This window comes from Pogoniulus pusillus, chromosome 26 (genome assembly GCF_015220805.1).
Source record: "Pogoniulus pusillus isolate bPogPus1 chromosome 26, bPogPus1.pri, whole genome shotgun sequence".
NCBI classification, from domain to species: Eukaryota; Metazoa; Chordata; class Aves; order Piciformes; family Lybiidae; genus Pogoniulus; species Pogoniulus pusillus.
Window position 1 is genome coordinate 3,513,544 of NC_087289.1, and position 70,575 is coordinate 3,584,118.

Consider the following 70,575-nt stretch of genomic DNA (forward strand, 5'->3'; position numbering starts at 1 on the left):
CTGACCAGAGTGGTGAAGGAGACCTTTTCTTCTTTGTTCTGACTCAGGGAAAGAAAACAGATGCAGTGTATTACCCAGCCTGGAGTGCTCAGCTGAAGGAGAGTGGCCAGCTCCCAGCATTAGCACATTTTCTCAGTGGGGAGAGAAGTCATTACACACAGCAGAGTGAAGCCAATGAAGTTTTCATTGTGGGTGAAGAGTTAGAAACACTGCTGACAGCCAGCTCAACCGGCTGTTGAAACAGGAAGACTCTTCAAAGCCTCTTTCGGTTATTTAATGAAGTGTGGTTGAGTTTTGACCCCTGGGCTCTAGAGCCTGAGGTTTTCTGGGAGTGTTCCTGAGCTCATTGACTACTCAGAGAATTTTTAAATCCTATTTCCCTACATTCATAATGGTTTTCTTGCTTGCTGCATGAAAGGCCATGCAACTGACAGAACAAATTCATCATATGGTGAAGCTGAGAGCGAGGGACTGAGCCCAGGAGCACGCACTGGAAGCATTTGGAACAGGGAGGGGATTTCAGCTAGTTTGGACAAACCACCTCTCCAGGCACTGCCTGGTGGCCAGGGCTCCAGCATTTACCAGTTCTCATGGCACTTATAACAACAGCAGATTAAATAAACCAGTTTTATTTAGAGAGAAGAGACTTGTGTTGAAACCTTTGACCAGGCTCTTTTAAAGCACAGTAGATAAAGCACCATGCTGCACGGCGCACTCCTGCACTGGCTAAGGCTCCATGCTGCTCTCGTTAGCAAAGTTTTATCCTTTGCAAAACGTAGACTTGCTGTCCCTTTCCCAGAGCTTGCTGCCAGGAGCACAGCTTCTCCCTCTCCACCTCCAGCTGGGGTCTTGCCCTCCCGCACCCAACCCTAGCAGCAGCCCCGTGGCAAAGACAAGGGCAGCTGGAGGAAAGCAACACCAGAGAGATCCATACTTAGCTCCATTTCGCAACTGAAATGAACGAGAAGGACCCGGGCAGGCAGCCTCCAGCCGCTGCTCTGTCCCTGCAGGTCCCCGGCCCAGACCACCAGCGATAGCTGCAGTCCTCGGCGCTGGCACGGAGCTGACGGTGCGCACCGCCGCGCCAGCCTGCGGTACTGTACACGCAGCTTGGCTGGGGCAGGCTGCAGTGAGCTGCTTCTGCTGGCCCGGCACCTGCCGTGCCGCCAGCTTCTCGGCTAGAGCACGTAGAAGTCGTTGTTGTTGGACAGGTCGCTGTAATGGCAGAGGGCGAGAGCGGGAGCCTGTGCCGGGGCGGGCTCGGCTCGGCTCCTGCCCGGAGCGCCCTGCGCCGCCGCTCTGCCTGAGCCCGACCTGCGGAGCTGAGCGTCCCACCTGGGCTCGGCCACGGCGCGGGGCTTGCGCTTCAGTCTGCTGCCGCCGCTGCAATAGGTCCCGCAACACCGGCAGGTCAGAAAGTGCTTGGCTCGGTGTTTGGCCTTCGATTCAGACACCCGGGCCGTCCCGCCGGGAGCAAAAGTCACCGTCGCGGCTCCCCGCGGGTCAGGCTGCCCTTTCAAGCGGCTTCTTCTCCTCTGGATGGGGTCCAGGCTGATGTCTGACTGGGAAGAGCAGCTCTCGTTCCAGCCAGCGCTGGCACTCAGGCTGCGCAGTGGCAGGGCAAGCCGCAACGCCTTCCAGAACTGGGAACCGGAGCGCTTGGACTTCTCCCCCTTCCAGGTGACAAAGGAGACAGACTCCTTCAGCTGGAGGATGCTGGGGTGGGTGCACTGCAGTGGCCTGTACTCCACCACGATGAGCTTGGTGGCAATGGCATTCTGGCACATGATCCCCAGCTTGAACTCCAGGAGACTGATGCTCTTCTCTGTCAAGTAATCAGGGCTCAGGACCACGATCATCCTGCGGCTCCTCTGGATGAAGTCGAACACAGCTTCGGTGGTATCTGAGAGCGCAAGAGCAGAGGAGTTGGGGTGCACAAAGGGGAGGAGGGAAGGAGAGAAAACTGAAGGAAGCTGTTTAGTGACATACCTGCACAGATTCCCCCTTCCCACAGAGGGAAACCTGGCACAAACCCAATGACTTTCAACTTGCCCACAGTCCTGGCAGCAGGAGCTGCAGAAGCAGTAGCAGCATTTTTGGTCTGCAGTTGGTTTATGAGAAGGCTGAAGTGGTAAAAGAGAAGCCAGGGTAGCTGGGTAAGCCAGGACTGCACTCTGCCTTCTGCACTGCACAGCATCACTACTGCCCGGGGCAGTGCAGGCATTCCTAAGGGCAGGACTTGTTCAGGAACCAACTGCCCACAGCTCTGGCAGCCCTTAATGAAGGAACAAAGCGAAGCAACTATGTGGTTATGCCACAGCTTGCACTGCTGAGGCTTAGACCTATCTCCCTCCCTCTAATTCTCTCTTTTCTAGAAATGGAAGCCTTCAAACTTTGCAAGAAAAAATGTCAGCCTTAAATCTCTCCATTAGTCTCCCTAGCCATGACTAGGGGAGTGGGGAGGGGGGTACACACTGTCCTTCAGAGCATTTCTTGGGACTAATTGCAGTTTGTAAAGCTCAGCAAGATGCTTAGGTGGAATAGTGCCAGGCAAAGGCAACATTTCTTTTATTATGAATGTTGGAAAGCAGCAGGCCTGAGGAATGCCCTTGAACTTCTATCTATGCCTTGGGATGCAGTAAGCATATTGAAGGTGTCATGGCTAAGGGGTGAGCAGTGGAAAGGATGGGAATTAACAGGACTGTGGCACTTAGCAAATTGCCCCAAGTTGATTAACAGAACTGTAAAAACTTCTTTTAAATCCCATCCCCTTACTGAATGCCTGTGCCTGAGATGGCAGAGCAGCTGAGGACAAGGTGGTGTTCAAGCAAGACAAGGAGTACTGAAGTAAGAGCTCTGCATACTCAGTGAGAAAAAGCCTTGTGGAAATACCTTCCTAAGAGCCGTTTGGAGCTACCTGCTGCTCCCAGCAACTTTTGCACTGCTAAAGCCTTGATTTAGAATAATAGAATAGAATCATAGAATCAACCAGGTTGGAAGAGACTTCCAAGATCATCCAGTCCAATCTAGCACCCAGCCCTAGCCAGTCAACTAGACCATGGCACTAAGTGCCTCATCCAGGCTTTGCCTCAACACCTCCAGGGATGGTGACTCCACCACCTCCCTGGGCAGCCCATTCCAATGCCAATCAGTCTCTCTGTGAAGAACTTCCTCCTAACATCCAGCCTATGGCATCAGTCAGGGTTGGAAGGGACCACAAGGATCACCTAGTTCCAACCCCTCTGCCATGGCCAGGGACACCCTACACTAGATCAGGCTGGACAGAGCCTCAGCCAGCCTGGCCTTAAACATCTCCAGGGATGGGGCCTCAAGCACCTCCCTGGGCAACCCCTTCCAGCCTCTCACCACTCTCATGCTCAACAATTTCCTCCTCAGATCCAGTCTGAATCTCCCCACTTCCAGCTTTGCTCTGTTCCCCCTGGTCCTGTCACTCCCTGAGAGCCTGAAAAGTCCCTCCCCAGCTGTTTTGTAGGCTCCCTTCAGATACTGGAAGGCCACAAATATATCTCAGGTTGGAGACTTCTCTGCCTCCCTGCCAGTGCAACACTGGTCTTTTATACAAAGAAAATACCCTGCACTGGCAATGCCTCCTACTCTTCCAGCATTTGGCTGCCCCTTTCTTTACCTCACAGCAGAAGGTGCAATATGTTGCACCTGAATGCATCCCATTTTAATACTGTAGAGAGCAATGCTGTTTTCTTTGAAGACATACAACTAGCTGTAAAACTCATTGTTGCTGGAGTGGCTGGGGAACCAAGATCGTGGGACAGGAAAAATGATTGAACAGTAATTGCTAATAGAGAAAGCAGGGAAGGAACTGTTTGGCTCTTTACAATAACACTGGAATTTATATCAAATCATTTGAGGTATTTTTTTGTTCTTGTATATAAAGAGCTGGAGGGATTTTCCCTCATGATACACAAAGGAAAACACTGCTTCACTGAAACCAAAAGTAGCTGATAAAGCCACTTCTGGCAGAATTGTCACATAATCACTTAATGCCATAAGAGGCACAAAGAATTGGGAGCCATCTCCCAATTTACTCAGGCCAGACCTCATTCAAACCATTCTACAACTGATTGAGATCTGTTTTGAAATCAGCCAAGCTTCACTGTTTTGTGTCCCAGGAAAAGCTCTTTTGCTGGTTTGAAATGTCTTTTTGAAACTGGAATCAGAGAATCCCAGCAAAAGGTAGGCAGGAGCAGCACAGGAGAGGTCACTTATTCTACCTACCTGCTCAGAAAGCACAGGCTCAAGTAACATGAACGATTCCAACACTGCTGAAAGGGAATGTTTGGAGTTGACAGCCATGGTTTTCTGTTGTAAATATTCAATTCATAACACTCAACATTTTTTTTTGCAGGGAAAACACATAAATTCCTGAAGAGAGGCTTGATTTCTGAGAATGGGAAGCATTTAGACTTGGCTGACCAGGATACCTTGAGGTGCACAGCTCATACAAAAAAACCTAAGCAGCCACTTCAGAGTGTGCAGACAGGATGGGTCCTGCCAGGGACACCACAGGCTAAGGCAGCCAGCAATGAGGCTGTGGGATTTGGCACTGACAGAGGTGGGAATTTGGTACTCTTGGACATCAGCTTCGTGTTAAACCCCCTCAATCTTCACAACAGGGTTCTGAAGGACACTGCCTATTTCTGCTGCTTTACTTGTGTCTTCCCTCACACATCTCAGAGATACAGCAGAGGACTGTTCCAACCCATATATTTGTTCCACACCAGTAAAAGCTGAGAACTCACAGAACTCATTGTCCATAGACCCCAAATCCAGAGACTGTCACAAGTGCTCATTTTGGCAGTGGCCTGGAAGGGTTAGACCCTCTCTCAACTTACCTGCTAGCATGCAAACAAGGGGAAAGCCCCCAAACAAATGGCTTGCATGACAAAGTAGGAAGCTGAATGAACATGTGGTACCCAACTACCTGGAAGGTGATAGGCAAAGCAGCCTCAGAGCAAGTTTGACTGCTGTGGCTAGGGCAGATTTCCAAGACTTCTGCTCAGCATTCTGGCTTAGTCTCTCAAGCCAAGGGCTGATGTTTCCTTCCCATCTTTCTGTCTTGTGCTTGCCAAGTAAGCACTCTTTCACTCAAAGACATTCCATGCACACATGTCCACTGGTGGGTGACATTTGAATGCTGTGTGTTACTGTGGTTCTGCATACATGGCCTCCAGACTTCTGTAGGCACACCAAAACAAAGAGAGCCACTAACCCAGGTGATCTTGATGCTTGGACTACACACATCCTTCTTTCTTTAATAGCCTCTTGCAGACATAATGGGGAGGAAAATGGTACTCATGAGAAATGCACAAGGATTGAAATGCAAAAGTAAAAATGTTTTATTGAGAAGCAAAATAAAATAATACTGACACTTCACAGACTGAGTAACACAAAAGGCAAAAACATACAGAGAAGAGAAGGGAAAACTCTGCAACAGCTGTACAACATCAAACAGCACAGGAAGACTTTTTTTTGCAATTTGTGCCATGCTTTTTCCCCATGAAATAACAATGAGGAACTCTGTATGAGCTGCATATTGAGAAATGTTAGCTTAGAGCACAGAAACTCAAATTAATCCATTGAACTAGACAGATGCTGTGACAGAATCCCATAATGGAAACCACGTATGGCACAGGATGAAATGGCAGGCATAGATGAGGAGCTTTGCAGCTCTGCACTGCAGCTGGGACTGAGCTTTGCTTTGGGCCTGACAGCCCCCAGTAAAGAATCATAGAATCAACCAGGTTGGAAGAGACCTCCAAGATCACCCAGTCCAACCTATCACCCAGCCCTAGCCAGTCAACCAGACCATGGCACTAAGTGCCTCATCCAGGCTTTACTTGAACACCTCTAGGGGATGGTGACTCCACCACCTCCCTGGGCAGCCCATTCCAATGCCAATCACTCTCTCTGCCAACAACTTCCTCCTGACATCCAGCCTAGACCTCCCCTGGCACAACTTGAGACTCTGTCCCCTTGTTCTGTTGCTGGTTGCCTGGGAGAAGAGACCAACCTCACCTGGCTACAGCCTCCCTTCAGGTAGTTGTAGACAGCAATGAGCTCTGCCCTGAGCCTCCTCTTCTGCAGGCTGCACACCCCCAGCTCCCTCAGCCTCTCCTCACAGGGTTTGTGTTCCAGGCCCCTCACCAGCCTTGTTGCCCTTCTCTGGACACCTTCCAGCACCTCAACATCTCTATTGAATTGAGGGGCCCAGAACTGGACACAGTACTCAAGGTGTGGCCTGACCAGTGTTCAGTACAGGGGCAGAATAACCTCCCTTGTCCTGCTGCCCACACTGTTCCTGATGCAGGCCAGGATGCCACTGGCTCTCCTGGCCAGCTGGGCACACTGCTGGCTCATCTTCAGCCTACTATCCACCAGTACCCCCAGGTCCCTTTTTTCCTGGCTGCTCTCCAGCCACTCTGTCCCCAGCCTGTAGCCAGTTGTAGAGCTGCTGGGAGTGGAATCTGTCCCAGCACTTCTCTTTCCATGCTGCTCTTTCTGGACCTCTTGGGCCTGCTCCAGACCACTGCACCATTTGCTTTGTGTGTGCTCTGCTGATGTGTCTCAATGATCTTGTTCTGGAGTTGCAGTGGCCTCAAGGGCCACTGTCAGAAAGAAATCCTACTCTCATTTACTCTGAAAACTCTTTGAATAAAATCAGCAAAATAAATGAGGTGAATTGAACTTTCCGCAATACTAAGACACACTAAAACATCAGCAGAAGTCAGCCAAAAGTGAGATGTGAGGCTTTCCCTCTGCCTGCAGATCTGGCAGCCAATTACAGAGATGCTGAAAACACAAAAAGGTGAAGCTGGGCAAAATCACAGTCACAGAATGGAAGAGACCCTGAAAGCTCATCCAGTCCAACCCCCCTGCCAGAGCAGGATCACCTATACCAGATCACACAGGAACGTGTCCAGGTGGGTTTTGAATCTCTCCAGAGAAGGAGACTCCACAACCCTCTTGGGCAGCCTGTTCCAGTGTTCTGTCACCTTCACAGTGAAAAAAGATTCCTCCTGTTTCCATGGAACTTCCTATGCCTCAACTTCCACCCATTGCCCCTTGTCCTGTGATCAGGCATTACCAAGCAGAGCCTGGCTCCAGCCCCCTGGCACTCACCCTCTACATACTTATAAACAAGAGTGAGATCACCTCTCAGTGTCCTCCTCCCCAGGCTAAACAGCCTCAGCTCCCTCAGTCTCTCCTCGTAAGAAGATGTTCCATTCCCTTCATCATCTTTGCAGCTCTGTGCTGGACTTTTTCAAGCAGTTCCCTAAGGCCCTCCTTGAACTGAGGGGCCCAGAACCAGACACAATATTCCACATGTGGCACTGAGGCAGAGTAGAGGGGGAGGAGAACCTCTCTGGACCTACTAACCACAGCCCTTTGAATACACCTCAGAATAGCAGTGGCCTTCTTGTCCACAAGAGCACATTGCTGGCTCATGGTCACCTTTCCATTCACTAGTATCCTCTTGGTATCCTCTGTCTCCAGGACACCCATCTCATTCAGCACTGGGCCTACACTGCCTCTAGGGTTAGTTTTTCCTGCAATGTATTTGAAGAAGCCCTTTGTTGCCCTTGACCTCCCTTGCAAGGCTGAATTCCAAGGAGGCCTTAGCTTCCCTAGTTGCCTCCCTACATGCTCTGACACCAGTCTTATGCTCCTTCCATAATCTGTAGACTCTCCTCTTCCATTTGAATTTGCTCAGCAGTTCCCAACTTAGGTGTGCAGGTCTCCTGGCTCCCTTTCTCAACTTCCTACTTGCCAGGGTTACAATGGCTTCATAAAGTTGAGCATGGTTTTGGGTGCTGTCTGATATAAATGAAGCTTTATGGAGTGTGAGAAGCAGCTCTGTCCCTCCTCCCTACAGGCAGACACAGTACAAAACCTCCTAACAACAAAGCTCTTAGGCACCTCTGAAGAGATGAGGAGCTCCACTGCCCTCAGTGAAGCTGGCTACAATTTCACCTGCTTAAAACAAAGCTTACATGGGACAAGGAGAACAAAGAGCAAGATGAGAAAGAAGCTCTGTTCTTCTTTTTTACAGTACCTGCCTAATGACAGGGGTGGCTATGGCTCCCCACTGCCCTGGGCTAACATTATTAGTCATAACATGCTAAGAGTAAGAGGCTTTGTTGATGCCAGGATTCAAGCCCACACCTTGAAAGCTGAGCTGTTTGCTGAGACACCCTCAAACCTCTTTGCTCAGCTGGGTGCAGAGACTCCAAATTGTAGTGCTTCTTTAATGCCATTATGGGTGGGTATGCCTCACTCACTACCAGCTAAGCAAAAGCACCAGTCAGAGGTAACCCAGGAGCAAGCAGTATCAAACACAAGCAGGCACTCTGCAAGTGGCAAGGCACTGCACTGGCAGCTAAAAGAGCAAGGCAATGTCCTTGCTTGCCTGCAAAAGCTTGTAGTTTTGTGTGAAAATGTTGTGGACAACAGCACCAGCCAGTGCTAGGGTCCTGCTGCACTTTGGTCTGTCCTACCAAGGGACACTTTCCTCACTCTGAAAAGCCTGCCTGTTGAGGGTTAACTCACCAGGTCCTCTCCTGCTGCCTCCCATTGAAGCAAAGAATGGTGCTCAGTGGTTTTTTAATATTCCCACTTTGTGCAAAGGTTGCAGATGCTGAGATAGATCCTCTGTTCTGCAGTTCTGGGCTGGAAATAAGATGGGAGGAGACTTGCTTTGTAAAGCCAAGGGCAGCTTAAACTTGAGCCCTGAATTACGAATGGTGATGTTCTTCATACCCAGGCAGAAAACACTGAGTCCTCATGGAATCACAGAACAGTCTGGGTTAGAAAGGACCTTTAAAGGTCATCTAGTCCAATCCCCCTGCAGTCAGCAGGGACATCCACAACTAGACCAGGTTGCTCAGAGCCCCACTCCACATGGCAGATGTTGCCAGGGATGGGGCAGCTACCACCTCTCTGGGCCCTCAGCATGAAAAAAAATTCTTCTTCAAATCTAACCTGCATCTCCCCTCCTTTACTTTAAAACCATCACCCCTTGTCCTGTTGCAACAGGCTCTACTAAAGTCTTTGTCTCCATCTATCTTGTAGAGCCACTTTCAAGTATTGAAAGGCCACAGTAAGATCTCCCTGGAGCCTTCTCTTCTCTAGGCTGAACCACCCCAAATATCTCAACCTTTCCTCATAGTCTTACCTGTGTGAAGCAAACAGTTATTGTAAGTTCCAGCAAGCCTGTAGGTTTGCCTAGGGAGCTGGACATACATCCAGTGTCACCCCAGAGGCCTCAGCAGCACTTTGCTCTCCCCACAACCAGCAGCACAGCTATAGCAGGAGGATACAGTAGTAAACTGGAGTTCCTTGTAGTGCTTGTGAAGTCCTTGAGTGTACTTTACATAGATGCATCTCTCAGCTATGCTCCGTGACCTGGAGACTTTCCCCACGTTACAAGCGTTATGGCCCTGAAGGACCTGGGCTACTCTGGAGACTAACACAGACCTAGAGACTGACCACTTATCAGTAGAAATGCTACAATACAAACATCACCTACCAGAAGGGTTTTTTTAAACAGCCATTTCACACTATTTGAATGCACTGCTCTTACAGAAATGTGGGGAGCAAAGAGCCTCAAGAGTGTATGCTCCCACTACTAAGGCAGGAATGTGATCCCACAGTGATCTGGACTATATAGCTGGGACAGGTATGAAAGGCTCCATCCTGGAGTCACCTTTCAAACTGCTCCCCAGCCTCTGCAACATGGATCAGTGACCAGGAAGAGAGAAAAGGAGCTCCACCCTGGATGCTAATGAAGGCCCCATAGGAGCTGGATCTAGGAGTACTGGCCTACAGAAATACTGTGCTATCACAAAGTGCTGACTGCATCCCACCTGGACAGCCCAAATCTAGCCCTGAGGGCCGGAGCTTGTGTGGCTCATGACAAGGACACTTACAGAAAGGACACATGTGCATCTTTGGTCCCTCTACTGCCAGGGCAGCAGGAAAGCTGCAGGGAGGTCTGACTGCCCTCTGAAATGCCTGGGGAACAGTGAGTGCTTCATGGCAAAAACTCCAAGTTCCTTCCCATGCCCTGGCTTAACCTGTAGATTCCTGGGGTTTGTTTTGTTTTGTTTTCTGATGATGTCAAACATTTTTCAGGGATACAAATGAGCCCATCAAGGCTCAGACTCCTGCTAATTTTTTTCACTGGCATTTCCACCTGCAGCTGCTTCCAGAACCTGCCCTTTGGGAACTTCGATTTCTCGCCTTTCCATTTAATGACAGTCAATGCCGCCTGGGCCTGCTTCAGCTCCTTCACTTTGCTCTTCTTGATGGCTTTGTACTGCACTAGAATGACTTTGATGTTGCCCTTGGAGGCCATATTCTCTAGACCAGCTTTGAGCTCCAGCAGGGCCTGCGTCCCCTGCAAGACGTAGTTGGGGCTCAGGACAACAAGCAGACGTCGACTTTTCTGGATGAAGCTCAGGGTTTCGTCTGTGACAACTGGGAGAAAGAAACATTCAGGTGGTTAGTGATGGCCAAGAGCATGCTGCTGAGCTACCAGTGTGACACCAGTTGTCTGCTGAAGGGAACAACACAATCCCTTGGATGTCCTCTCTAAAGATTACACTGGTTCTTCCCAACCCTGCAAGGGATTCCAGGCCTCCTACACGATGACTGATACTCACTGCCCCATATAGTGACAGCTTCTACTCCCAGCCCCAGGCTGCCTGCAGATCTACTTCCTCCTCCCCGTGCTACACAGAGATGCCTGAGGTAACTGCATCTAAAAGGCACTGTACTCTGTGGCAGAGACACCACCCAATGCTGAGGATGCCACGGAGACAAGAGAGATAACATGGTAGGCTTAGACTTGGCTTCCCTATAGTGAGAGTGGAAAAAAGAAGCTCTGTGGAGCAAAGCAGGGAAATTCCCAGCTGGACATGACCTCAAGGAAAGACTCAACCTGACAAAGTAGTGGCAATCCTGACTGCCTACGCTTACATCCCCCTCTGGCAGATGTCCAAAATGACTCTGGGTCATCCCTTCACTCCTTTTCCCTCAGCTTCCCCAACACATATACACACAGTAGGTATCTACATTGTCTCTGAGTGTCCTCGTGGGTTACTTTGCTTTGGAAATGCTACCATCCTAATTCCTGTTACTCATCCAGCTCCCATTGCTGTCACTGACGGAAGAAGATTGGAGCATTTCCTGGGACTGACAAAGAACTGTCCTGAGGACTTTTAATGAAGTGTCCCAAAAGTGACACCCTGCAAGCAGGAGATGTCTCATGGCAATTGTGGATCCTCTCTGATTTTCTAACATCTGCAGACAGACTGTCCTTAGGCACTTTCCTGTAACGAATGTCAGAACTCCTCCTAAGTGTGAATCCCAGTGCTTGCATCCTGCTGCAGGACCTCCCACACTTCACTGACAAGGGAATGCTCTTGACTGGTCATAAAACACAATGGAGAACAGAATAATGCTGACTGGCAACTTCATTTAGTTGTGAAGCACGTTTGGTTAGCTCCTGTCAGCAAACTCGTAGGATAATCCCTCTCCCACTGTTCCTTCCTCAAGGATAACATAACTCTCTACTTGTGACACAGATGTGCAGTCTGGAGGCACGACACCAGTTGCCAAAAGCTATTCCCTGGCCTGCTGTGCTTCCCCAGGAAGGAAATTAGTCAAATCCTACCTAAGAAGCAGCAGAGAAGCCTCAGTAGTGTAACAAACAGCAGTGCAGTGATGAGCCACCCCCGCAGTGATCTGGAGGGCTGGTACCAGACTGGGGCTGGTAGTGACTGCCACAGCAAGCAAGGATGGGAGCGTTCTGGGGGTAAGGGTGCAGGGCAGGGAGCACAGCACAGCTGTGCTGGGAGGCAAACAAGATGCTCCAAAGGGTAAGGATGGAAAGAAGCAACAGAGGCAACAGGAGGAAGATGCATATCCTGAAGAACAGCTAGTGAGAACACAGCAGACCTGCTCTCAGCCTGGCAAATAAGGCCTGGAGAAGGCCCTGCCATGTCATCCAGGCTCTCTGTAGAACGAACAGCACCAGACCTGCAGCTGCCTCCCTGTCTCTAGGTGCTCATAATTAAAGTTGCTGTGTTCTGGCAACAATCTAGAAGAGGAAAATCACAAAGCTCAGGCTAACTCTGCTCTGGCACACAACTGGCCTTGGACTCTAGCAGCACCTCCTGTCCTACCCAAAATAGACTCCAACCTCAGTAGCAGAGGTTCTGTCCTGACCCACAGCCCATGAATTCAAAGCAGGGAGGTTTGCACTAGCAGATGTTTGGGCTTTACACTTTTGGTAGGCATCAGGGATGATAAAGCCCATCCAGGACACTGAAAATTGAGAGTGTTTGTTAGATCTGTGCTCTGGCTGTGTCACATGTGTGACTATGAATACCTGGAGAGTTTCAAAACCCTTACCATTGCTGGTGCTTTGCTGCATCTCTCCAGCAGACACTGTGTCCAAAACTTTGTATGATTTAGTTTGAAACAGCTAAAAAACCCCTCTACATCTGAGTGAAGAGATGAGTCTTACCTTACCTCACTCAACAATGTCTGCTGCACCTTCTCTGGGAGAATTTTCTCTTCTTGAATGCAAAACTGAGAGGAATTTTAGGACCCAACAAAATGTGACTGCTTGGCTGATGGCTCGAGCAGTGTTTTCTCTCAGATGTAGCCAATCATTAGTAGGAAGGATTTTGAGCTGTTTCTGAACCATCCTTTGGCCTAGATATTGGATAGATCATCTTAAGACATTGTCCTTGCTGCAGAAGACCCCTGACATTGATAATATGAGGGAAAGGAGAGTTGATGTGCATGGAGGGTCCAAGAGCTTGTTTGACTTATGGTGGTGACCAGGCCTGAGCCAGCAAGGCAAGCTCTTTCTCCACATTTCCCTTCTGCAATAGTAAATGGTCTTCAGTCATTGGGCTGGCTGGGACTCATTGGGGGTTGGACTCAACGATCTCCAAAGGTCACTTCCAACCCCTAGCATCCTGCAATCCTGTGATTGGAAGAGATCTGACCCATCCTGAGTGTTCTTTGGGTTGATCTCTTGGTTTGTTATCAATTACTTGAAACAAAGTAATCTTAATCACAGCAACTTAATTGTGTGTCACATTAGACACAGACTAATTAATGAGGGTGAGTGGGAGGTGTTCTGGGAGGGCACATTATCCTCTCACTAATGTTGGCACAGTGTTCTCCACACCTCCCTGAAGCAGACACTCCTGGTTTTGTACAGACACTCACCATTACCCTCTGTAAGTTACAAGCCTGGTCCAGTATCACACCCTGAGTCTTTTCTTTCTAGCCTTGTCTCTATCCCTGATTTCTAAAGTCACTTCAGAGGATTTGTATGAAGGTCAGTGGCCTGGTTCCCTCCTGCTGATAGATCAACCACTCCTGCATATAGCTCCTGGGGGGAGGAAAACTGAAATGACCTTCAAACACCACTCGCCCACTGTAGCCTTTTTGGTGTCCTGGAGTATCTGTGACACTGCCACACGAAGCATAAACATCAGAAGATGCCAAAAAGAGATGGTTAATGGAGGTGAGTTAAGAAACAAAGGATAAAGTTAATCTGGACAGACAGTTCCTATGGATTATCAGCACCAAAGAACAAGAAAGAGAGGATGCCCATGGAGCACAGCCCCCTGTGAAATACTCACTTCCCCCGGGGAGGCTGTCTCTGTCAAAGATACACAGCTTGTACCCAAATTCATTCTCCAAGACTCCTCGCAGCGTCAGCAGCACAAATTCCTCCTCCTCCGCGTTGCGCGCATAGGACACGTACACATCATACTCCTTCCCGTCTGAGCATGGGGAGCACAGAGAAACAGCAGAAGACACACCTGTGACACTGCACCTGCTGAGCCTTTGACTTGCTTCACAAGAAAAGCAGATAGGAAGCTTGGAGCCGCTTGGAGCCCAGGCACTGCGGGTTTAGACACATCTATTTCCATAGTTACGAGACAGCAGCATTGCCTCTTCAACTGCCTAGCCTGAATGTGCAGGCACCCAGAATCTGCTGGGTCTCTGGAGGCATGGGACTGCTGCAAGACAGTCAGCCCATTCTGTCCAGCCTCCTTTTGCCTGTTCAGTCACCTGAACAGTCCCACCAGACAGAGATTTGCACTCTGCCTACACCCTTCAGGAGCCACCACACCCTGGTTGGCAGGTTCACACCACAAGCTGAGAGGGTTCAAACACTCTCCTCATCCTACAGAGAAAGAAATCTCAGCTCAGCATCTCAAGAGATGAACCTCCACTAACACAGAGAAGCCATGGAAGAACTGAGAAGGATGATTTACAGATCAGTCTCTTTATATGCCTGCCCACATCGTAAAGCAAGTCACCCTGGGTTTGTGAAGCCTTACAGTCACCAGAGATTCTGATCATCTAGATCAGATGAAGCAGCTAGCCACCAGCAGGGAAGTGCCCCAGGAAGCCTGACATATCCAGGCTTCACCTCTGCAGAGAATACAGAGAACTTCTCTGTCCCCTGACCCAAGCCTGACTCCTCTTGCTCTGAAAAGACCCAATGCAAGTGAATACAGACATAGAAATGGAATGCTGAACTCTTCTTATGCTGTAAAGAGGGTTAAAAATATCTTCCATGAAAATTCCTGCATGAAAACAAAAGGTCTGGACTGCAGCAAGATTAAATACATAATAAGCCCTTTAACTCCTTACCTAGAATGGCTTCATCTGTCCCAAAGTGAGCTCGATAGAATAAGACCATTTCAAGCCAATAAACATGATAGACGACTATCAGCACCACGATGAGCAGGATGGTTGCCCCCAGTCCACAGGCCAGCTCCACAGTGTACTTCGGTGCTACAACTGGGTTTGAAAAGAAAGAGGTGGTCTGGTTTGCAGGACAGGTTGGACTTTCAGCTAGGCAGAAACAAGCTTGTGTCACATGCAGCCAAACACCTCAGTGGAACAGTCAAGAGCCGAGCAGGCCCTTCAGCAGAAGGTGGCCAAGCCAAAGCTCTTCTGGCAGGACATGTGATGGCTGGCCACCCTAGGGTCCCCATTCTGGGTTATTTGGTCTGTTAGGGCTAGCACAGAGCAAGCCACAGAATAGGCTGGACTTGTGACTCTGAGCAAGACTCTGGGAGCAGCTAGATGGCAGAATGCCTTGTGCATTCCCTGTGCAGGAAGCCACCTGTACAGTCCAGAGGCAGCTTATGAACGTGACTCTTTCAGCAGCAAACACAGACTCTTAGAGAAACACAACAGCATGCACTTCTAGGAGAGCCAACCAAAGCTCACTTGCAGCAAAATAAAGGCACTGGCCACCATCTTCCCTCCCCATTAAACATCCTTGTGGCTGTCCCAGACTGACAGCAAGTCCCATATCTAGCCATGGCCTCTTTCCTCTCAGGAAAGAGCTACAGAAAAGCTAAAATGCCAATAGGGCAACCTATAGAGAACAAGCCAGAACATCACAGGCTGCTGCCCAACTCATACAGTATCTGTCACAGCATTGCTGCTTATTCACATGAAGGAGAGAACTCTTCTGACTGTATTCCTGGGCAGCTCTGGTGTGATTCAGGTGGCAGCTGACATGCACGCTGGCAAACTGCATGCTAAAAGGACAGCAGTGAGTGGAAACATCACCAAGTAAGTTTTATTAGAAACTGAATTACAAAAAAAGAAAATGGAAGGAATTGAACAACTTTCATTGTGTGACGAGCAGCAGAAGTACATGAGGAGGAGAGAGAAATCATCCAGAAAAAGCAGATGTATATAAGCTAATGTAATGAAAGAGTTGGAGCCAGCATATATAGCTACTTGCTAAAAACTGGAAGACAAGTGTTGAGGAGTTAGGTTCTTGAATGCTTGATGTTCCTATGCACAGTGGGATGGTCTGCAGTGAGCTTAGCTTAAGGTTGCTTTGCCAGCAGTGGTTGGGGATGGTTCTTGCATTTTGCTGCGGAACAGAGCAGAAAGGAGGGGTGGTGAGTAACCAGGCCTGCTCAGAGCAAACCCACTCAGCCAACCAGGAGGAGATGGGGGAGGAAGACAGAAGATAGTATGGATCAGTCCACTAGACAACAGCATTCAGGCATTGCTACATGTATCTGGAAAGAACCTGAAGATTTCAGATTTGCTTCCACTACACGTACCAGAATTATCATCCCAGAAGCATTATGCGCACAGGATGAACATACTGGCAGATAGTTTCAGCCTTTCTCAGTTGTGTGTTTGGCCTATTGTTCCATTCTAATGATCCAGTAATGGTTTCTCTTGAATGAATGGGACTGAAAAAGGAGGACAAGTGCAAAAAAAGAAGAGAAGGAACTCTCCCAGTAAAAACCTCTGTAAGCCTCCTCATGCTAATAGTAGCACAGAGTTGGTGGCAGAAGTGTCTTGCATACTCTACACAGGGCAGGGAAGCACCCCTTATGAGAGAGGGGAGGACAAACTCCAGTAAGCAAGTGTGAAGATCTAGATGAGATTGACAGAGGCAGAAATATCCACCTTACTTAAGAAAACTCACATATCTATCATGAAGGCTCAGTTCTTACTACTGAGCGGTGGGTCTGGGAAACAGGAACAAAATCCTTGATGAAAAGAAAAGATACAGGAAAAAGCCTACACTGAAAAGATCTGGATCACTCCACACCATCCATGCTGAAATGGCTGTGTCTAGGCTGACACAGCAGAGGGAAACCACAGTGTTGTGACTAGACTGCCTCACTCAACATCAGCATATGCAGTCTGCATTCTGGAGGACGCCAACTGATAGCTGTTGTGTGATGCAAACCATCACACAGCCAAGTGACTTGAAATCATTTTAAGCAGCCTGACCCCTCAGGTCTACTTCAGTTGTGGACATGAATGGGATGAGAACAGGTCTATCCCACCCTTCTCCCTCCTGAGGCACCTGACCATGGTAGGGTACATGTGACATGCATCCCATACTCCTGCCTCCAAGAAGCAGTGCAGCACAGCTGCAGTAACACAGCAGTGGCAGAGAGCAGTGTGTGCTGGGGGAAAAGGCCTGCTGGAATTATTTGCTTCCCTGTGGTTTTGCAGGACAAAACTCACAGCAGAGCTAACAGCCCTCTCTGAACATGCCTCATTTCCCACTCGTGCTCTGCAAGCATTTACCTTTCATGCGTACTACGGCCTGGCCACGGTCCTCGCCTCTGGCGTTCCTGGCGTAGCAAGTATAGTTCCGTTTCAAGTCCTCTGGTGTGGCCTTTGAAACTGTTAGAGTCCTTCTGACAGTTTTGTCTTCAAACTCTCTAGTTTCTTCACTGCAAGAGAACAACTAGAACATTACATATGTAAAACTGCAGCAAATTCTTAGAGACAAATACTCCTTTCCTTGCTGTAATCCAGCTTTCTCTTCTAGGAAACCAAAGCACCTAAACTGGCATTTGTAAATTGATACCCACTTTGGCTTTTTGCACAGCTTGCAGCTGTTCTTCCTTTATCTCATTTTTCTTAATATTTATTTTTCCAGTCTTAATTTTTTTCATTGCAGCTGTGTCACATTGCGCTTCAGAGATAAAAGAAGTTCCTGTCTGCAAAGCAACAAGATCTCATGAACTCAGGATTCAGAGTCCCTGTCACATTTCCTATGCAATCCAGCATGAGTCACTTTGTCTTTGCTTGAATTGATCACCTGCAAAGTGGGGATAATGCTGTTTGCTTTTGCTGCTAAGGTTTGCAAACCAAGTGGGGCAGCAACTGCCTCCCACACGTAATTGGGCACCCAGCAAACGGGACTCTGAACCTCACCTGGATTCTTCATGTCACTGAACCTCTATCCCTCCTAAGCAATACTAAGCATACTATGTTTTTGTCTTCAGCCTTTGTTTCTTGAAATGTTTTGTCACTTATGCTGTCTCTGCCTGCCCCTCTTTTAGAAGTCCCATGATAGAGCCAGGACCTGAACAAGTCATGATGCAAACAGGTAAGGAAAGCTCACTCAAACCTTTGTGTAAAGAAGGCACTGTCCGGGTCTGCTGGCCTCCTGCCTGGGGCTCATTACAACATGGTGCAGACACATGGGGTTTTTATTAACATGCAAGTGGGGAATTCTATGCTCTCTTGCAAGGGAAAAAGGGACTAGCAAATCTGTACCTTTAGCAGGACCCAAAGGAGGGTTAAACACAAATGAGGGTTCACATTTCTGTGTTACCTTTGTGCTACTTTTATCCTGGAGTCCGTGATGTAGTCTGTGTTTTTCCCATCTATGGTCCACCACACTTCAGTCCGAGAGTCCTTCAGGAAAGTGAAGAAGACTTCACAGGGCAGAACAAGGTCATCTCCTGGGAAGAGCAGATCACAGTGAGGTATTGCAATGCAGGAACATCATTACCCTGACTTTTATGCTTTGCAGTGATCCTACCAGCCTAAGCTCTGCCTCTCTTCAGGAAGGAATTAGCCCAGCATCTGCCTTCAGACATCTAAGAACAGTTTAACATCTCAGACATGCTGAATTAGGACAGGAAAGCAAATTGGAAAAGTAATATCCTGCCTTCTGACATGTGTTACAAATTCTTTGACTGCATGAAGTGACCCACCCAAAGGCAGACACTCCATGCCAACCACTTCCTTAGAAAGCCAGGCAGTATTAATCATCCCCACTGCTCAGCAGATGTCATACAGTGAAGGATTCAACCCCACAGCATTTTGGTGTGTGCAGCTTTGTTCAGGCACTCAGCTTCCCTTGGGGAAGTTCAGGAGTGTAAGTATCTTAGTGATCAGTCTGTAAGCAATTGTACCTTATAGTGTAACTATGGAAGAAGTCTGACCTCAGGCCAAAAAAAATGTGCTTTAAAGTAAAAATTCTGCTGCTGATCATCGTCATCATTGGCATCATATTTATTACAGCAATGTAATGGGACATGATCTGTTTGATATAGGGAACTGCTCCAAAGAACTATCAGTCTAAACAGATGGAGTGGGGGAAGGGGTGTGGTACCCTGCTAATCAATGCTGTGAGGCCAGCAAAAGAAAAGCTGTCATCATTTAGGAAGTAATCAGCCAAAAAGGGAGAGGAGATGAGCAAGAAGTGGCCAGAAGGCTGAAGCCACTTAATATGAGGGGGGGGTGAGAGCAAACCACAACCAGGAACAGGGCTGAGATAAGATTCTGCAGCTCAGAGGCTCCTTCAGCTTCTGCAGCTGCAGTCCGACATGTCCATGACTGAATATCCATCTTTATTTGTATCTAACTGTAAACTTTTAAAGCTGTGGTCTCTTGCTCTGGCACCAAGAACTAGCACTCCATGCTGTCTGCCAGGTAACTTGTGGCAGCTTGAGTACTCTGTGACAGAAAGCAATGGGGATGCGGCAGAAGGGGAGAGCTTCTGGGCCTGGCTGTGTCTCCCCACCCTGACACACAGGCTTCCAGTGATAGCAGGCAGCAAGCACTGCAATTTACCTGCTTCCACTTCGTAGATAACTTTCTCATTTGGAGAGATGAATTGTGGTGGCAAGGCCTTGTTTGGAGATCCTGCAGGAGAGAAGAGAGAGCCCCGCCAAGTAGACTCAGACTTCATGAGAACCTGGGGTCCTTGCAGCCTTGCTCACTATGTCCTCATACCCCATTGCATGGGTCCCAGTCTAAGCTGTGATACAACCCCACTGCAAAGTTTCAAGCAAAGAGAAATCTAATCCTAGTCCCAAAACTCAGGGCTAGATCCAGACTGGCCTCTCAGATTGGAAGAGCTCCATACCCTTCTCTTTTCCTGCTCAGCATCTCCCACAGGGCACAACCCATGCCAACTTTTTATTGATGCCTTTAAAACACAAATACAAACATAATTTCATGTCACAACTACTTAGTGCAGCTCTTAAAGCATAACTTGCCATAAGATTTGGCATGTGTTTTACTGCTGGCTAGTTTAAACTCTGTCTACAAATCCCTAGCAGAAAGGCCAAGTTTTTGTGCCTAGGACAGACCTGTGGAACCACTGGGCCAGGTAACTGGAGCCCTGCCTGGCCAATAAGACTCTCAAGGATTGGAGACTGGAAGAAGACCAAAGCAATCTGGCTATAATAATAATAAGCAAAGGGCACTGGAGACAAAAATGGCAAGAGTGCCAGGGTTATGCATTCACAGGCCAGCAGAGGGTAGCCCTGGCCATCTCATGGGCTTTATATCATCACCCTAAGCCAAATCACGATTTGTGATGCTTGGGGCATTTGACACGGTGGTGGCTAGGACCTCTGGTGCAACATATTCTAGGCAACCACTCAAAACCAACTCCAGCAAGGAAAAATGTACCAGGTCAGCCAGATACTGTAGACTGAGCACAACCACGAATGGATCCCCTGACAGACTCTTCTTCTAGATGTTCTTACCACACCTGCATTTTTACACATTTTAAAGTCACTCTTACCCACTACCTTCATCTTTATTGTTCTGGTGAGATTATAGGTTCTTCCATGGTCCTTGAATGTCACAACACAGGTGTAATTGCCTTGGTACGTGCTGCGGACAATGTGAATGACAAGCCTGGGCCCTTGAGGGTGTCGCTCATGGAAGCCATCCACCAAGTTGCAGTTCTGGAGTAAGGCAGGAAAAGAAAATATAAGTTTTTGAATTCAGAAGTAAAGATAATGGTTTGAATGCTACTCTAGGATGATCTGGTTCTTAAAATATGAACAGAACACAATGTTTGGGATTGTGATGTAGGTTGGACTCGAGTACCGTAAACTGTGAGCATGTTGGAACACAAACTTATGTTCCACCTCGAAAACGAGGTCAGGAAGCAGATGAACCTTAGAGTTTTATAAAACTGTCTCTATTTAGGGTGGGGTAAAAGAGAGATCTCTGATTCAGAAAGATATCTGCAGTCAAGATGAGCACCTTTGCTGAGTGAAGAGTACATGTGGACAGGTCGGAGCGTGTCCAGAGAAGGGCCAGGAGGATGCTCAGAGGGCTGGAGCAGCTCTGATGTGAGGACAGACTGAAAGAGTTGGAGCTGTTCAGTCTGCAGAAGAGGAGGCTCTGAGGTGACCTTCTTGTGGCCTGCCAGTATCTGAAGGGGGCCTACAAAAAAAGCTGGGGAGGGTCTTTTTAGGCTCTCAGGGAGTGACAGGACTAGGGGGAATGGAGCAAAGCTGGAGGTGGGTAGGTTCAGACTAGATGTGAGGAGGAAGTTCTTCAGTGTGAGAGTGGTGAGAGCCTGGAATGGGTTGCCCAGGGAGGTGCTTGAGGCCCTGTCCCTGGAGGTGTTTAAGGCCAGGCTGGATGAGGCTGTGGGCAGCCTGCTCTAGGGTAGGGTGTCCCTGGCCATGGCAGGGGCGTTGGAACTGGCTGCTCCTTGTGGTCCCTTCCAACCCTGACTGATTCTATGTGAAAAGAGACAGGAATAAGATGATGATGTATTCACAACTGGATACTGAGCCCAAAGGGCATGTCCTGTGTTGATGTCAGCATATCTCACTCTCTCCACACTAACCTAACTACCCTGACTGACTTCAGCTGAGGGCTTCAGAATCAGCAAGAGGCAAATCAGACTTTGTAGTACAGCAACCTTAAACTCAAGAAAAGACTGGATGAGGCACTTAGTGCCATGGTCTAGTTAACTGGATAGGGCTGGGTGCTAGGTTGCACTGGCTGATCTTGGAGGTCTCTTCCAACCTGGTTGATTCTATGATTCTGCACTTTCCATCAGGCTAGGGGCAGAAAAGCTCTGCCAAGCTCCAAACAAAAGATCTCTTTTCAGAATGGGGTTATGCAGATGACATCTTAGCTGCCATAAACCCCAAAGATGTGCACATTTTGTACGAGCCTATTTCTGAATGGTACATTTACAAACCAGATACATCCTAAAGGAGCAGTTTTTAAGACAGGGGTCATATACCATTTGTACTGATTTTTTATTAGGCATGGGATGACTTGCTGCCTGAAAAATGACTTCCATGGGGCTTTTTATTTCATTCTGCTAATTGATTGTTGAGATGGGAATTTCAATGAACAGTACAAGTAAGGCATTTTCAACTCTTGGACACAAAAGGAAGCTTTCCCTGAAGGGTTTATTTTTTTCTTTTGGGGCAGCATTTGTTTGGGTTTTTGTTTGGTTGGATGGTTAGTTGGTTTAGTTTTGGGGAGGTTTTGCCTGTTTTGTTTTGGGGTTTTATGTTTGGTTGGTTTGGGGTTTTGTTTTCTTGGGGTTTTTTTTTAGATCAGCAGATCACCATCCCCTGGGGGTGCTCAAGAAAAGCCTGGATGAGGCACTTGGTGCCATGGTCTAGTTGACTGGCTAGGGCTGGGTGCTAGGTTGGACTGGATGAGCTTGGAGGTCTCTTCCAACCTGGTTGATTCTATGATTCTTGACATCTTTATGTTAAGTTTACTCATACAGAACCTCCTGCCTAGAGATCCAACAGCACTTTATAAGCAGTTAGAAAACTCACTCTCAAAACCCTATAGCTACACATTCAATGAGAATTCTTACACTCTCTCAACTAAAGGCATCCACCCAGAGAAAAACACCAAGGTCAAAACTTAATAAAATTGAGCACTAATTCTGTAGGGAAGAGCCTGAGGATGGCTGGAGACAGCCTAATTATCAGAGTAGTATGGAAGGTGGGTTAGGAACATCTCCATCTTCAGAGAAGAGCTTTGCTGAACTGTGTCAAACAGGGCACTCAGTGTCCTCACAGGGGCCTGACATACAGCTTCATTTCCTGACCTGAAAGGATGCTCTTCTCATTAGCAGGTGTGAGGTTGTTTTGTTTGGGAGGGTTTGTTTGTTTGTTGGGGATTTTTGTTTGTGTTTGTTGTGGTTTTTTTTGGTTTGGGGTGTCTGTGTATGGCTTGGGTTGCACGTTTGGGGTTTTTTTTTTGTGCTGTTTTTATATTTTAGGGGGTTTTTAGGTTGGGTTTTTTTGAGGGTTTGGGCTTTGGTTTGTCTTAGTGGTTTTATGTTGGTTTGTTGTGGTTTTTTTTTAACAGAAGGTGGAAATATGAATCACAGTTTCCTTAACAGTGATAGTGACTGGCTTGCACAGCAGGTCAGGTATACTGCTCATTAATAAGCTGAGGTTCCTAAACCCCTGCTAAAGTATTCTCCACTTGTCCCCGGTGGTCAAAAAAGTTTGTGTTAGCTCTCAATTCCTTTCCAAGAAGAACAGTTTTACCCTTGAACTGAATGGAAACAAAGCTATTAAAATCAATAAAGCTTCATTAATGGTTTCATCACTGGGGAGACTGAAACATAGCCCCATGGCTCTCATGCTGACCATTGCTTTTACAGCTATTCCCCTACTGCCAAAACAAGTCCATCTTACCAAGTACCACTTGACAGTTGGTATTACACTGGCAGGGTAAAATCCATCAATATCTGGACAAACAATCTTCTCATTGGCGTGCTCTAAGTAGAACATCTCCTCAGTGGGTTTTATGGAATGGCTCACACAAGAGTGTGGGTCTTTTGGAACAACCTCCAAGGGAAATGCAACTTTGCTGCAGTAGGTAGTATTTCTAAGGACAGAGGATAAGGCTGATTAGGTGAAAGCTGTTTACTCCTAGAGCAGTGGAATGAAATAGAAATCACATCTGCAATAATGAGCATCATAGTGCTGATGAGGTATATACAGCCTTAGTTGACTCATTTATAAATGGGAAGGAAAATGCCATCAGAGGTGGCCACGCTGGCTCAGAAGAGCCTATAAAAATGACTAACAAGCCACATCCACTCCCCTGCTGGTAAAGCAGATATTAGGGTCAAAGACACAATGAACAAGAGACAACATGAGGAAGATCAAAAAGAGCCTGTGCTCAGTGCATAGCAGAAGCTATCTTCATTTTGTACCACACTCAAAGACACTTTTAATTTCCTAGAAGTCTGAATCTCATGAATCTTTGCCAAATTAGCATGCAGTCAAAACATTACCCCTGCATCTCAAGCTATTTTTACACTAGACATACAGATCACTTCTTAATGGTGAGTGCCTGTGGATTTTGCCATGGGCTCAGCAATAATATTTTCATGGGCACTTGCAGCTAGCAAGGAGAGGCATGCTCATTAATGTTTGCAAGGCTCCAAGCATTATGATGATGTAAATTGGTTCAGCACTGAGTGGTCTTATAATTGTAACATTCTTTTCCCAGTAATGCTTATGGAAATGATCTTCAACCTACAGAAATACCCGTTGCTAACAGCATAATTACCCCACTTGCATGAAAGTCCTTCAGTTACACTGAAGACATACAGAATCCACACTGCAAAACCCACCTCAGCATGCATGTGTAATTCCCAGTGTCATTGAGAAGAGCAGGCCAGAACCAAAGGGTATCTTTCTCCTTACTGATGTGGTTGTCTGGCAGGCGAAAATTTATGGGCTCCTCCAGATCCCGGTCCTGCCCAATCCTGTACCAGATCAGGGTTAAGCCAGCAGAATGGGCTGTGCTGTAGTTGTACTTCAAGAAGGTCTCAAAAAGTGGGCATTTGATCTTGGCAGGCTCTCCATCATAAAGCTGGATCTGCTTCATGGTGTCCACACCCCAGTCATCACAGCGTTCTGCAACAAGGAGAACAAGGTAGCTCACCTTGCATGTCTGCAGGAGAAAAAACACTTCTGCCCATGTTCCCCACAGCTCTTGGGTCTCTCCCAATTAAAATCAAGCAAAAACGGTGCAGTTTGGCAGGAAGGAAACTGGGCTTTCAGAGAGCAAAGCAAGAATACAGTGTTCATTTCTAGAGCACTTGCAAACCTCTACTTTGACTTGTACACATCCTAATTTCCTTCCAAGTCCACATCCTAATTTCCTTCCAAGTCCACATCCTAATTTCCTTCCAAGTCCACATCCTAATTTCCTTCCAAGTCCACATCCTAATTTCCTTCCAAGTTATTTGTGCCTCATCAAGAGGGCAGGACATCAGGCTTCCTCAAGAGCTCTAAGAAAATTCAACTCTACTCTCTTGTGTGGAAAATTCAGAAGAAAGCAATGCCAGAGGTGGGGGTGTGTGTGTGCATCCATACAGAGTGACAGGCAAGATGGAAATAGAAGTACTGAAGTGAGAGGGAAAAACCCCAAAAGCACTGTACACGTCAACCCTCCCTCTGAGCTACAGGCCACTTGAATGGTTGCAGGACAAACAGCACAGTCAAAATTCATTTCTCTCCTGAGCCCTCTTTTCCACTCCATTTCTCCTCCCCATCAGGCTGCCCAGTCCCGAGGAGACTCGCTGCAGCAAGGCGGTAGCAGGGTGCCAGAGACCTGAGCGCAGGCTGCAGTGCCGGCGCCAGCCGAGCGCACAGAGGAGCTGCGGTCACTGCATCTCCTGTCTGCCCGTGCCAAGGAGGCAGAGCACAGCGCCGCACGTGTCCCGGCGCATCTCCTGTAGCTGCGGGGAGGCAGCAGCTAGGGCAGCCTGACGTCTGAGAGCCCACAGTGAGCTGGAAGAGCAGAGGGCTGTGCTGCCTGCAGCAGTCCCCAGGAGCGGTGTCTCAGCCTATCACGGGCACGCCAGAGACGACACCGCAAAGCCTCTCTGGTCTGCAGGCATTAGGAAAACTCAGGAGCAAGAGGCGAAGGAGAATACAATATGCTCTTTGAGAGCAGTTCTTCTGAACTGACTTCACAGGTCCAAAAGCAGGACTCTGGCATTTTACCTTCCTTAAATAGACAGTGGGATGTAGCATGGCCCTAAATTCATACTTAAGTTTTAAAAGCAAACAGACAAACCTTTGAGAAGATAGCCCCACAGTGCTCAAAGGCAGCGATGCTAATGCCTATGGCTCAGCAATGTTTAGTCACAGTGAGGAGGGATCTAGGCCAATAAGAACAGAAGTGTTTTCTGGTGGGTTTACACCTAAATGAGATGCAGACTGCACTGCTCCTCCCGTGGTAGGCCAAACACCCGTATGACAGAGTGCTACTTCTGGAGAAAAAAAGAATGAATTGGGCTAGGAAGAGGCAGTGAAGCTACCCAGAGCACAAATATTTGCTACTAGGAACTGAAATGCCAAACCCAAACGGCTGGAGAGTGCCACAGCTCATCAGCTAAGAAACATACAGATGTTTCTTCCACAGCAGCACAGCATCAGCATCATGACTATGGCTGCCACCATGGCCAGCACTAAGGCTTGCTGGAAGCCTGATGTCGTGGGAAGGTGCATAGTGTCCTGTCATCACTACAGTCAAGGCCAAATGGAACCAGCATGCTGCTTTATGCTGGTGGTTTTAAGCTCCTGGATTTGACACAGTCAGATGAGCATGCTGGTGATTGCATGCTAACTGCCTCTTCCTAGCCCAATTCATTCTTTTTCTCTCCAGAAGTAGCACTCTGTTTGGCCTACCACAGGAGGAGCAGTGCAGTTTGCATCTCATTTAGGTGTAAACCCACCAGAAAACACTTCTATTCTTGCTGGCCCAGATTCCTCCTCACTGTGACTAAACATTGCTGAGCATTAGCATCACTGCCTTTGAGCACTGTGGGACTATCTTCTCAAAGGTTTGTCTGTTTGCTCTCAGAAAGAAGCAGACCTGGGTCTGTAAACTGAGACACCTGAGTTCCCTGCAGCTGACCTTACTGTCTCCTCTTGAGCTGCATAAAAGCAAATTGTCCTTATTACTTTGAATGGCAGGACTGGAGAAGAAGAAAACTATGTAAAACATCACAGCACTGAAGTTCTTGGGAGTCAAAATCAATACAATGTGCAATCATGAACAGCTCTTGCAACAACTCACAAATCCTCATTGTATAACTACTTATTCTGCTGAAATGAGTTCTTGAAAACAAATTTCCCACTGTTTTGGTTTTTGCTTCCAAGATTACTCAAAAGCAACACATGGGCCTTGTCTTCTTGGCCAGGGAAGAGTTGACTGTTACTGCTCTTCACCAGAGAGCTGTACCCAGAGATATTGCCTCCAGGCTGGCTAACTTGCATGGCTGCAAGAACACTGTCACACTGAACTGCCAGTCCTAAGGCAGCATGAAAAGGAGGTTCACCTGATTAGTATTACTACAGAGCTGTCCTCAAGCTGGCAGGGTCTCATGTGTGTGCCTGGGACACTGGACTGGGATTTGACAATGCCTGCTTCTGCCACAGGCTTGCTTAGTTAAGCACATGCAGCTCAGTTATTGCAATTATCCAGGGTCTCTGTTGCCTGCTTTAAAATGCAGTCAACAAATCTGCACCACCTACCACAAACATCCACAGGGATATCTACATAAAAAAAAAAAAGCTGCAGTCGTTGTCCTCAGATGAGGATAGGCACTGGAAAAATGCAGCAGGCAGTAAAATGTATCTTCAGGGTCTATGAGCCTAGCAGAAGTCACTCATGTGCAATAAAACGTATGAGACTGAGCACACAGCTACGCGGCTGCAGCAGGGAGACGTGATGGATAAGGCAGGTAGGAGACAGGCCCCTGATGTCCACTGATACACACAGAGGAGCAAAGGCAGCTGCCCAACAAACACATCAGTGACACACCTAAATCAGGCTGCTTTCCACCACATGCTTCTGTTCCTCAACACAGATGGCCACGTCACGTCACACCGACACCTGCACGGAACTCACCCTTCACAACCTATTTCCTCAGCTGACAAGAAGTGAGGTCTTATTTCCTTGGTGGGCACAGCTCTGGCTGGTGTCAGGGAAGGCTGGAAGCTGTGGTTACAGATCTGCACTCAGGCCAGATCTATGCTGGCCTCCCGGGGAGGTGGTGGAGGCACCGTTCCTGGAGGTGTTCAAGCAAAGCCTGGATGAGGCACTTAGTGCCATGGTCTGGTTGATTGGCTAGAGCTCGGTGCTAGGTTGGACTGGATGATCTTGGAGGTCTCTTCCAACCTGGCTGATTCCATGATTCTATGCTACAGGTGTTATCTCCATCCAGTTGAGGGCTAGGCACCTTATGACATTCTCACTGTTGAACAACTTCATGCCTGCAAGTGCCATTAACTTCTGTTGTAGAAGTAACTCACAGATGGGTATGGATGGTTATAAAATCATGTCCTAAATTAGGACAGCACGAAGCTGAGATTGGAAGAGTAGGAAGAAATCAGGAAATCCCAGGAGGAGGGTGGGGGAGGGATTTAGTCTCTTTAGAAAACAATAAAGCAGTTTAATCTATTTTTCTTTTGACTTTACACACTAAAATAAGCTTCTCAGCTTCTGGGGCTGTCACAAATCATAAGGAAAATAAGGCCACTGGAACCCCCTCAGTAGAGTAAGAGCTATATAGTAATAATCCTGAGGAGCTGCACAGGGCTTTCCATCTTCAAAGTGTTTTACAGACAGTAATTTATTAATCTGCAAATTTCCCCTGGCCATAAGTAACTGCTCTGCCTCTCTGCTAAGCACAACAGAGACATGCAGCTCATACTGACACTCAGGAGAGGTGGTGTAAGCCAGTTTCTAGCTCGCTGTGGTTAGAACTTTGCTGCTCCAAACACCACCTGAATCCAGAAGCACTGGTGACAACTGGCACTTTGGAGTCAACTTCAGAGGGGACAAAACTAGTGCCCAAGAGCTTCCAGTAAGGGAGAGCATAAGAGAAATACTCACAATCCAGCAAATAACAGCCAAGCCCAAAATAAGACAGGACAGAGGCTCCTGGCTGTCTTACAGCCACTTCCTACCATGCTGGGATGTGACTGTGTGCAGAAGCTGGTCCCAGATCTGGGCCCATCCTACCAGGCAGTCTGTTTGATAGCCCCCAAGGGAGCTGTCAGAGCAGTTTGCTATGCAAACATGATGCTTCCTCCCACCAAAGGGCTATTTATGCACAGCATTTACCTGCTCAGACTAGACAGGTCCTTTAAATAATCAGCACAAGGCTTCCCCTCCTCCCCCAGCAACAGTATTCTTCTGTTTTTCTAATTCCCCAAGACAATACTCCTAACTATGATCCTCTCCCTAGCCTTCAGCCTGTAGAAGTAGGGAGCTCTGGGAGAATGTGAGAGCAGCCTGGTTATCAGAGAGAGAAAAATGGAACAAGGAACACAACTACAGCTACATCTTTTAAATAACTCAGTATCTAAATAGGCCAGCTTTGGAAACAAGATAACATTATTCTGTGTTCAGACTTGCAGCTCTTTGTCCAACTGGCTTTTCATCTCTTTTAAGCCAGTGTATATTTATATGACCTCAGTGGCACCAAAGAAATCATTGTGAGACCAAAACTGGGTTCATTGGTTTTTGCTAACCTTCTCTGGATATCAGAACATCTGGGTTCATAAAGCATCCTGCAGCACAAGTTCAGAGATCTGAACTTTATCTTCAGGATGGCTGAGGCAAGGAAAGCAGAAGACCTAAGTACCACTGCAAACAACATGGCAAAGAACTGAAACCCAGGCATGGCAGCTCATGTATATTCTCAAAACCAGAAGAGATTTGCTCAGATATAAAGCATGAGTGAGTAGCAGACTCAAGCACAAAGTCAGCTCCAGACTACTTGGATCACATTTCCTTCCTCTTCCAGCTAATGGCTGGAAGCAGAACCAGCAGAGCCCAAAGAGCAGATGTTTACAGCCTTAGTGCTGCCGGCAAAATTGGGGAGGGGGAAATATAGTTTGCAGTAAGAAAAAGGGTGAAGTGAAATGCTTCTGACACTGCCAGGAAGACTGTTTGCTGTATTGGATGAAAAGTCCATCTGCATTATAGCCAGAGCAGTGCTAGTGTTTTATAGCTGAAATGTAGTAATTGTTGGCTGCTTATCCCCTCTACAAGCTCATAGAACTTGGGCCAGTACCTTGGGCAGTCTTTGGTCAATGATGCTGACTACGCTGCTCCTCTGGGGAGGGCTGCAGAGGCAGGTAGGAAAAGTGGCAGAAAATCATGACAGGAATCCTGCCCCTGTCTCCAGCCTTTCCCAGCACCCTGCCAGCCTGGGCTTGAGAAAGAGTTGGTCTCAACAATACAGCATTACATGACTATGATAGCAAAGCACAGAAAGAGACCCAGCTGAAATGCCAAATCCCTACCAGGTTACACCTTAAAATATCTCAGGAGCCAGATTCCTGTGCTAGTTTGAAGCAGGCTAGAATGTTTTGGTGAGAAGAACTAGATCATAGGCTGTGAATGGAAAACAATGGTGATGTCTACTCCCCTCAGAGTCTTGCTGAAAGAAGAAACAAAAACATTAGATAACACTCTCACCATTTTCACTCACTCTGCCTTGAGCTTCTGACTGAGCTGCAGCTCCCTAACCTCACCTTCCACTCACCTTTGCTTCTTAACCTCTTGGCTGAAGCTCTATTCTTCTTTAGGACTGGGGTAAGGTTGAGAGGGGCAGGGGGAAGGTGCAGGGGTGGTTGGGAGCCCCTCCTGGGGACTCAGGTTTCTGGGAGGGGAGTTGTGTTTCTGTATTACCTTTTACCTTGTATGTTTCTGTCTATAACTGTATATACTGTAAATATCTGCTTGTATACTGTGCTGGCTGTAAATAAATAGCTTCATTTATATTCCCAGAGCCAACCGAGACTAGTCTGAGTAATTTCTAAAGTGTGGGGGGGCAGGGAACACCCAAACCATCACAATTCCCCAGTGAGAGCCATAGCTTTTCTTGGTGTTAGAAGACCACTGGGGCAGCTGCAGATGGTGCACAGCCTTTCTGCGGTCACTCCAGACACCATCTGCTCTGCTCCCCGCACCTACGCTCCCTGCTCTGAGAAGAAAAAGTGAGCTCAAACGCTGTAACATTACCAGAGCATGTCTGGCCTCCCACACTGCTCTGTATTTATGACTTCACAAGGGTGAGACAAACCTCAGCTGCCTTTTGGTACCGGTCCCAGGAATCCCCACAGTGTAACAGAGGGCCGCACAGACGGCTGCCCCTCCAGCCAAGTACAAACAGCTATCCAAGACCATCATGAATAACAAGAAACATTTTGACAGCCCAAGTGGTTTATGATGTCTGTGGAACAAAAAAGGGAGCTCTGAAGTGAAGAGGGGGTCTATCAACTCACCCAAAGACCTGCAGAAAATCCAATAGTGGATTTGCAGAAGAAATGTATTTTAACACTTTGATACTTAGGTTCTTGCAGTGCTCTACAAGGACTCTAACCATCCTGTGCAGAAACCCTCTGTTAAAGCAGGAGTATTTGGGAAAAAAAAACACTGAATACCTTGCAGAAATGCATGAAGGCTTCAACTGGCACAACCCTGTGACCTGAACACCAGGGTGCTCATTTCATGTCCCCCAGCTGACAGCTTTCAGAGTAACATTTCCTGGTCAGTCCTGACTCACTTGCACTTATCTCCCGTTTCTGCTAAAGCCCAAGATGACTGCACACTGGGTGTTGTAACGCTGCCTCAGCAGGAGGAGGAGATTGCGTTGGTGGAGACACTACAGAAACACATGCAAAGCAGGGACTTTCCCAATGAGCAGCAGCGATCCATGCTATTGGATCCCTCCTTCCCCAAAACACTTCTACTATCCAAGGCTTAGCAGAGGAGACCTGGGTCACACACTCTTTTCTTTCTCCTTTGGTGTTTTCCCATTGCTCATCACTTTCATCAGGCACCTGTCAGCCAGGATAGGACATTCCCTGCTGAAAACTAGTGCCTACTGTACATGCCTGCAGCCCTTAAGCAACCCAAGGAGACAAATCTTCCAATCTTCAGCCACCGTAATGAACCTTGCACCAGGATGAAACTTGATGAGGTGTGAACGCAGCCCCGGTAATTCAGTGTAGTCCAAGAGATAATGATACAAGAGCTGTTCATCTGCTCAGGGTATTAGAACTGCTTGTTTGCCAGCCCTGCAGAGGGGCAAGGGCTCATGGGGAGACTTGTCAACCCCCTGCACAGTCCTTATGTCTGAACATTTCCCTGTATAAAGCCAGTGCCTGTTCTTTCCTCCCTCCCCCATTTCCACTCGCCTCCTGCAAATCATGCTGTCTCCTTCCACCCCCAAATAGGAAGTCCGGAGCTGAGACACACACAATCTGCCTCTTCACAAGAGCTGGGCTGAACATGTGCCAGTGGAGCTGCAAGCATGACAACATCTTTCCTGTCAGGAAAGTGACTCAGTGAGACGAGTATGAGAGCTTCTCTTACTCAAGAAGTTCCCCTCTTTCCCTGCATTGCTGAGGCGTGAGTCAGAATCCAAGAGGCGGAAGCTCAACCCCTTCGGATCCAAGCAGGAATAGCAGAGCTCGGGTTCAAGCCCAGGTCCTGCTTGCAACTCAGTGCCAACTCAGTGTCATTTGCCAAGCCCTGGTTTCACCCTTCAGAGAAAGGAAGTAGTAACACTGACCAAGTGGGCAGCTTGAATTTGCAAAGCACTCTTAAGTCAAGGTGGTGCTCAGTGCTATTTGCTAATGCACACGCACACATTTTACATGCTCATGCAGACCTAACGTGACATTCATGCACTCTGCTGATGTATTTCACACACTCCATCCCTACTGCCACTTTTCTTTCTCCATCTTCAGATCAGCTCCTCTTGTATTAAGTAGGTAGACCCATAATGTGCCATGACCTACAGCCAGTTTTCTTTCTCCAGCCTCAGATCAGCTCTTCTTGTAGTAAGTAGGTAGACCCATAATGTGCCATGACCTTACCCGAGCCAGTGCCAAGGGTCACCATGCACAGCCAGAGTGTAACCAGCAGAGCACCATCCATCTTCATCCTGCTGAGACAAAGCACACACCAAGGTTCTGGTTATTTTACTCAGTTCCATCACTGCAGGCATTTTTTTAACTCTGAGCATATGTGTTTATTCCTCCACCCACCCAGTGATCCTTTAATTCTGGTATGCTCTTTTCATTTACTTTTTTCCCCTGAAGAACAGCATCTGTGTGGCAGCATTGTTCTGCCAGTGGGCAGCTGCAAGGAGGTGATGGCTCAGAAAAGGACAGCCCAGTTCACTGACTTAAGTCACTGGAACAGTTTGTATCTGTGAGGACAAGGAGTAGAGCAGATGCTTGCAGATCAGAAATTCCAAGCTTTGACTTGCAAAAAACCAAAGTCCTTTACCAAGACATGATGGTTTGAGGCTAATGAATTGACAGAAATTAGATCACTGGTTGTGAAAAGAAAATAATGGTGAAGTCTATATCATTCATTGGTTTGATGAGAGGGATAAAAAGCAAACATGGCAACAATTTGTCCCACTGTGGATCTATTCACTTCCTCTTCACTCTGCTCTAATATCTCTCCTCTAATCTTGGTCAACACATAACAACATAAGCTTTGCTGGTTGTTTTGTTTGTCTGTTTGGGAAGTAAAGGGAGAACAAAGGGGTAGCTGTGAGCTCCTTCTGGGCAGTTTCCTTTGTCCAGCAGGGAGTTTGGATTTCTGTATTATTTCTGACTTGTATGTAACTGTAAATACTTAGAATGGTTTAGGTTGGAATGGACCTCAAAGATCATCCAGTTCCAACTCCCCATCATAGGCAGGGACACCTCCTACTAGAACTGGTCTAGCTGTAAATAGAATCAACCAGGTTGGAAGAGACCTCCAAGATCATTCAGTCCAACCTATCCCCCAGCCCTAGCCAGTCAACCAGACCATGGCACCAAGTGCCTCATCCAGGCTTTGCTTGAACACCTCCAGGGACGGTGCCTCCACCACCTCCCTGGGCAGCCCATTCCAATGCCAATCTCTCTCTCTGTGAAGAACTTCCTCCTAACATCCAGCCTATACTTCCCCGGTACAGCTTGAGACTGTGTCCCCTTGTTCTATTGCTGGTTGCCTGGGAGAAGAGGCCAACCCCCACCTGGCTACAGCCTCCCTTCAGGTAGTTGTAGACAGCAATGAGGTCAACCCTGAGCCTCCTCTTCTCTAGGCTAAACAACCCCAGCTCACTCAGCCTCTCCTCATAGGGTTTGTGTTCCAGGCCCCTCACCTGGGGGTGTATTGTGTATATATGCTTGTGAATTTTGCTTTGCTGTAAACACAGCTTCATCTTACTTCCAAGCTGGCTAGTCTGGTAAATTCCAATAGCTGGGGGGAAATTTCAAACCCATGCCATAAGACCTCACTCTGTTCATTTCCAAGAACAAGCACAGAAAGCATTTACGGTAGCAAGTGGCGGCTGAAGCGCGTTTGCACTGAACATGACTGACAGTTCAGTGTGGCAACCACGCTGGGTGCGGTCCAAATCTGCAATATCTGCTCCTGGTGACATGAGAAGAGGCCAGCCAACAGAGTCCTGACTGCTTCACCCCATTCTTGCATGCAGGACAAGGCTCCACCAGCTCTTTGCTGTCAAATTCTCTTTGAGCAGTCCCCTTGCAGAAGCAAACAAGCGCCAGGTTTGGATGCTTTTCGCAGAGGATCTGAACAAAGGTTTATACTTTGCAGGCAGCGTTGACAGGCAAAACAATTCCAGGCCTCTCCATTCTCACTACAGAGCACAATTTCTTGTAATTTAAGATAAATGTGCACTGCCAGAGTTTCAGCTGCCACCCGCTCCAGTATCTGGCATTCAGCTCAGAGCTGTTCCCTCGCTGGAACTGAATTTCCCTGCGTTTCTAGGTTTTCCAGGATGCAACTTATAAGCTGGTAGTCATGAAAGCTGACATCTGCTAGATGTTCTCATTAATGGGGTGAAGGTTATATTTGATATTCCTGGGTGCCATCAGATCACATAGGGAGAAGAGATAGAAGAGATGGTTAAAAGGCTGAACTTCATCAAAGCACTTCAGCTCCACTGGGCAGATGCAGTAATGAGCACGGTGATACTGTCAAGAGCACACTTAGATGATGGCAAGGAAACCTGCTCCATCAGAGTGGTCCAAAAGGGTGGGGATAGAAGTCACAGAGTTCCCTTAAACCCATCCCTGGAAAACCTGTCCGAAATACATGGATTACATAAACAAAGAGCACCTAAGATTGTACAGACTGCAGAGATTAAGAAGAACGGGACATGTGAACTGCCCTACTCAAAACCCAGCAGCGGATATTGAATTCTTCCTTTTCAATGCCTGCATCTGAAAAGCCTTTGTTAGAAGCTTTCCCTTGCTGGGCTCATCTCAAATAAAGGAACTCCAGAGAAAGCCTGCTCTTCCCTGCACAGTCCATGCAAAGAGCTGCAGGATGCCTCAGAAGCCACAAGGCCTTCAGATACGGGCAAGAAGCTGGGCAGAAGCTGGGTTCCAGCTGCGAGCACTGGTCCTCCCCTACACCATTCATCCAAACTAAAATGCCAGCTGCTAATCACATCCTTCTTTCCTGCCATCTACAACCAGCTTCCAATGTCACTTAAGATTACATAGGGAGAAGACTAAATTAAGCACTCCTACCCTCTCAAAACACTGGGGAAAGAGAAAACATCTTCATAGCATGGGACTGGAGAGAGAGTACAAACATGTTCCACTTCTGGTAGGAACTTAGAAACTTGGGAATGCAGATGCTGGAAGAGAGGGAATGTAAACATTGAGTGGGATCATTCCCATAAAGATCCCTCATGATTCCTTCTCCATTTGTGTGTGTCCTAACTTACCCTCATTTTGCAGTGATTCTCTCCTGCATTTTGCACAAATCAGACTGAATTCAGCCCTGAAGCAGGGAAAACTCCTGCCTTTGGATGAGTTTCTCCCGTTTAGAGCAAGGCCATTTAAGTGGCCCGAGGCCAAAATAAACTACTACATTTCACTCAGTGATACATGAACTCTGCAGCCAGCTAATATTTGCATCCATTAACCATGCTTATAGAAACATGCTCCTTTCAACTGTCTCAAAGAGCCATCAGTTCTCTGCTCCCACAAGCAAGGTATCTAAGATTTCCATGCTCTGCCTGCTAGTAGAAAATTCTTGCTTCTTGCTCTATCCAGCCATAAAATCAAAAGTCATGTACAACCTGATTTACTTCTGGTTCATTCCAGGGGCTCCCAAGATCTTATCAGTGGAGGCAGACAGACACAGAGCCTGTCAGATTACAGCAACTTCTCCATTATGGGAAGGGGACTCAGCTGACCACAGCCCTGGCTGCTCTCACAGAACACAAGGAGCTGTGGAAAGTACATGCACAGAGGCAGGGGCTGCTCAAGGTGAACCACTGCAACCTCCTGGATGCCCTGACCATGTCAGTACTTGACACCTGGGATGAAGGAATAGGATTTTGTTCTCCTTTGGTAAGGATGTGGAGAGCTTGTACACATGATGAAGATGACAAAGGGCAGGATGGCCTCTAGCTGAGTTCCATTCCCATGACACATGACTATTAAATAGAAACATCAAAGCAATTCATGACAAAGAATCTGATGCTTTGTTCTACTGACAGAGCACAGGGAGGACCAGTTTTTTATGTAGGAGTGCTGCAAGCACTGTGATGCTTTTTTTCAAATGGCCCAAAAGTCTGTGATATTCCCAAACCAGAAAGGTCTTCCCACAGCAGTCTTGTGGTGACACAATGTCGTCACTTCTCCCTGGGGAGGAGAACACAACTGTGGCAGTGACACCAGCAGAACATTGCATGCATTCAGCAGAAGGGGAAGGGTGAGGGGGGGGAAGAGAGAGTGGTTTGCAATGCTCTAAGAACCTGATGCAGGACTACAACTCACTCTGATCTTGCCAGGAAGAGAAGAGTTTTCTCAGGTTTTCCCAGCAACCTCCTTCTCTGTTTCATGATTTCAGAAATCCTGTTGCCATTTTGCCCTATGTGATGAAATTCCAATTCTTTCTGGTTAACTTCTTACACAATTTGGTAGCACTGCACTGAAACTCCAACATCTCTGTCTGCAACCAATGTACCCAAAGGTCAGAAAGTACAAACCCCAGGCTGCAGCAGAGGGGTTCATCCAACTGGCATAGAATCATAGAATCAACCAGGTTGGAAGAGACCTCCAAGATCATCCAGTCCAACCTAGCACCCAGCCCTATCCAGTCAACTAGACCATGGCACTAAGTGTCTCATCCAGGCTTTTCTTGAAGACCTCCAGGGACGGTGACTCCACCACCTCCCCGGGCAGCCCATTCCAATGGGAAATCACTCTCTCTGTGAAGAACTTCCTCCTAATATCCAGCCTATACCTACCCTGGCACAACTTGAGACTGTGTCCCCTTGTTCTATTGCTGCTTGCCTGGGAGAAGAGGCCACCCCCCACCTGGCTACAATGCCCCTTCAGGTAGTTGTAGACAGTAATAAGACCTCACCTCTAGTAAACAAACAAATACCATAAACAGCAAACCTTAAAAGGAGCCAGGAATAAAAGTCAGTGATAAGAAGAACACACCAGCTCAGGAATCATGCCACAGCAAGAAAGCAGGCAATTGGAGTAGCCATGAGGCAGCTGGAGAGCAATGATACATCCTGAGCACTCCAGGAACTTCCCAAAAGCCCAGTGTGTGTTCTGAGATGCTCTTAGTATCTCCATTAATATTTTAATAATAATAATTCATGAGACAGTTGGAGAAAACAATTCATCACTGTGCCTGCTAGATTTTTTTTCAGGTGTGTATTTTAAATACTTGATTTGTTTCAAATCAGAAACTGTTTCCTTTTTGTTCCTGAGACTATCTTTCCTCAAAAACTTTCACCTTCTGTCTACTGGGGAGCAAAGAAAAGCAGGCTGGAGGGAAACCTGATCACAGAAGTGTCTCCTATTTAAAGCAGAAGTGGTAAAAGGTTTTGGTTTTCCTTTGATACTGGTCTTTGTGGCAGAAAAAAAGCATAAATATTTTCACGCAACACACCTATGAACACAACACCCTCCCCAGGCAGACCTAGGCAAGGAATCATTCACTCTGACCTTTAGCAGTATGGAGCCTACAAAGCCTGTGCACTCTCCAAGTGATTATTAAACCAATGATAGATGTCAAATAATTAATGAAGAATGCTGCACTCAACAATAGAATAGAATCAACCATGTTGGAAGAGACCTCCAAGATCATCCAGTCCAATCTAGCACCCAGCCCTAGCCAGTCAACCAGACCATGGCACTAAGTGCCTCATCCAGGCTTTGCTTCAACACCTCCAGGGACGGTGACTCCACCACCTCCCTGGGCAGCCCATTCCAATGCCAATCACTCTCTCTGGCAACAACTTCCTAACAACATCCAGCCTAGATCTCCCCCAGCACAACTTGTGACTGTGTCCCCTTGTTCTGTTGCTGCTTGTCTGGCAGAGAGACCAACCCCACCTGGCTACAGCCTCCCTTCAGGTAGTTGCAGACAGCAATGAGCTCTGCCCTGAGCCTCCTCTGCTGCAGGCTGCACACCCCCAGCTCCCTCAGCCTCTCCTCACAGGTCTGTGCTCCAGGCCCCTCACCAACTTCGTTGCCCTTCTCTGGACACCTTCCAGTATCTCAACATCTCTCTTGAAGTGAGAGGCCCAGAACTGGACACAGTGCAACAGCTGCATGCTTCTTCTCTAAGACATTATACCAATCCTACAGAACAATGCTGCATTTTCTAAGCAAATGCCTTTGTCCTTCCTAACCACAGGCACCTAGGGAGAGCTGACAGGTGTTCTGCTTTTACTGAGAAGTCACACTATGGCATGTAGAACAAAAGCAGCCTTCAAACCCCTGCTACTAAGTGCTCCAGCTAAAAGGGCATTTTAAATAAAACAGTTTCATAAAGAGGGGGGAAAAAAAGTAACAGTGGCCAGAGCAGGGTTTATATACTATTTTCTTTCTGTAATTCTGTCCCAGGCTCCTCTGAGTCAAATGCATTTGAGAATGAAGGACTAAACCCAGAAAAAGTGATGCCGACACAAGAAGGATAGCAAAACCAGGGCATCCTGCCACATGGAGCTGTGTCTGAAGGCTGAGGGGCTGCAGAGCAGGGCTGGCACTCAGGAGAGGGACACATCACTGCTTGCCCACGACCTCTGAGTCCGTGCATCACCACCCTGGAGAAGGCAGCTCGCTGAGTCTGCTGGGTTTTCGCATGGGGAGGATAGGTGTACAGCCCAAGTAAATTCAAAGCACCCAAAAGGCAGACAAAGGGCAGCTTGCAAAGGCAGCTGCAGAGAAGCACTAGCAAAAACACTAATGGAAAGTGGGAAAAGGCCCTTCAGCCCTCCAGGAAACACTCTGGCTTTTCAGAATGTGCACGGGTAAGTCGTACAAAGCAGGGAATTACTGTAGCATAAACCATCTTGGTGCCACTTAGCCAGGATTTGAACAGCATCTCTCTGACCCTGCCTGTCCTCCGGAGGCCATCTGGGCACTGCACGGCGCTGCCCTTTGCTATGGCGTCAGCATGCCCACACCCAGCCCAGCCCAAAGAGCTGCTCCTGCAGCGAGCTGGCCCATTCTGCAAACAGCCCTCCTGAGCAATCTCACCTCACGCTGAAATCTCTGGAGACAGGCAATAGGTTTCAGAAGTCCAGCCTTTTCTCCTATTAGCATTTTCCTTGCCAGCCAGCAGCAGTTTGCTGCAGCTCAGAGCACCTTCCCTGCCCTCAGGCTGTGCCACACTTGTCCCTTCAAACCCAGGCACTGTGACCATCAAAGGGCTCCCAGTGCTGTCCTCAGAAAAACACTCACATCTCTCCTAAGGGCAAGGAGCCCAATTTGTCTTGGCAGCAGCTCTCTAACAGCCAGGCATATATCAGCAGGAAACAGTCAGGGCTGAAGCCTGGCCTGCAATCAGGGGTATCGCAGGAGCAATGAACTGTAACCCAATCAGTGCATCTTAAGGCAGGGGACCTGTGAGACTGATGCTTAAAGTCCCACTTTTGTCAAGGTATCTGCACTCACCAGGCTGCCACATGCCTGACAGCAGAGTGGGCTGAAACAATTCTGTTCTGAAATGTTTCGATTATGAAGGCAATTTATATCATCAGAATGAAAGGAAACATTTCCAGTCGGATCAGGCAAACTTTAATGCCAGCTAGAATCACAGCAGATATTAAACACTTGTTTTTGCAGAAGGGAAAAAAAAATAAAACTAGTGGGAGTCAGATGGAAAGCTGCCCTGGTTAGAGGTCTCCCCCACTGCTAGCACAAAGAACCTTCTGTCTTCTTTGGCTAGATCTGGTCAACAACACACAGGACCTGGAAGCAGTGGGGAGCTGCAGTGCTCACACAGAGCTTTTACACCCAGGTCTATCAAGCACCCAGAAGAGAGAACAAAACAAAACCCAAAAATCAACAAAATTTAAACCAAATCTGGACATAGTCTCCTCAGTCAGTGACTCAGACAATTCTTTCCCAGCTGAGGACATGCCACTGGCATCACATCTGAAGTGGCTCCCTTTGCCCGTCACCCACCGCTGCCCCTCCCCAGCTGCAGTCTGCTGGCTTTTCAATAATTACTTTTTACTAAATCCCCTACATGGGAATGAACAAACTCAGCAGTGTGCCACTCCAGGGTCACCCTGGGAGGTGGTCTCAAGCTATTCCTCTTTGAACACAGCAGCACATGCTTCGTGAGCAAGGTTGACCTTCAAAGCACACCATGGGCTCCCGTAGGCAGAGCAGGCATCAGAACTCAGGGAAAAGTAGGGAGATGTTCAGTTACAGCCAGACATTTCTGGGAGCTTCCTTGGTAGTGCAAAACTTGCCTCTGTTTGCAAAATGTGCAGTGTTTGGGACATGGAGGTGATTGCCAAGCAGGGAATTTGTGATCTGCTCTTGGCTCTGATGTACCTTCTCCTGGTGTGCCTTTGACTCAAGAAATTTAACACTAACAATCAGAATTCATTGGAATTCCTCCTCAAGAGAGAAGGGAAAAAAGTGAAATCTAGATATGTGAGAGAGAGGGCCTGAAAATAGATCTGAAGCAAGTCAAGATCCCCCCCTTCTTCCCTTTGTAGTTCTCCTGGGGTCTTCTCAGGGCTGGGCAAAGCAGAAATACTACAGATCTTGCACACTGCTCTGCTGGAGCCCAGGACGCTGCCAATCATACCCTGGCAGCTGCTTGGCAGGCAGAGCACACTGCATTTTATACATTTAAAATAAACTACCTCAATAATCTGCTGCCTCTTTGAAATCTATGCACACCTGGACAAGACAAACAGCTGGGCCTACCACCAAGAGATCTATGGAGTGGGCTTGAGAGACGCAAGTAGAGCCACAGCTATGAAATCAAAGAGCACAGATTACAAATTCATACACACTGGCCGTGGAGCAGTTCAAACACCAACCTACAAGAGCACTTCTGTGCTCAAGAAAAAGGTATCCTGCCAAGACAGTCTATTTTTTAAGTCTGAATAGCCAGGGAATGAAAAGCTTCCAACAGAGCTTCAAAGAGCTGAGACCTTCCATGAAGCCAGACACAATGCTTCTATTTCAGATGGCAATGTTAGAGTGAAAAGGAGAGCTCTGAGAAATGCCCACATATTGTGCTACCAGGAAATAAACTGACAAACTCATCTTTGCACAGGAAAACAGCAATCTGCAACAAATATGGCTCAAAGACCTGAGGAAACTTCAGAATCCAGACTGAGATTCCTCCCTCGCTGCAAGAGTTCTGATCAGCTCTCATGAAACATGTGGAGACACCTGAAAGTGAGCATTTAATTCACACTCTCAGCCTCCTAACCTTTTTAATGGCTTTTAGATGTAAGCAACTTTACTGCCCCCTCTAAGAGCTTGGAATCACTGTCTCTGTGGATATAGCAACACATCCACGTCACGCAACAGATTGCAGTGCAGCAACCCCAGGCTAGCTCAGCCCAAGTCTCTCAATCCAGAGAACATGATAAAAACTCAAGCAGGTTTATCAGCTGTTCTTACTGCCTTTCGAAGGATCACTCTGGGACTCTTGGTCCCCAGGGCAGCTCTCCCAGAGGAAACATCACTTCACAGGAACAGCCTGCCAGTGCTCTGCAGCCCCACTGCACCCAGCTCTAATGAGCACTAGCTAAAGTAGGTTCTCAGTCTCAAAAAACACACCATGAATTTATTTTCTTAAGTTCAAGTCCCTGCTGCCAGCTACATACCTGCTCTTTCACTTCATCTCCTCCTCCTGTAGCCCTCAGTGCTTGCAGATCAGATTCCCAGGGTGGCTGCTCTATATTCAGCTAACATCTTCCCCTTCTTGTTTCCCCGGAGAGAGACACAACAGGTAAAAAGCCTCCAGGCACCACCAAGCTCCAGAGTACAAGATCACTGTTTCACTCCTCTTTGCAAGCATCTTTCAGTGTGACGCTGCCACAAAATCCCCAGGCAGACTGCAACGTCTCCAGCACTGTTGGCAGATTTACTCATGCTGCTGCCAGTGGTAAAGGCCTGATCTCCCACTGCACAAGTGGAGGAGGACTTTGTCAAGTGACTCTGGGTATCCTGGGACAAGCAACACATTCAAGGGTAAATCAGCTGAGCTTTTCTTTCTCAAGTTTGGGCCACACAGTGTTTGCACACCTGGCACTTAGATCAATCATGTTAATTTAATCGCATTTAGCCTTGTAAGAAAAAGCAAGCAAGACTAAGACATGAAGATTCCTTCTCCTCCAGCTCAGACAGGCTGCTCTGTGAGCATATTTTACACATCAACCCACAGCAAAATTTAATGCAATCAAGAAAGGAACAGCAAAGGCACTTAAAATCCGGGACCGATCTGACTCCCTCGGGTTGATGCTCCACTTACAAGCAGCTCTCCAGAGGTCCTTCAAGCCCTCCCCACAGGCCTCCACATTCTCAACCCACCCACTTGGTCCTCCCAGTGACCACCAAAGCAACTTTCTTCTGTGTGCCTGTCCCTTCCTAGTCTGCACAGAACAGCTGCACTTTGCAAAGTGGGCTAGAAAGAGCTGGGTACAGACAGAAAAACAGCAGGAAAAGAGAATGAGGCAATCCTTCCCATGTCATGTATATCACATTTGGTGCCCATGTCTAACACTTCCTTCTGCAAGTATTAGGATGCACCACAACTGGGAACTTGCTTGGGCTCTGCCTACACTGATCCTATCAGTACAGTTTTAAATTCAACCTTAAAACAATGCCAGGAGCTTCCTACAGGAAGATTTGCTGTGTGACCCACAGCACCTACACAGTGGGAAGGCTGAGAGGGAGCTGCAAGCAGCAATATGCTGTGATCGTCATCAATATTAATTATTTGGGGGGAATATGTTTGATCTCATGAGGACAATGAATTCATTCCTTCAGCTGAATGACAAACAAGAGGCAATATATGCACTGCTGACATTTCCAAAGGCTACAAGGAGCAGTGGCAGAAGGAAATACCACTACATGTTAAAACCCTGCTGCAAAGGGGCAAAAATCTTTAAAGTCCCTAAAATGTTAATTTCTGAACACCTGTAATGCCAAGAACTGGATGTCTTCACAACCCAAAATGTGCACTGACCCTAGCCCTAGGCTGGCTCTCCTCTTTGTGTTGAGAGAAGACAATCACTCAGTGTCTTTGGAAAGTTGGGTTGAGTTTCCCTCTTGCTCTTCAACACTTCTTGTCAGCAACTACAGAGCCATTGTACCTGGCACACAAGAGGAGGGGGAAAAAAAAAGCTTAGAAGAGGGAAAAAAAGCTGATTTGCTGGGTAGCCACAAGCCAAGGCTATTGGGCATGGCTGAAATGTCAAGGTGCAGCTCCCCTGTGCAACAGAAGAGGAAGATGCCAGAAGCCTGAAACAAGCTTTCCCATGTCTTTATGGCCTGGGGTCAGAGGTGTCTGCATGTGCAAAACCTTACAATGAGACAGAATTAAACAGAGTCTCTCTAAAGTCCATACAGCAACACAAAAGAGAACAAGGAAGGTAGAGAAAGGTAAATGCAGAGAGGTTGCAGAAGCATAGAGGAGGGGAAAAGACAATCCAGATCATGGGGAAGCTTTGGAGTCTCTTTAGCCATGTCCTTCACTCACCCCAGTCTATCAGCCCTGTCTAGCTCAACTGCAACCAGTACAATTAGCTACAGCAAGGCATTTGGGGACCCAGCAGTGCATTTGTGCTGGTTCAAGGAGGCTGGGTGCCTACAAGCCTTCACAGCCTGCCAGTGTTATCACACTGGGAGCAACACATTCATCCTTCCATTGTGGGGATCCCTCCTTACATGTAAGGGCTGAGAGGTGTCTGAGGCTGAAGGAAGAGTTGGGAGGCAGCTATTTCTCAACAGAATAAATCCAATTGTTTGTATTAGAGTGAATCTGCATGGCTTTTACTGTCACAAGAAGTACTTTCTACAGATCCCAGAGCTTTCAATCAACAGATTGCTAATACTATGCAGGTAGGGCCCTGGATGTTAACTGAGGTGGGACAGAGGCAAGATTTGCTTTCTGCAGTGAGGCTAACCTCAAAAAAAAAAACAAAACAAAACAAGACATTTGGGCTTCTGTCACTGCCACTTATTATGCTCCTGTAAGTCTCTACAGCTGAAGATTTTAAGAGTTTACTCGTTTAGAGTAGCAGTGAGTTTCTGGTTAACCTATCTGAAACCTACAGAGGCATCAATGACCAACTGTAGTGCATGAAAAACTGTAGTGCATGAAAAACTGTAGTGCCTCCCAGACAATCAGGCACCAGAGAGCTTATAAAGGGCTGTCCCCTGAACACAGCACTTTAGCAGAGGCTTCTGAAATCTATGCCTCTGTTTATCCAGCCACATTTATAACAGCCTCTCCACTCCTCACACCAGAATTGCACAGTGTAGCGTCTCTAACGTGCTCAGAGATGCCAAGATGAAAGACAGCATATGAATGCAAAGTATAGATTAATTCCCTGAGCTCAGCAGTCACTGCATCTGATGACACTAAATGTATTTACCAAGTAAAACTTGGGTTCTGAGCCTGTCTTAAATATTAACTCTTTAAGCAGCATTTAACTTTGGAATAAGTAATTTGGAGGCTGGTTGGCTGGACACACAGAGCCCCAGCAGGCAAGGATCACAGAAATGGAATATACTGCAAAATAGATGCTTTTCCAGATTAAAGTCTCAAACCTGCTCCTCTAGAATCTGGTGGTGAGATTTCAGCTCTGTTCAGTCCAGAATAAGGTCTCAAACCTGCTCCTCTAGAATCTGGTAGTGAGATTTCAGCTCTGTTCAGTCCGGAATAAGGTCTCAAACCTGCTCCTCTAGAATCTGGTGGTGAGATTTCAGCTCTGTTCAGTCCAGAATAAGGTCTCAAACCTGTTCCTCTAGAATCTGGTGGTGATATTTCAGCCTCTAGAATCTGGTGGTGATATTTCAGCTCTGTTCAGACCAGAATAAGGTCTCAAACCTGTTCCTCTAGAATCTGGTAGAGGGATTTCAGTCTGTTCAGTCCAGAAGAAGGTCTCAGACCTGTTCCTCTAGAATCTGGTACTGGGATTTCAGCTCTCTTCAGTCCAGAATAAGGTCTCAAACCTGCTCCTCTAGAACCTGGTGGTGAGATTTCAGCTAGCTCTGTTCAGTAGGAATGCGACAGAGCTGTTCAGGTTTTAGCACCAGCACATTCAGAACAAGGTCAAACATAATTTGAAGAGCTATTGCCATTTGTTTGTTTTTCTCACAATTAAAAATCTAGTTTATATATTGCAAGGAGAACTTCAAATCAAGCAAGATAAGTTTTGGCTTCCTTCCAAGTAGAAGGCAAACCCCAAAATGCTACTGAAAAAAATTTAACAGATGGGAGTTATTTTTCACTCTTTCAAGAGTTCATTGCCCTGCACTGAGATGAACTGTTATTAGCTTTTTATTTACATCTAGTACAAAAGGTAAAATGATTTTAAAAGGCAACTATAACCACACATCACAGGCAGAAAAAGGCAAAAATTCCCTCTGAGAAGAAAACATCCTCATGTCTTTCTCACCAAGCAGCATAATCCCTATATAGTTAAACAGCTCCACAGCATCCTGTCAGCACTAAAGATAAACATTTAGGTCACAGTTCTGCAAGTAATTACATACAAGTTGATCAAATGTATAAGAATCACTGTCTGAACAGCTGAAAATATCATATCCCTTTAAGTGGACAGCATGAGGTTTAAGAGTGTCAAGATATTTCATTGCACTTTTATTTCAGTCACGCCAGGGATTAAGCAAAACAGGCAAAAACCAACACACAGCAGTTGTTTGTTTGGGGTTTTTTTTTGGTAAAGAGACAGAATCACAGAATCAGCCAGGTTGGAAGAGACCTCCAAGATCAGCCAGTCCAACCTATCACCCAACCCTAGCCAATCAACCAGACCATGGCACTAAGTGCCTCAGCCAGGCTTTGCTTGAACACCTCCAGGAACAGCGACTCCACCACCTCCCTGGGCAGCCCATTCCAATGCCAATCACTCTCTCTGGCAACAGCTTCCTCCTAACATCCAGCCTAGACCTCCCCTGGCACAACCTGAGACTGTGTCCCCTTGTTCTGTTGCTGGGTGCCTGGCAGAAGAGACCAACCCCACCTGACTACAGCCTCCCTTCAGGTAGAGGTCTCCCCTGAGCCTCCTCTTCTGCAGGCTGCACACCCCCAGCTCCCTCAGCCTCTCCTCATAGGGTTTGTGTTCCAGGCCCCTCACCAGCTTTGTTGCCCTTCTCTGGATACGTTCCAGCACCTCAACATCTCTCTTGAATTGAGGAGCCCAGAACTGGACACAGTACTCAAGGTGTGGCCTGACCAGTACTGAGTACAGAGGCAGAATAACCTCCCTTGTCCTACTGGCCACACTCTTCCTGACACAGGGATTAAAACCCACAATTTTTAGGTTTTTTAAGCCCTCAAGTCAGTAAAGCTGAAGAGGCTTCTTAAGTGTTTGCATGAGTGTGCAATTCATGCTGTATCTTTGCCTTTCACTCACACAAAACTGCCCAAGGACCTTCATTAGAAGTTAACAACCAGCCTCTTACTGTGGTACTTCCAGGCTGCAATGCAGAGCTCCCAGATGGTGCCCAGACAATCCAGTGACCCATAGCCACACTGGCTGTAGCTGAAGGCCAGCTCCAAAGCTGCAAGGGTTATACAGTAAAGATTGCCCAGGCATGCCTAAGCAAGCTGTGAGCAATAAAGAAGAGTAAAAGAGCTTGAAGGCAGTCTCAAATGCTTCTGAAATCAACTGGATGCTTTCCTATGCCAACTCAGGGATCCCAATACCAATGGACATGAGATGGAAATGTATGACTACCCAGTTCTCTTTTCAGGTCTGATAATATGATCTCCTTCTGCAGATACCTATAGAGAGCTGGGAAGAGTTGGTAACTCTTGATGATCCATGCTCTGGGTGGGATTTCCAAGATAACAGCTCCCTGGCACCTCCTTTGTATTCCAAGGAGAAGCAGCCACCTACCACTCCCCTGACTCGGCCCAGGATTCTTACTCTCTGTGCCAAACAGAGCTTTCAACAGTCACTTTTTGTTAACAGATGTAAATCTAAAAAGACTCCAAAGAATTGTTACTTTTTTGTGTAAGTAGGGACTTGTCACATAACAAAAGTGGGGAACAGGGTGGGAGGAACACCAAAAACCCAAACCCAGGAACGCTCATTGCAGAAGATAAGGATCTGTGTAATTCTCATTTTACTCAAATGAGAAAGTGAAGCTGTCACTCACACTCTTCCCTTCTCTTTCCCTAACACTCTGAGAGTCTTCTATCTTTAGCCAGTTATCCTTGCTGTAATTTTCCTTAAAAAACTGTAATTGGATAACCATTCAGAGGCAGGGGAAACCTGTGCCAGAGGAATTCCTGGAGATATAACCCCTGTGTGATAAAACTGAGTGCTGCTAATTACCAAAGAATTAGAGCTACAGAATCAGTCAGGGTTGGAAGGGACCACAAGGACCTCCTAGTTCCAACCTCCCTGCCATGGGCAGGGACATCCTACCCTAGAGCAGGCTGGACAGAGCCTCATCCAGCTTGGCCTTAAACACCTCCAGGGATGGGGCCTCAACCACCTCCTTAGGCAATCCACTCCAGGCTCTCACCACGCTCATGCTGAAGAGCTTCCTCCTCACTTCTAGTCTGAACCTACCCACCTCCAGCTTTGCTCCATTCCCCCTAGTCCTGTCACTCCCTGAGAGCTTAAAAAGTCCCTCCCCAGCTGTTTTTTAGGCCCCCTTCAGATACTGGAAGGCCACAAGAAGGTCACCTCAGAGCCTCCTCTTCTGCAGATTGAACAGCTCCAACCCTTTCAGTCTATCCTCATGCTCCAGCCCTCTGATCATCCTCGTGGCCCTTCTCTGGATATGCTCCAGCATGTCCACATCCCCCTCGTAATAGGGGCTGACTAAAGATACAATTCTTCATTTGCAGTAGTTATCTTGTTTTACCAGCAACTATTTTTAAGCAATCCTACAACAAAATATATACACTTGCAGATTCTGTTCCTGTATTTTAACTTTCAGTCAAATAAGACTCTGAATTTATGAGTACCACGATCTGTGCATGTGCTGCATGGGGACCTCTGAGGTTGATGTCAGGAAGCCCATTGGCTAAAATGGAAATTCCCCAAAGCACAGCCAACATCTTTGCTCTTCCTGCACTTTCTCTGAGCGTGCATGCGGCATGCAAAAGCCCTACACAGAGCGACACTGCGGCTGAGAAACGCCAGATTAGCCTTCTGTTTTGCTACAACATTGGAGCTGAGGGAAGAGATCCTAAAATACCTCCCAAAAGAAGAAGCTGCTTTGCTCCAGTTAGCAGTGACCAAGTTGCAGCCATACATTTTGCCGATGCAGAGCAGAACAAAGCAATTACAAACTATGGAAGAAACCCACTTGCAGGTGGGCCCTCGACCTACACCCAGGCTGCAGAGCTGGCACAAGAGAGGGGTCAGCTGAAGCATGGCAAACATGACAGACAGCTGTGCCTTCCTTCTGCTTCTTCAGCTGGCCCACCTCACATAACCAGAGGAGCACCAGTACAAAAATGCAACTGTCCAGGCTGCATTAGCCTGGTAGCACAGAGGAGACAGCTTCTGGCTCTGCTTACAGAGAACCCCCCAAATAGAGTTACAAGAAAAGCAATGGAAGAAGAAGAGCAGCCAGCAATGTCTGAACTGTAAGCTCCACTGCAGAAAGTGTTTCAGTTCCCACATAACGTGGTGCTGTTCACAGATTTCAGCTTATATTGGCTTTTCCATGTATCTATTTTTATTCCCAAAGCATTCCCCATTGCTGTATGATAAAAGACAGACCGGACAGCACGGATGCTCACAGATATGTGAGCACATTCACACGCTGGTTTTAGTCTTCCTAACTGTTCCACCTTGCTAATGCAACCTGTGCTATGACAGCCAGCTGGCACATCGCCTCTCTCACACCACCAGCTGCAAGGGTTGTCTTTGTGGCAAGTTTTCAAGTCAGAGTCTTGCTGAAACAGGAGGGCATTTGACAACTGTGGGGAACCTGGGACAGATGGAAGGAAAGAATATGAATCGTGTGCCTGACAAAATAAAAACCACAAAAATCCAAACATAACAGTAAGTGAAAAAAAAAAAAAAAAAGGAATAAAAGAACATGTTCTGGCCTCTTAGACTGAAGGACTGAAATGCTTCTTCCCCAGTGCTGGCACCTAGCACATGAAGGTATTGCAGGAATAAAGCTGAGGCAAACTCTCTCTGCCACCTCCTTCCTACGTGCGTATTTCAGAGCTTAAAATTACAGCACTAGGGCCAGCAAGGAATCGTTTCCCATACTGCCATGTGCTGCCACAAAGCATTCCCAAAGCTCTGAAGTTTCTCTTACTTATGCCAGGACCAGCACAGTACTCATGCCTACTGCACACCAGCTAACACTTGGATGTAGGATACCTGCACAAAGCCTAGAGGTCTGGAAAGAGAGAGCCCAGAGGTATTCAGACAGAAGCTCTCCTCCAGACTCTAAGGGGATCATACATAGGCAGACTTGAGCAAGCACAACTCTTCCAAGTGTGTACATATAGCATAGGAACTCAAGCTATATCCAGAGTCATGGAAAGAAAGTCGCAGAGCCGCATGCATGCAGACCTGCCCTCTGCCTTGCACAGAGGCATTGCAATCGAAGCACAACCTCTCACCCCACAGCTTCCTGCTGCACTTCAAAGCAACAGCTCCCACCTTCCCTGCTTAATGTTTCCTGATAGTTTCAATGCCCTGCATGTTTCCACCACCTTGCGTCTTTACAGCCTTATATTCCCTGTCCCTCATTATCCTTCACCCTTAACTGCTCCTACAGAGAAGATAACCCCACTAACATCAACAGCTACTTGAATGGAAGGAGAGCATTTGGGTGTTAGAGCTCAATCCTCTCCACTTGCCCTCCTCTTCTCACAACAGGCAGGCAATGGAAGCAGAAAGCAGAACCCTTCCCAGCACCAAGCCCTCCCACCAGAAAACCTTTGGTCTGGAGTGATGCTCTCCATGCAAACAGGAAAAGCTTTTCCTGCAACAACCCAAGACAGCAAGGAAATTCTCCAGAGCTGCCAGAAACAACCTGTTATAAACAGCCATCTAAGTTACAAGATACGGACTCTTCACAGCACGGTTAATAACTAACACCCCACGATCCTTCTATGTATGCAAGTGTAAATTCAGTGACGGTTCTACCTACCTGCCAGGGGACACAGTTAAAAATGAAGTGTCAGGAAAACAGTACTTTTTAATTACATAACAAATGACAATTAAAAAAATTAAATAAAAAACGAGGAGCTTGCTGCAGTCTCCCAGATCCAGAAGTAAAAAGCCTTTTCTAGGACAACAAAACTAAACACACAGAAAAAAAAACCCACATTATTTTATAAGGGGAAAAAAACCCAGGATTTTATCCAGGCATTATTAAGCAGGTATTCACAAAGCAGAGACCGGGATGGAAAGACAGAATGTGCATGTGAGAGTGCATTTATAATCCAGTTTACAGTAACATCCTAAGGCCCCGAGATCAGGATCCTGTTGTGCCAAGCACTGTACAGGCACACTCTGAGGAACAAGCACTGCCACTGTAACCAAGGGAAGTGGCACTGGCACAGAAAAGAGCCACCTGAAACACTGGAGCCCTAACGGTTCCCCCCTTCCCTTCCTTTTCAGGAAAGCATTCCCACCATCCAGTCACCATACAGATGCCCCCACAAAATGCTTCACATAAGGGGGCAGCTGTCCTCGACAAACACTGCCTAAAAAGCATCTCGCTGCCAGTATCTAATGGCTTTCAGATTGTTCTCTTGGACGTGTCTCTGCCACTTTATTCTTCTGCTGCGGCTTAAGACTGACCCCTTCCCCTCGCCCCTGCCATTTCCAAGAGCAGTCTGACAGCAGAACAGGTACCAGAGGCTCGAGTGTTTAACAGGGATGAACATTAAAGTTGCATTCGCTAGTGCACGGAGCTCTCCAGCAAAGAACATCCCGGTTTGCCTGGCCCAAGGAGGGAACGCAAGCCAACCGCTCCGCATTTCGGATACCGGAGGCACGGGCAGGGCGGCTGCGGAACGGAGGGGACACGCATCCGCGGACCTGCGGCTCAGCTCGGAGTCGCCTGTCTTCTATACCGAAGGATGAGCGGAACGTCCCCCCGGCTCCGGCAACAGCACAGGCGCTTCCGCCCTCGCTCGCCGCCTCCGCCCCTTGCTCCCGTTAACCCTGGCCCGGTGGGGCTGGACGCAGCCGAGGTCGTTCGCTCTCACCGTGCAAAGGCGTCTCCGGCCGGGAGCCGCCGGGTGCTGCCGCCGCGAAGGGCCCTCGGGCTTCTCCTCAGCGCTTCTTTTTTTCTCTCCCCGCCGGCTAAGGAGCGGGGACCGCTGCCGGCTGCGCAGCGCTGCCGCTTGACTCAGCCCCCGCACCGCTGAGCCTGGAAACAGCCTCCTCCGCCACAAACTTTCCCTCCGAGCGCGGACAAAGTTGATGGCTGGGGCGAACCGAATCTCCCCGCCAACGGCCCCGGGGCCGCGCCTCCCTCCCGCCGCCCCCGCCCACAGAAACACGCGTGTACCCCTGCCTCCGCGCACGCCGGGGCTTACCTGAGGACGCGGAAGGGCCACACAGCCATGCGCCGCGCTCTCCGCCTCTTCTTCCTCCTCCGCGCTCCGCGCTCCGCCCCGCACTCGCCGGCCGCCCCTTTCCCCGCCGAGCGCTCTCCGTACGCGCACCCGAGGGGGGTTCCCCCGCCCCCGGCTGCAGCGCGGCCCCGACCCCGCACACGGGAGCGGTCGTCACTGCGGGGAACCGGCAGCGGCCGGGTCGGGGGAGCCCGAGCGGAGGGGCGGTGAATAAGCACAGGCGGGCTGATTCCGCTGCCGCCGTGTTCCCCGTCAGTTCGCGGGGTGCTGTCGGCAGGAGGAGCCGGGTTACGCGGCCTGCGCGGGCCACGGCTCCCTCTCCTGGCCTTGGCTGCGCCGCCGGCTCGCAGCTGCCCGCGGTGCGGGGCTGCCTCGAGTGAAGGTTGGCCGAGTGGCCGACACAGAGGCGAAGAGTGCGTTGGGTTGGAAGGGACCTGTTAAAGGTCATCTAGGGCAACCGCCCTGTAATAAGTAGGGACATCGTCAGCCTGGGCAAGTTACTTGGAGCGTTGTCGAGCCTGACTTGGGATATTTCAGCGGCTGGGGCATCTACCACCTTTCTGGGCAACCTGGGCCAGTTTCTCATCACCCTCATTGTAAAAATGTTGTTCTTTAAATCCAGTCTGAATCTTCCCTCTTCAAGTTTAAAGCCATCACCCCTTGTCCTGTTGCAAAAGATCCTTTCTTGTAAGCCCTCTTTAAGTATCGAAAGGCTGCAATAAAGTCTCCCTGGACCCGGAGGTGGTGGAGTCGCCGTCCCTGGGGCACTTCAAGGCAGGGTTGGACGTAGCACTTGGTGCCATGGTCTAGCCTTGAGCTCTGTGGTGAGGGGTTGGACTTGATGACCTGTGAGGTCTCTTCCAACCCTGATGATACTGTGATACTGTGATACTGTGATACTGTGATACTGTGACCCTTCTCTTCTGCTGAACGACTCCAGTTCTCTCAGCCTGTCTCCATAAACAAGCTCTTCCAGCTCTCTGATCGCTTTTGCGGCCTCTGTTCCTGCTCTGCCTCATGCTGAGCCCTCCAGAGCTGGACACAGCACTGCAGGTGAGCTCTGATTAGAGCAGGGCAGTGGGGGAGCCTTTGGCACCAAGCCTGTTCAGTGAAGTGGGCTGATATGTACAGCAAGTGCAGGGCACTTGCACCCCAGGAATGCAGAGTTTCTCCTTGTTTCTTCCCTGATGCACTTGGGGGGAAAGGGCTCAGTGACGAGAGCCATGGCACTTCACAGCACCCTGCCAGCTTCTGCAGAGTATGGCCAGCAATAAGTGCAGGACTGCAGGGCAGTGCCCCACTCATGGAGGAAAGTTCTCTCTCCTTTCAGATTGTCCAGGAAACTCTTCCCTCCTGGCAGGTGAGTGACCTGGCCTTGTTTGAGCTTGTGTCACCTCTTGGCAGCCTAATAGCAAAGTCTGGACTCAAAGCCGTTAGTGCAAAGGAAACTCCCATCATTTTGAAGTGCTGCAGCACTTCTTAGCACTGTTTGCTACAATGCCTGGACTGAGTTCAAGTATTTCAGTTGTTATTCCTGGGAGGTGGCTCCAGGATATCTAGGAGACAGAATTTCTCCCTACTCCATGAAGCTTCTCTGCAACAAAACTGCCCTGGAGAACAGGGCCTGGTCAGGGCACTGCAATGATTCACAGCCACTCTCTGCAAGGACACATGAGGCACCACTGCACAAATACTGCTGCTGTGAAAGGAGATGCTTGCCCTCATCAGTTCACTCCAGCTCATCAAGGTGGGCACATCTGAAGTTCTTTCTCATCCTGAGGAAGAGAGGCTGTGGCCTGGCAGTGCCAGAAGTTGTGAAGGAGCTGGCATGGGAAACCAGTGCTGAACCTGCTGCTCCAGCAGGAATATTTCTTCCCCTTGCATCTCTCCTCTTCCCAGGGCTCTGGCACAGCAAAATTAAGCAGAAAGTTTGCTATCTCAGCAGCTTTCGTGTTCTGGTGGTGAATGCCCTTGAAAATCTGCCTGCTTGGCATGCGCTTAGAGTCAGCTCTACTCAAGCCATCTCAAAGCAAATCCATCCAAGTATTAGAGTAACCTAAGGCAGAGCTCTGTGTATACAAATTTCCCCCACTGTTAGGGCAGATGAGTCCACATTTTGCACCATGCTACCAGTACAGCTCCTGGATCCAAACTATCTTGTCTGTAACTACATCAGGTGTTCATAAACTTGGCTGCATTACCGAATGCAGGCAAAACTGTGTTCAGGCAAGGAGCATTTTAGGAGCTGTACTTTCCAACATGCTATGAAATGTGCTTGAAAGCTTTGGTTGAAACACTTCTGTCCACTTCTCTCCGAGAAGATGGAATAAGAAAAGGGTGGCATCTATTAGTTGTGATATTTGATGTGATTAATGATGATAATAATAATAATAGTAATAATAATAATAATGATAATCATTCCTTGTTCTATGAAATATCTGCCATCCACAAATACAGGTCTGAGATAGGACATGTTAGGACATTCTTGTTTGGGAGGATCCAGGCACTCTTGCAATACTGGTAAGGCAGGTTAAGAGTCATTGACACATACACCCTGGGAAGTTCATACTGTTCCAAAATCGTAGCCTGCTGGTGCAAATTAGAGTCTTTAGGGCAGTGTCATTAATTTTCTCTGATTTGGACAGCAAGCCAGAATTCAACTTTAGACCTCATTGAATTAAGGTTCAAGACCCAGTTTCCAGAGATTGTTTTAAGGTTACAGGTGATAGCAAAGCCCCAAAGCACAGCTACTGATTGTGTTTTCTTGGGAAAGGTTTCAAACTCTTTTTGCTTGTAGATGGAAAGAATCAGCAATTCCCTACCGTAAAATAAGGCTAATATTGCTCACTTGGGCTCAGTGCTGTCATAAGGATTATTTTTGTATAGCTATTTTTTACTCCCATCCTCTCTCCACGCTTGCACATGCTATTTTTGTGCAGGTTAAAATTCAACACAGTTACACCCTAGAGTGAATTATACTACAGCTTGAAGAGCAATTCAGTAAAAAAAAAAAAAAAAAAAAAAAAAAAAAAAAAAAAAAAACAGTTTTTAAGTGAAAAAAAAAAAAAAGGCAGCTTTGTGCAACAATTTTTGGGCAGGGAGCAAAAAGCAGCACTACTAAGTGAAACCACGGGGGGGATGTAAATAGCAGAGGAACTTGTTGGTGTTTAGCCAGGGCGCTGGAGCTGCTGGCTTTGTGACTGCTGCAAAAATATTCCACAGATGTTTGGTAACAAGTGGGCAAAGGTCTTGGTTTGCTGCTGTTCTCTTGCCATTAGGCAGTTCAGAGCTAGAAGCACAGGAGGAGCCTGGATCATACAGCCCAGTTCTCTGCCATGTCAGCTACAGTGTCGTTTTATGAGCCTTTTCATGAAAGGGCCACGTTCCAACTTGAAACAAATTTATGTTTTCTGGCCATTACTCTTTCTGGGAGATTCTCCCAGGTGGTAAATCTTCGGATGATCAGGAACTTTTGTGTCATTTCTATCACCAGTTTATTCCCACATATTCTGGCACTGGCAACAGTTTTCATTCCAGTAGCTGTTTTGCTCACTGCTCCTTACTTAGGTAAGTTGTGCCGGGGGAGGTCTAGGCTGGATGTTAGGAGGAAGTTCTTCACAGAAAGAGTGATTGGCATTGGAATGGGCTGCCCGGGGAGGTGGTGGAGTCACCATCCCTGGAGGTGTTGAAGCAAAGCCTGGATAAGCCACTTAGTGCCATGGTCTAGTTGACTGGATAGGGCTGGATGCCTGGTTGGACTGGCTGATCTTGGAGGTCTCTTCCAACCTGGTTGATTCTATGATTCTATGATTTTTATGGAGATGGTTCTTGCCTCATTTCCCCCCTTGAGCTACATGGGACTTGCTTTTCAATCTTCCTTTCTAAATGACTGTCAATTCACCTCAGATCTTTTCCATTTTTCTTCTCTGATTTCAATTAATCTTAAAGTCCATATGGATGACCAAAAGTAGTTAAAGTATTAAATGAGAGGAGGTCTCATTGATGCCTCATACAATGACATTAGAGTCCTCATTTCTCATAGAAGTATCTCACCTGCTAATCCCAAGATTGCATTTCTGTTTATGCCAATAAGATAAAGTGACAACCTCATATATCTCTTTTATTTTTGCTCACAGTGCTAAGTTCCCAGGCTGAATCAGAAACTTGTTACTATCCCCTTGTCAGTTCCAAATTCTTTTGTATTTGTTCCAACCCTCATCCTGGATACAGTTTTCTGATCTGCTTGTTCTTACCCAGCATTTCTGATACTGGGAGATCAAGGTAGTTTCATAACCTCTACAAGACATATTCCTGCTTGTTACTTTACTCACACCCACCTAACCCATTTTTCCTCCTTCCTAGTTCAGGAAACAAGCCCTAGACTGCATATAATTATAGTCTGCATAGTTAAAAATGAACGTGCCTTCTGTGTTTTACACCTACATTTTAACTGGCATTGAGAAGAGCATGCCTGATAACCCAAGCTACAGGACACAGAAGAAGCAGGAGAATGACAGATATTTCTGACATAGCAGCACATGAACCTCCCATCTGCTTCTATCAAGAAGCTAAGGTTACCCACATATGGGTGTAAGGGCTGAATATTTTCTTCTGAGACCATTCTCCAGCAATAAACCTGTAGCTGGCTGTGCAGGCACACACAGCTTTCAGACAGGTGTGCACTGCTCATTCACCAAAATGCACAAGGAATTGCAATTGTATGTGTTAGGTGAGCTCGAGTACCACAGGTGGTGTATTCTTTGCTCTACTATGTCCAAACTAGATCTTAAATCACCCCACTCTCTGGTGAGGCATGTTGTGTGAACCTCTTTAAAACCCCTGCACAGTGAGGAGGGATTGAAAGCACAGGTTCATTATGAGTTCATCTGCATTTATTCTTGAGGATGTAGCAAATAGCTGTTGTCCGTGTTCATGTGCTAAATATCATCAGTGTCTCTCCCTCTCTGTTACCCTGGTAGTAAGACTGCTAATGCAAATGGTTCTCAAATGGAAACTTGACCTTATATGACTTGCACCTAAGTCCATTCAAATCTCTGTCACAAATGTCTTGATACAGCCTAAGGCTGGGAATATTTTCCAGGCCTATGAGTCTGTTTCATAAAAGCTGAAACTGTTTCAAGTCAGTGATGGAGAGGAAGATCTTCTCACCCTGCTTAAGGCTTCAACTTTGGGCAGGTATCTCCCCAACAAGTGCACACATTGGACATGATGTCTGAACATCCTTCTGCACAGCACATTCAGACAGGCTGAATTTGTACAAATTGCCTGACCAGGGAGTTAGCAGGGCTGCTTACACTGGGTTAGTACTTCAGTTGGGCAAGACCAGCATCTGTCTCAAACAGCCTTCAAAGAAAGAATTTAGCCTGTGTATGAATTAGCTGCATCTTACCTCACTTGCTCACTGATGTCAGTGAGAAGTGGCAAGCTGTGAGCAAACTGAGAAAGCTACATAGTCTGGATACAGCCATGGTCATCTAGGCAATTCCCTGCTGCTAGCTATTTCTATAGGGACTGTATTTCTTCTCTGGAACTCCTTTCAGACACCTTGTTTCCCTGACTGATAGTCTGCTGACACCACTGCAAAAGAGGAAATGCACTGAAGTAACACTTTTTGCTGGGTAAATGAAGCCAATTAAAAGACGTTAAGAAAGCAGGAAAAGTCTTAATATGTCATGTTCTAACCTTACCTAACTGTAAAGGCTTGTCTAGCCCTGGCTTAGGTTTATATGGATGCTTTGATGCTTTAATAGTTTTTCAAGAGGGTTTTTGGTTTGTTTTTTTCTGATCAAAATGCAACTTTTCTGATAACTGCCTGGTAGTGAACTGCAAAGGCTGTGGAAGAAAGGGAACATATGTCAGGTGAATGGGAAAAAAAATCCCTTAGCACATTCCAAAAGCTTATTATAATAATCAATAATGGATTACTTTTCCTACTAAAGATGGAAGATCATTCTCCAGAATGGCCTTTTAAATCTTTGATTTCACTTCAGGAGTGATGAAGCAACATTAACCTTTAGAATCTTGGTTTATCTGTGCATAATTTAAGGATTTCTGAAGGAAAACAATCCTTTTGTGTAATTCTTAGAAAGGTTGCACAAGCAACAGAAGATTTCAGAAGCAAACTCAGTCTGAGGGAAACCTTGCACAGTCCCTGGCGAGGGCAGCTGCAGGTTATCAAGGCCTTGACGTAGGGAGATGCTGTTACTTGCCAGGGAATCCTCTGTAGCAGGCTGGCGTGTTTGAACCAGAGGACAGGACCTTCTGCTCCTGTTAATCATCACTGTGCTGATGGAGCTGTAGCAGCTCATGCTGGTGTAGGCTTTTGGCAATGTTGAGCCCTGTGGTTAGGCAGAATACCCATCCACACATACAGTGATTCCTGGCATCCTTGCAGCTCATTTCCATGTTAGTGTGTTTTGAGGCATTTGAAAGTTCCCTTTTCTTAATAGCTGCTATCCATCATTCTAAAAATGGGCATAACAGATAAAGCAAAATGGCTAGTTGTGTTCTGACTTCACTGACCTTACTGGATTTACATTAAAGAAAACTTTAGAGTAATAAATTTGCATTTGCACAGTTACAAGGAGTGTGCTGTATTTCCTTCCACCCTGACTGATATTGATTTCCTGGGTGCTGGATCAGCACAATGCAGCCCTGAGCAGCTGCAGGTTGACCAGGTCTTGTGGCAGGAGTAGGGGGATATGTCGTCCCTGGTGGCACTGTGCCACAGCTGTGGTGCTGCCTGGAGGTGAGTGTCTTCTGATAAAGGCCAACCTCACCCCTTTGTTGTTGCCTCCTGAAGCAGCAAGGTGGAAAGTGTCTGGAGCTGCCTCCTGACAGATGCAGGAAGGATGGAAATAGCCTACAGGATTGATCCATTTTTAAATGGAAATCCAGCAACAGAACAAGGGGACACAGTCTCAAGTTGTGCCAGGGAAGTATAAGCTGAATGTTAGGAGGAAGTTCTTCACAGAGTGACTGGCATTGGAATGGGCTGCCCAGGGAGGTGGTGGAGTCACCGTTCCTGGAGGTGTTCAAGAAAAGCCTGGATGAGGCACTTAGTGCCATGGTCTGGTTGACTGGCTAGGGCTGGGTGCTAGGTTGGACTGGCTGATCTTGGAGGTCTCTTCCAACCTGCTCAATTCTATGATTCTATGATTGTAAATGTCATCCTGAGCTCTGTGAAAGCAGAAGGTAAAACTCAGGGCTGCTCCTGATAACTTCTAGTCCTAGATTTCTGCATCTATCTTCAAGGGAAAATCAGAAGCCCTTAAGACTAATTTTTCTTTCCTGTAGCAGGAAGCAAGATTGAGCAAAAAATTGCAAAGGTGCAGTAAATGTTATTAGCCTCCTAGCACATAACAAGCTTAGACAAAGTTTTTTGAAGGGTGAGTGAGCCACAGGAATATTGTGGCTCATTAATTGTGGCTCGTATTCAGAGAACATCTGTAAAGATCAGCAGAGGAAGTATTCAATTTGTATGAAGAATGCTGAAAGGGTGTGTGGGTACAACAACCTACAGCTCTCAGAGGAATGTGGGCACCTTGAGGAAAACACTGTGGTTAGGGCAGTTAATTTGACTGTGCTATGTAATTTGACCAAAAAAGACTGAATTAAGTCAACAGAAACTGGATAGTTGTATAGACAGCCTGAAGAAACAAATCACACTTAGGGGAAACTGGGGTTTTTTTTGGAAGCAGATCACCCACCTGCCTCTTCCTTAGAAAATGAGAGATCTTAAAGATCACTGAAGAGGAGGGAATCAGGAGCAACACATTTGTTAGCAAGTCATAAATTTGCAGGGAGAAAGCGAGGGGAGCAGAAAAAGAATGAACTCGAATTTCACGAGGGCGAGAGGCACCCTCGAACCCCAGCAGTTGCTCGGCTTATGGCAGAGAGCCATCAGCTGGGAGATGCAAAGTCTCAAAGCATCAGCTGACAATGAAGTTCACAAGTCCTTAACCAGCAATGGAAAGATCTGCTTGACAGGCTGCAAGTTAAACGACTTCCCAGGTTTAACAGTTCTCATAATATGCCAGAGAAACTTCTGAAGAGAGGAATTGGCCACCAAGAAAGGACCAATAAGCCCCATGATGGCTCTTGGGAACTTCTATTAACTTTTCAGTTACATTTCTCTCTATTATTATTTCTTTATGTATAGCATGGATGAAAGACCTTGGGTGAAACAAAGCCCTCTGCCCATCCTCAGAAGGCTGAAGTCAGGGAATGTTTCAGAGCAAGGTTACTCCTGCTGGTAAACATAAAATCTAACCTAAAGCAAAAGATTTCCTTTCATGTTTGAACCACTCCAGAAAAAAACCAAACCAAACATTTAAAATACTTTAAATTAGCATTTTTTTTCCCTTTAAGATTCAATTTCTATTTCAAGCACACTAAAATTCTCCCCTCCACTCATTTTTTAGGCAGAACTCTTCACTGAATTCTTCTTCAGTTTATAAATAGTTTTGGTCCCTCTAAACCATCATTTTTATGACTTTCAGATTTCTGGGGAAAAAAGTCACTGCTATCATTAGTCACCTACTGTCTTCAAAGTATCACCAAAAGTATTGTCAAACAACTCCTGTTCCAGTATTACTGGGAGAGCACCCTATAAAATGGATGGTTTTTACTTTGAGCAGTCACTTCAGGCAGGTTTCTCAACCCACAGTTGTGCAATCAGTCAGCAAATTATTTCAAGATTGAAAGTCCTCTTAGAGAAATTTCCAGTTTGTTCTCACAGGGCTGTGTGCTCTCAGCCACTTCTCTCTGAGCTTAGCCCAAGTCCCCAATGATGACACCTATCCACTGGACAGGGGATATGTGTGAGATCCCACCCTAATGGGATCCAAGTCAGGAGAAACTCATGTACCTGGTGCTACATTATAATGGGGAATTGAATGTTTCTGACACATGTGCAGGTTCACGGAATCATAGAATCAACCAGGTTGGAAGAGACCTCCAAGAGCATCCAGTCCAACCTAGCACCCAGCCCTAGCCAGTCAACTAGACCATGGCACTAAGTGCCTCATCCAGGCTTTGCTTGAGCACCTCCAGGGACGGTGCCTCCACCACCTCCCTGGGCAGACCATTCCAATGCCAATCACTTTCTCTGTGAAGAACTTCCTCCAAACTTCCATCCTGTACTTTCCCCAGCACAACTTGAACTGTGTCCCCTTGTTCTGTTGCTGCTTGCCTGGGAGAAGAGGCCAACCCCCACTTAGCTACAACCTCCCTTCAGGTAGTTGTAGACAGCAATGAGGTCACTCCTGAGCATCCTCTTCTGCAGGCTGCACACCCCCAGCTCCCTCAGCCTCTCCTCATAGGGTTTGTGTTCCAGGCCCCTCACCAGCTTTGTTGCCCTTCTCTGGACACCTTCCAGCACCTCAACATCTCTCTTGAATTGAGGGGCCCAGAACTGGACTCATGGGGAGGCAGCTGTTTGGCTGAGAGTAGGACTCCCTATCAGTTTTCAGAAGTATTTGTGCACAATGTGTGTCTGGTGCCTCCCCTTAGCTCCACTTTCCAACTCATTCCACACCCTGAGAGGTAATTACAACCTATGTCATCTGTACTCTGGTCAGGCTCAGAGTACAATTATTAGCCCATGCAAGATCTAAATAAAACTTCTCCCTTGCAATGCATGATATCAAAAAAAGGTAACAGAAAACAAATGCCTCCTAGCAAGCCAGTTTATTTAACTTGTAACCTGGGCTTGCTCATGAGGATAAATGTGGGGCTGCAACTCTTCCCTTCCCCATGAACGTTCTGCTCTGCTGGTGAAAAGAGATTTTCTTAAGCTTCTTATCCAGTGAAATCACCTAACCTATCATTTTCAGGCATGGAATTTTTCTGCTCACACATGCTGTCAGTTGTTCTGTGGGGTTATTTCTCATGCAAACCAAAATAGTTCCTGATTTCAAATGTTCCTCAACCTGACTGTTCACATGATAAATGACATAATGGAGTCACATTCGTTAGCAGCAGAAACAAACTCCAAAACAGAACCAGACACTTACTAAACAAACATTCTGTAATTATCTTTCTTTTTTTTTTTTCTCCCTGACCATCTGAAAGATGAAGAAAGCAGCAATGTGTGGAGCTTGTGATTAGAGCTGGTCATTTATACAAGATGAAGTACCAGATTCGAGTGTATTTCATCAATCAGAATGGGGAGGGAGCTGGTCTCAGCTGATGGGATCTATACTGTGGTGGATGTTGATTGTTTTCCCAGTCTAGACTCCCACTGACTTCCCTTTTTCTACTTTTAATCTACCTCCTGCATCTCTTCAGGCAGCCTTCTCGGGCTTATTTTCTTCTCTCTTCCATAAATAATTAATTCCATTGCTCTTTTTGGGCCTGCCCTCAACCTTCAGCCATTACCAGCACTATTGTCTTGATGTCAATCTTAGGGCATGTCATAGTATTTATTACTTTCTGCACATTTGAATACTAAATGTAGGTATTCACAAGTAGGCATGTCCTCATAAGAACAACAAGAGTCTTTTACAGACCTTTGTTAGTCCTTCTTTGGAGCTTATTAGTTCATTATATGGCAACATAATAGTCTGATTCTGAAGCACACCATTATTTCAATTACAGAATGATTGCAATTAGACTCACTGCTCATTAGAATTTCATCACTTACTCTACAGATGGGAACCTGTGTAAATCTTAATTAAAAGAAAAAAAACTCTGCTTGTTGTTTAAACATGAATTTAACCTTAAATGCTATCCTACAAATTAAGGACCAGCTTAAGTGTTCCTTTGTGCATAGTGAGGCCAACACTTAGGATTACTTGGCCAAGCCAAGCAAAAATGTTTCAGATGTTCAAGGCAAGGCAGCTCAGAGATGTTGTGTCCACTTGCAAATGAATTCATGTGGTTTGAAATCAGAGTGACTCTGGGCTGACATCTCTGCTCTGTGTATCTCAGATCCAGTCCCAAAGGGCCACAGGAATGTTGGCTGTGGAGATCTTTGTTGACGATGCAGCACAGGAGTGCATCACAGGGAAGGCTCGGAGCAGTCTGTATGATGCGCTGGGGATGGAGCAGTGGCAGTTTCCCTTCTGCAGGTGAGTAAAATCAGGTCCTAACTGGTGGGAGGGTGTCAGAATTTAGTTTCTTAATATGCAAGCATTTAATTTGTTGAATGAAAAGTCAGTTTCTGCCAATGTGAAGCAGAACTTGTCACTTGTAAGTATCCCGAAGGAAAGAGTCTGGAGTTTAAGAACTATTTGTTCAAAATAGTTGGCCTCTATTTACAGTGAGGCACAGCCAACAACTCAACATCTGCAATGCAGGGTGAGGTTCTGTCATTTCTGAAAGTATTTATGACAGATGCTATGGTTGGTTTAACTCCTGATGACCCCTGACAAGAGAGCATTTGGCACTGTGAAGTTTTTTCAGTTCTTTGGAATGGGGTCTCTGGGACAACCATCATGCACATCCTTCCTAGAAGTGGCTTGTTCTGGACAGTGAAAAGCCAAGCCAGATGGATTGCTAGAGACTTGCCTAAAGCAGTAGTATGAGCACTCAGTGCAGCAGAGCTAGGGAATCCTGCAGGCCTCCTCACCTACCTTCAAAGGAAAGGAGCTGTTGAAAATCCCCAGGGAGCAGCTTTCCCTTTCTCTTTCCTGCTGCAGCCAGGTGCATTTGTACTTCTAAAAGCAGCTGGGTGAGTCCTTTGAATTTCAGTCATATATCCACAGGGCATGAGCTTTTGTTATTGCTGGTGGCTTCTGTCATCTCTGCCTGAAACATGTCTCCAGACACACGGTACATAAAATTTGGTGGCAGTATGGATAAAATCACCTACTGCTGGTTTCTGTAACAAAATCAGGAACAGCTCAACCTTGCATTCAACACAAGAAAGATGGTTTCATATGCAAAGCAATCATTCACAAGGCATCTGCTTTCCTCTTCCCATTAACCTTTAAGATTAGTCAAGAGAAATGTGGAAGATCAGTCCCTCTCCTCCTCCCATCATTGTTCTTTGGAATGGAGTCTGGGGCTTTGCTTGGTAGAGCTCTGTCAGGCAAGGACAGCTCTATCTTGTGTTGCTTTGTAATAAGGAGTGGATTAAGGGTACAAGCACAGCTACTTCATCACCGTGACCTAATGGCATTCAGGAAGTACAAGTGCGTTGAACTGCTTTGGTTCCAAGAACAGGGGAAGGAATGATTGATTAAATCTTTAGTGTTTAAGATTAGAGATAAAGTTAAGGAGATGCTGCAGAAGGCCAGGAAACCTGCCTTGATTGAAAGGCCTGGAGCACAGCCCTGTGAGGAGAGGCTGAGGGAGCTGGGGGTGTGCAGCCTGCAGAAGAGGAGGCTCAGGGCAGATCTCATTGCTGTCTACAACTACCTGAAGGGAGGTTGTAGCCAGGTGGGGGTTGGTCTCTTCTCCCAGGCAACCAGCAATAGAACAAGGGGACAGAGTCTCAAGTTGTGCAGAGGGAAATATAGGCTGGATGTTAGGAGGAAGTTGTTGGCAGAGAGAGTGATTGGTATTGGAATGGGCTGCCCAGGGAGGTGGTGGAGTCACTGTTCAAGCAAAGCCTGGATGGGGCACTTAGTGCCATGGTCTAGTTGACTGGCTAGGGCTGGGTGCTAGGTTGAACTGGATGCTCTTGGAGGTCTCTTCCAACCTGCTTGATTCTATGATTCTATGATCTCAAATCACTCCAAGTGTTCAATTTCTTCCTCCCAATTCCCAGGGAGAACATTTCGTTTTAAAATAACATTTGAACAAACCAACAAACCCCAAACCAACAAAACCTGAATGGGCTGCCCGGGGAGGTGGTGGAGTCGCCGTCCCTGGGGCAGTTCAAGGCAAGGTTGGACATGGCACTTGGTGCCATGGTCTGGCCTTGAGCTCTGTGGTAAAGGGTTGGACTTGATGATCTGTGAGGTCTCTTCCAACCCTGATGATACTGTGATACTGTGATACTGTGATATCACCAAACTCATTCTGCTAGTAGACATTATTGTTGCACGCAGTAGACTGATTGTTTTATGCACAGCAGATTACACAATACCAGATCACAGATTATTGCTCAAGGATTTGGGTCTTGTGGTTTGAAGATGAAACACACAAGTGGAAGTGCTGAGGCAGAAGTGGAACTGCCTGTGTGCAGCATTGCTGGTGGTGAGAGCAGGGAAGTCACGAACAAGCTCATGGCTCATGGCCCGTCTAGCCACTTGTCAGACACACAAACATGTCTGGGAGAACTGGGTTTTTTTTTTTTGCTATGAAGTTGAAACAAAAAAGTGGAAGCTTTGGTCTAAGCCCACTTCCAATCAAATTTGGGGAGTTTTGCCTATTTTTTGGTGAGTAGCCTTTAACCCCTGTTTTGTACCAATCCGCTCCCAGGGCAACCCAGTTGATTAGAAGCCTTATGCCAAGGTTGAATTGCTCAGGTCTCAAGAGCAGTGTTCTGAAGTTAAAACTTACCACACTACAAATATAAAGACCAATTGGCTTTTTCCCTCCCCCAGTTCTTTCTTCCCCAATTTCCTTGCTTTTTGAAAATATCTCTTTTGTTCTTTCTTTTTTTTAGACAAAATTATTGAGTGTGGCCCACATTAATTTGCTGGGGGAGGTTTGTTGAGAGGTATTGTCTTCATAGAAAACCCAGAAGATTCTCTCTCTCTCTTCATACAAATGAATGTTTTCAGCTGTGATTTTCTAGCTCCCAAGGGAATTAATGACTAAAGAAGAGCTCTTTGTAATGCATATGTATATGTGTGTGTGTGTGTCTGCATATGGATGTTTTATTGCTTATTCATTATTTGTGCTGCAAGATCTTATTTGAGTGTGTCCAACAGATCAAGGGAGGTTCTCCTCCCCTCTACTCTGCCCTGGTGAGACCCCATCTTGAATACTGTGTTCAATTTTGGGCTCCCCAGTTGAAGAGGAACAGGGATCTAATGGAGAGGGTCCAGTGGAGGGCTACAAGGATGATTAGGGGACAGGAGGGCATGGCTTGTGAAGAGAGGCTGAGGGACCTGGGACTGCTTATTCTGGAGAAAAGAAGATTTAGAGGGAATTTGATAAATGTTTATAAGTATCTGAGAGCTGGTCAGGAGTGGGAGAACAGGCTCTGCTCACTGCTCCCTGGGATAGGACAAGGAGCAATGGGTGTAAGTTGCAGCAAAAGAGGCTCCAGCTCAACACAAGGGGGAACTTCTTTACTGGAAGGGTCCCAGAGCACTGGAACAGGCTCCACAGAGAGGTTGTGTCTTCTCTGGAGACTTTCAAGGCCTGTCTGGATGTGTTCCTCTGTGATCTGTGCTAGATAGTATTGTCCTGCTCTGGCAGGGGGATTGGACTCGATGGTCTCCTTGGGTCCCTTCCAGCCCCTAGCATCCTGTGAGCCTGGGGTTTGAAATATCAATCTTTTTCTTTGACAATTTGCTAGAAAAATTACCAACCTATCACTTCATCCTGTCCCATTCATTGACAGTTCAGCTCCTTTTTGCTGGCCCCATGGTGGGCTTCCATGCAGTCCACCCCTTTGGTGAGCTTTGCAGCTTGTGGCATGCATGGGCTGGAATTCATGGTTCCAGTCGCTGGTATATCTGAGACCTGCTGTACAACACCAGAGAAGTAATTTCATTCCTTATGTCTATTCCAGCCTTCCCTTGCAGTGAGGAGAGGCACTCAAACACATGTGGTGTGCTAGTTTGAGCCTAGCTGGGATATTTTGGTGCAAGGAATTAGATTATAGGCTGTGAAAAGGAAACAAGGGTGATGTCTATTGCACTCATAGGCTTGCTGAGATGTATAAGAACAAGAACATAAATACAGATAAGGAAGTCTCTCTCTGTCTCTTGGGGCTGCATAAACTTCTCTCTCTAACCTGCCTGACTAATCCATCTGCTTCCTAACCCCCCTGCCCAGCCCTCCAAACCACCTTGAAAGTAAGGCAAAGTCTGGGGTAAGGTAGAGGGGTGGGGAGAAGATGAAAGAGTGGTTAAGAGCCCCTCCTGGGGACTCAGGTTTCTGGGAGGGCTGTTGTGTTGCTGTATTACTTTTTAACTTGTCTATTTCTGTATATACTGTAAATATCTGCTTGTATATTGTGCTAAGCTGTAAATATTAAGCTTCATTCCATTTTTCCAGAGCTGCTGAGTCTAGTTTGGGTGATTTTCCTAAGTGTGGGGAGGCAGAGAACACCCAAATCATCTTGTGGGATGCACTCCCTGGCCCCCACAGAGGCAGACCCACTGTGTGCTGCCCTGTGGAAAGTCTCTGCCTCTCCCCAGTGAGCCAGGACCTGATATTTCATCTTCCTGCTGGCAGTGCCAGTCTTCTGAGGTAGCAAGACACAGCAGGCTCTTTTGATTAAAAATAGGTCAAGTTTTAATTGAAATGAAGATACATTTTTGGATGCACAGAAATTTGAACCAGCATTGAACTTTCCTTTCTTTGTCTCCCCTATTTGATGCTCATTATTTGAAAGATGTGCAAAATTTCAGGGTTTCTGGAGCCAGTGTTGACCCAGTAATAAAATAAGGCTCTCCACTCGACTGTAATCTCCCCCCTCCAAGAATTCCTGCAGTTTAATTCATCATTTCACACATCACTAAGTAAACATGCCCCTTCCCATCACTGGCCAGATGGAGACTTACTGCATTACTGTGTCAAGCAGAAGGATCGTGGTGTGGAATGCAATAGAGAGACACAGGCACTTTGGAGATTCTTGAGATATCTCTGCCAAGAGCCTGCAAAGCAGTTCAGTTCCAAGAATAATGAGATTAATTTGCCAGTCACTTTTATTGAAGCTTTTGTGATCTTGCTGTTGTCTCCAACAATTACAAGTTTTGACTCATCAACAGTGTTGCTGTCTCTAACAGGGAGCACTTCCATGCCTCTGTGTGCAGCGTGGTTGGAGAGGGTAGGCTTCAGCTTGAGGTAAAAGGTATTTTTCAATTACATGACCAGGTGTTAGTGTTCAGACCTATTTGATGGAAGTTTCCAATCATGGCTCCTTAGCAACTGAAGTAATGTTAAATTAAACTGAAAAATGATGTCTGGGAAAAGAAAACCCCAAAACTAGTGCTAGTTTGAAGCTAGCTAGAATGTTTTGGTGAGAAGGATCAGATCACAGGCGATGGAAGAGAAACAGTGCTGATGTCTAATTCACTCATGGGCTTGCTGAGAGGTGTAAGAACAAGAATCCAAACATAGATAAGGGAGTTGTTTTGCTTGGGAGCTCTGAGCTGCATTTCTGTCTGGTCTCCTTGCTGTCTCTCTGATGAATCCACTTTGCTTCCCAAGCCCCTGGCCAAACCTCCATTCTTCCTTGGGACTGGGGTAAGGTTGAGAGGGGTGGGAGAAGGTGAAGGGGCAGTTGGGAGCCCCTCCTGGGGACTCAGGTTTCTGGGAGGGCTGCTGTGTTTCTGTATTGCCTTTTACCTTCTATATTTCTGTCTATAACTGTAGATACTGTAAATATCTGCTTGTATATTGAGCTAAGCTGTAAATATAAGATTCATTCAAATGTCCAGACATGCCTGAGTCTAGTCTGGGTAATTTCCAAAGTGTGGGGGAGTAGGGAACACCCAAACCATCACAGAAAACAAAACCCAAAACCACAGCAGAGAGATTAATTTGTGATGCCCTTTTAGGAACGATTTACAGGATGTGATATGTGTTTGCTATCTGCCAAATGCCATTCTTCATCACCTGAGGACACAAGGTGTGCAAAACTGTTTTCTGAGGAAGTGGAAAGTTAGGAGTACAAAGCCTTCCCAGATGGTGAGAAAAGATCTACCCCTTTGGAAAAGCTTTTTCTCCACAGCCCTGGAGAGTTTTGACCATCCGAGGAGATGGTAAAGCTGTCACTGGAGTCACAGGCCAGTCACTAGGATGGAACATTATCTCCTAATGCTTGTGGCACTGACACACTCTCCAGCACTGTTTTTGCCATGTTGTTTCACTTCTCCTCATTCACAACACACTGGATGTATAAACAAAACTAAACCTCAACCTCCATACCCCAGACTCTGCTTTATCCTTCTTGCTTTGTCCTTTCTTCCTCAGTTTATTTAAAACCACAAATTGAACCTGGCATGTGGAAGATATAAAGAAGGAGCCAATTCACTTTTTTGGTGATGAGAGAGGGCCTGCTTCCTCCTCTCAGAGGGCCAGGCAGCATGTCCTTGTCTCTCTGCTGGATTGTCCTCCATGTAGGCTTTATTGTAAGGCAGCAACGAGACACACCGATGAAGGGCAGGGGTCATAGGAATGAGGTTTGGAGTGAACTTATGTGACACAGTGAGGTGATGCTGTGCCTGCCTTTCTGAGCCCACTCTTAGAAGGTGTTCAATGCTCAGACCAACACAAGGCTGCAGGTGCTTTTTCTGGGCTGAGCTGGGGTGACCTTCATGTGACACAGTGAGGTGATGCTGTTGCTGCCTTTCTGAGCCCACTCTTAGAAGGTGTTCAATGCTCAGACCAACACAAGGCTGCAGGTGCTTTTTCTGGGCTGAGCTGGGGTGAACTTCATGTGACACAGTGAGGTGATGCTGTTGCTGCCTTTCTGAGCCCACTCTTAGAAGGTGTTCAATGCTCAGACCAACACAAGGCTGCAGATGCTTTTTCTGGGCTGAGCTCCCCAACCATGTCCATCTCTTTTCTCTGGGCTATCCCGACACATGCTGCTTCCCTACCAGGACTTTCAAGTCCTTGACAGTAAAGCTGCTAGTAAAAAGCTACTTGTTTTATACCCTCCCGTTGCCTTTTCCTTTCCAGTGATTGCTTTATATTGCAGGCAGTCCTTCTGACATGTGCACTTAATCAGTTTGTGACAGGAAGATGGGTCAGTGGGCGAGCTCTGAATAAACAGCAAGAGTCCAAAATTGGAAATAGGGATTGCTTTGCTGAACACAGTTCTGCTGTGCTGTTTCCCACTGTAGCCAGAGGAAAGCAAGGGAATAATTAGGAGTTATGTTTCTCCTGCACCTCTGCTAGGGTGAATCTAGTTTGTGCATCAAAATGGAAAAGCTTTCCAAAACAAATACCTCATTGTTCTGCAAGTTCTTCTTCTCCATGGTGATGTCCAATTTCCTTTTGAATTGTGCTTGGCTCTTGTCCTCAATAATTTCCAGCAGCCTCATATTTCACAGGACATTTATATACTGGCTGTAAAGTCTTTTGATAGGCTTTAAAAGGTTGGATTAAAAGATTTGACACCCAAGAACTACCTGCCAGTTGGCTGACAGCGCCTTCCAGCTTCAATCCCTTCTGTTGGTGTTGTCAAGTAGATTTTTGCCCAGAGAAGATTTCCAATTTGCCTTGATGGTGGCAGTGACTCTCAAAGTATCTTCATTTCTTGATAAAGGCATTACCAGGCTGGCCTCCATCAAGGCAACACATCTTCTCCTGTGGGATTGCACAGTCTTGAGCTATGCCCCAGTCCTTTCCCCTGAATCTTTATACATCGAAAGCAGCTACCTCCAGCTTAATTATTCCACCTCCAGGTGATCCAGTCCATTCTGAGGTTAAGTGGCTGACCTTCACAACATGTTCTGCACTCTGTAACAGGTTGTGTAGCAGGACTTGGCTAGGCTTCCTGTTCTGCAAGCATAACCCATAGGCTGAGGAATGGATCATGGAATACTCACCTCTTGCCTCTCAAGACAGTTCTCTGGGATCTTTCCTTCTTGTGAATGACAAGAAGGAAATGCTCAGGGGTGACCTCATTGCTGTCTACAACTAGCTGAAGGTACATTGTAGCCAGGTGGGGGTTGGCCTCTTCTCCCAGGCAACCAGCAACAGAACAAGGGGACACAGTCTCAAGTT

General features: G+C 47.0%; 1 protein-coding gene across 5 annotated transcripts; it reads right to left on the reverse strand.

Moving 5' to 3' along the window:
• Positions 1 to 613: 613 nt before the first annotated feature.
• Positions 614 to 52,069, reverse strand: IL1RAP (interleukin 1 receptor accessory protein). Of its 5 annotated transcripts, none has more exons than XM_064164736.1 (11): positions 51,709 to 52,069; positions 32,532 to 32,599; positions 24,251 to 24,536; positions 23,304 to 23,496; positions 20,405 to 20,570; positions 19,444 to 19,515; positions 18,197 to 18,326; positions 17,158 to 17,306; positions 14,728 to 14,877; positions 13,704 to 13,847; positions 614 to 1,903 (listed from the first exon to the last, which is right to left on the reverse strand). In XM_064164736.1, exons 1-11 carry the CDS (start codon positions 51,735 to 51,737, stop codon positions 1,179 to 1,181), a joined length of 2,112 nt encoding a protein of 703 aa, XP_064020806.1. In that variant the 5' UTR covers positions 51,738 to 52,069; the 3' UTR covers positions 614 to 1,178. The 5 variants fall into 5 exon arrangements, with proteins under 5 accessions (XP_064020806.1, XP_064020805.1, XP_064020807.1 ...); XM_064164735.1 differs by having other exon boundaries at positions 32,532 to 32,602; XM_064164737.1 differs by lacking the exon at positions 51,709 to 52,069 and adding an exon at positions 51,376 to 51,596.
• Positions 52,070 to 70,575: the final 18,506 nt, after the last annotated feature.

Bases quoted from the DNA above. Each gene is read 5' to 3' on its own strand.
- IL1RAP (XM_064164735.1), bottom strand. From the start codon at position 51,737: ATGGCTGTGTGGCCCTTCCGCGTCCTCAG. The intron at 19,516-20,404 runs GTAAGAGTGACT...TCTCTCCTGCAG, and splicing joins AATAAAGATGAAGGTAGTGG to GATCTCCAAACAAGGCCTTG. The intron at 17,307-18,196 runs GTAACACAGAAA...GTTCTCTTGCAG, and splicing joins AGGATAAAAGTAGCACAAAG to TGAAGAAACTAGAGAGTTTG.